Below are 72,089 nucleotides of genomic sequence, written 5' to 3' on the forward strand. Positions count from 1 at the left end.
GAGTAACAGCGTTATAAAGAACAGCGTTCGTTTTTTCAGTAATGAGTATTACTCATCCAATCTTAATAACGCCGTTACCGTTACTGCCAAAAAATGTGGAGCGTTACTGTCTATGATTGAAGCTTTTTTTTTTCATCAGAAAGATCTCTGCGCCGAGAGGCATACTGTCCTTCTCAGCCAACCTCAGCGCGCGATTGGCTGAGGTTGAGTAAAATGTCATGGTAAGCCAATCAAAGGTAGAGGTGGGCGGGTGCATCCAGAGTCTGACACAGCGCGACAACACAAGCGGCTCAGTCAACGTGATACCGTGGTCCGTGTACGTTTTGATAGTTGTTGTGGTGGCCCAATAATCCAAAACAACACACGCGAGCATTCAATGACAGACCATGAGCGTTTTTGTTCACTCTTGTGTTAGTTGTGTGTTGCACTGCAGTAGTGGAGGCTCTACTCTGCTGACATAGTGCTGCACTTCCTGGTTTAATAGCACAGTCTTCAGGTGCTCAGAGTCAGAGATATATATCTGTATGTCATGCATGTCTTAAATGTCATGATTAGATTTGTTTAGATGATTAGATTAGATTCTTATATCTGTATGTTGTGTAAAATGTCATGAATTGAAAATGGGGGACCCTGATGTAAACAAGACGAAAGTCTTTCTCTGGTCTGCATCCCCTTAACAATTGTGTGTATTGAGCTGTACTGTACTGTACTGTACCCATTCTGCAATCTGTTAATTAAAAATGTCAATCAATCAGTATTATATTTGTTATTTATTTTTGGTATAGTGCTTAACAAGCATAATTTTATGTTGCCCAGTTGTGGCCTGTTGAGGGGCAATACATGATATCAAAAGTTCCAAAACATCTATTGTATTTGTATGATCCACTATATAAACATAGTAATTATAATAATATCTACATACATGGCATTTGATTGGAGGCTAGTCTCACTTTGTCCCACAGCAACATTAAAATAGTTTAGATTTGTGTATGTTGTTTATGTAAAAAAAAATACTTGAAAGTAACGCAAACTTTCTGAAGTAACTAGTTACTTTTATAATTTGTAACTGAGTAAGTAATTTAGTAACTTTTTGGAAGAAGTAACTAGTAACTGTAACTAGTTACTTTTTAAAAGTAATTTGCCCAACACTGTTGAAGACCATGTCATGCTAACGAGACTAAATAGTTTATTAAATATCGTTGACCACAACTGAGGACACAAAAATGTAATTTACAAAAACCAGGACGAAATTTGTCTTCATGTATGTTGATATTGTTGACTAAAACAAGACGAGACAAAATAATTATAACTTTTCTTAATGCCATCGTCCCGACAGAGCAGTGTGACGGGGAGCTCTGTTATTAGCATTAGCTAAAGAGCTATTTGAAAAAAAAAGTTGGTTAGTTTTAGCTTTAACGTTACCTTGGCTAAAGTTGGGACTATTCATAATCCAGCTGCAGACCTGCAAGCAAAGTACAGCAAGTTGGCAAAGGAGTATTCCAAGGTAAATCACTTTTTCACCAGTAACGTTACATTCTTTCCATCTAGCTCACGCTAACTGGCTAACCTAGATCACGCTAATGTGGCTAACTGATCGACCTCTCGCACACAATTAATGACATGTTGCGGACAGCCATACCGGTGACAATGTTTAGCTTTTAGTGCCAAATGATAAGAGTCTGAGGCGGAGTCTCAAAAGAGAATGTTGAATATGTATTGTGCATTAAAAATCACAACAGAGCCTCTGCTACTAGCTGACCTAAACGGAGCCTTCTGGATGCAAGTGCAACAACGTATAATGTCCGTGTGGAACCAATGTGCCAACAACCTTTCCGTGGGTGAAGCATATAGTTGTCATTTAATTATACTAATACTAATCTATACAATCACCTGTTGTTGAATAAATACCATTACTTTCTAGTTATTACTAAAAAACAGTATATATAAAACAGTAGCTGTAAAAAAGGAAAGAAAAAAAAGTTTTATAATTTATATAATATAATTTCCTTTTTTTTAGTACATTAATAGACAAAAATGTCATCCGTTTTCGTCGACAAAATCTAGACTAAAACTAAAAAGACAAAATTGAGACAAAAACTGACTAAGACTAAAATGATCAGACATTTAGTTGACTAAAACTGACTAAACGAAAAATAAATTAAGATGACTAAATATGATGAAAACGAAAAAGGAGCACTTGACACATGACTAAGACTAAAACTAAAATGAAAATAGCTGCCAAAATTAACAATGGCTGGACGTTGATACCAGGTTGTCATCATTCACTAAAAGCATCATGCACTAAAGCCTTTCTGCATTAAATTTTTTATGGTGAATTACAGGCTTGTTGTTTGAACTTTCATCAGGAAGTTGGATGACTTGAAATCAAGTAAGTCATAACAAAGTATAAAAACTAATTTAGAGCGCTCCAGTAGCTCACCGCGTATCTCGGCGCTATTTCGGCGTTGGGGACAACCGCGCGCGTCACGGATCTGGGGTACACGAGTTCGACTCCCGGACTCGCCGTATTTTCTTAGAGTGTCTTCCCCCATCTATATCCCATTCAACCTGTTTCTGTCGGTCATGATTGACAAAAAAAAAAAAAAAAAAAAAAAACGCTAAAAAGAACCAGGGCCCTCATTCATCAACGTGATTTACGCACAGATATGTGCTTAAGCTGTGCGTACGACCATTTCTAAGCAGAGTGTGGGATTCATCAATTTCAACTTGAACTTGACTTCGTGCTTATATTTACGCACAGCTCGGACCATGCGTACCTGGCGCCCGTTGGTATAATATATTATTACAACAAGGAAATGAGCTTCTGTGCATTAGTTTCAACACTGGCATGTTCTGTATGAACCGTAATTCATTATAGTTCATTGTAAAATAGCAACAGTAGTGTAATTATGGTCAAAACCCAATAAATAGCATTTGGAATAATAACACGGGAACGTTTTGATTATATTTAAAAGGCTTTACGTTAAACGAAACAAGTGGAATTTCGAAGCTGTAAGCAGAATACAAGTCATATGAACACCCACGATATAGTGTTCTTCCCCCTTTTTACTGTATAAGAAAGAATAAAAAACGCATTGCAATGACACCAGGGTGTATGTGTATTACAAAACCCTTGCAATAACAAACATAGTGGACAGACACAACATATAAATATGATGATGGAATTCATTCAAGTCCTCTCCACCCTCGGGTCTTTGCCACCGGCACGGTCCATCGTGATATTGGAGATGGATCGAGCAATAGACTGTTACTGTAGCTGTCAAAGCTCCATCACAAATGCAGTTATGTGAATAGAAAGGGATTCCACTCAGTCAATGTTGCGATGCGCATTTGCCTGATACATGTTGTTGCTGCATGCCGGGAGGAAAGGCATGCTGCATGTTTTCAATTCATTAAATAAAACGGATACTTTTTGCAAGGGTTTACTGACTGTCATACAAATAATCAACCAACTACATACTGTAACTTTTCAGTGCACGTTCTTATTTACATTGTGACAACAGCCTTGTGAGTTCCCGCAGTGACCCGCACACAGACATGATGGAATTCAAGTTCAAGTTTGTATTGATCACATATAGGCAGGCTACACATGGCGTATCTGCTACATCATACATGGCAGTGAGATTCAAATGCTCTCGTATTATTGTATATAGGCTACCCAATACTGACATCAAAATAGATTGTATGCCTCTAGAAATCATATGCAGCAGGTAGAAAATTGACGGAAAATCCGTCGCAATTTGGAATAAAATTGAGGAGAACTTTAATCCCTGGGTATTAATCAAACAAAACGGAAAAAGGCAGTCATATTCCAGCACGGTCTTTATTAGTGTTTGCGCTGCCCATGCAGCAATGGTTAATAGATATCATATCCGACATCACCGTACGTGTACACGTCTGTCAGCCTGTCTCATAACATGCTTCCCTCGGTTTAGTCCATTCTTCCACATTTCATGGGGGTGTCCATTACCGTATATGGTTAATCGGGGCGGTTTTGGTATGCAAATACGTGAAAGTGTGCACGAGCCTCGGCGCAGGGCCAAGGTGATATTTATCATGACAGGTGTGCGTAGAACCTGCGTACGCACGTGTGGTAAATCCCGTTTTTTTTGTGCGTGCACTGATTCTAAATTCTGTGCTTACGTGTGGAAATAGAACATTTTCTACGTCACGTTGATGAATGAGGGCCCAGCTGTCTGGTCAAAGTTTAAAAAAAAAAATAATAATTTAGCATCTACTGTATCTATTAATCTTTAGTGTCAAATGGTGACATAGGCAAAAGAGCCCTGCTCGGTATTGCTTGCTTTGTTTACATTGTTTTGGCCTGACATGTGTGTTGGAGAGTTTAGTAATGTATTATACTGTGCATTTCTCCAGGGCCCTCATTCATCAATGTGTGCGTAGAACATGTTCTATTTCCACACGTAAGCACGGAATGTAGAACCAGTGTACGCACAGGGAAGTCGGGATTCATCACACGTGCGTACGCAGGCTCTATGCTCCTCCGTGTTGATGAATACCACTTTGTTCTACCGTCAATGCTCGTGCATGATTATCCATATATGGTCATGAAAGTGAGGAAACACCCCCCATGGGATGTGAAATAATGGACTGACCCGAGCGGAACTCTGAGAAACTCCACGGAGATTGTTCACTGCTGTCGAACCAAGAAGACACTATCGCGTATTATGGGATAAATAAAAGGCGGACTTGTAAACGGTGATGTCAGATATCAACGGCTCCCTAAGACCATTGCTGCAATTCTGCCTGGACAGCTCAAAATACTAATAAAGACCGTTCGTTGACCACTGTTTGGCGTTGGTTGTGTGTCATTATAACCGTGCTGTAATATGAATGCCTTTATTAGTTGTGTTCGATTGGCTATATGATTTTTAGAGGCATCTATTTTGTTGTCGGCTAATAAAGACCGCGCTGGAATATGACTGCCTTTTCCCGTGTTGTTTGATTGATACCCAGGGATTAAAGTTCTCCTCAATTTTATTCCAAATCGCGATGGATCTCCCGTCAATTTTCTACCTGCTGCATATGATTTCTAGAGGCATACTACAATCTATTTTGATGTCAGTATTGGGTAGCCTATATAAACAATAATACGAGAGCATATACAAGAACAATGAATCTCGCTGCATGTATGATGTAGCCTGCCTTTCAATACATGAACTTGAATCCCATCATATACATAGTCTGTCCACTATCTGGTGTCATTGCAATGCGTTTTCTATTCTTTCTTATACAGTAAAAAGGGGGAAGAACACTATATTCATATGACTTGTATTCTGCTTACAGCTTCGAAATTCCACTTGTTTCGTTTAACGTAAAGCCTTTTAAATATAATCAAAACGTTCCCGTGTTTCTGCGGTCTGCACAAAATAATAACAAGTTGAGCTTTATGATTTATGATGAATTGAAAATGGGGGACCCTGATGTAAACAAGACGAAAGTCTTTCTCTGGTCTGCATCCCCAATTAACAATTGTATGTACTGAGCTGTACTGTACTGTACCCATTCTGCAATCTGTTAATAAACTTTTCAATCAATCAATCAATCAAGCTACGCGGAGCGCAGTCAGTCAGTAGCCTACACCCCGTATATTCCGATAACGCTATATAAACCATGCTGCATTCATTCTGAGAGAAAGATCTATTATTCCAAATGCTATTTATAGGGTTTTGACCATAATTACACTACTGTTGCTATTTTACAATGAACTATAATGAACTACGGTTCGTACAGAACATGCCAGTGTTATTATGCACAGAAGCTCATTTCCTTGTTGTAATAATATATTCTACCACTGGGCGCCAGCTACGCATGGTCCGACCTGTGCGTAGACGTAAGCACGGAGTCAAGTTCAAGTTGAAATTGATGAATCCCACTCTTTGCTTAGAAATGATCGTACGCACAGGGTAAGCACAAATCTGTGCGTAGAACACGTTGATGAATGAGGGCCCAGACCTCTTGGCTGATTGATTGATTGAAAACGTTATTAGATAGATAGATAGATAGATAGATAGATAGATAGATAGATAGATAGATAGATAGATAGATAGATAGATAGATAGATAGATAGATAGATAGATAGATAGATAGATAGATAGATAGATAGATAGATAGATAGATAGATAGATAGATAGATAGATAGATAGATAGATAGATAGATAGATAGATAGATAGATAGATAGATAGATAGATAGATAGATAGATAGATAGATAGATAGATAGATAGATAGATAGATAGATAGATAGATAGATAGATAGATAGATAGATAGATAGATAGATACTTTATTAATCCCCTTGGGGAAATTCAGGGTATCTCGCAGCTCACACAGTATACAGACATTGACAGTTCTCATTCAGTTATTACACGTTATGTCTGCATCATGAATTAAAAATAAGCACATGATAAAATTCAATTAAATCATATCCATCAATATTAATAGGAGTGTGATTAGATAAAAGCAGGTGTATAAAACAGTGTATAAAAACAGGTGTAAAAACAGGTGTAAAAACAGGTGTGTGGGTCAGAGGTCAAGGTCCCCCGCACTATATTACGCTGTTGTACAGTCTGATGGCTGTGGGGACAAAGGACCTCCTGTGCCGCTCAGTCTGTGAGTGCAGGGAGATGAGCCGTCCGCTGCGACTGCTGCTCTGCCCCACCAGGGTGTGGTGGACAGATTGCAGAATGGGTACAATACAGTACGGCTCAATACAAACAACTGCTATGAGGAACAACTGCTGGCAGAGCCTGAGGTTTGATTGATTGATTGAAAACTTTATTAACAGATTGCAGAATGGGTGATTGATTGATTGATTGAAAAGTTTATTAACAGATTGCAGAATGGGTACAGTACAGTACAACTCAATACATACAATTGTTAAGAGGATGCAGACCTGAGAAAGACTTTCGTCTTGTTTCTGCATATGGCTCGCTGATAACAAACTATCATTACACATGGGCAAAACAGAGTCCATTCTCTTCGGTTCAAATAACAAACTCAGCAAGACCGACGGCTTCTCAGTTACAGTGGGTGACAATATTGTCACAAGGAAAGATGAAATTACCTACCTGGGTTCCATCCTAGAGGCAAATCTTTCCTGTGACCAAATGGCATCCAACGTAATAAAAAAAGTCAACCAACTAAAAAAAGTCAACCAACGAACTAGATTCTTGTACCGGATCTCCTCTCTGGTAAACAAGAATACCCTGAAGACTCTGGCAGGAGCACTCATTCAAGGGTACTATGACTATGCGTGCACCTCATGGTACCAAAGCACCTCAAAGGCGCTTAAAACAAAATTACAAACATCACAAAACAAACTGGTCAGACTACTACTTGACCTGAACCCCAGAACCCACCTCACCCCTGCCCACTTTGACAACCTAGGATGGCTTAGAGTAGACGACAGAGTACAGCAACTTGCAATGGGCCTGGTCTACAAGATACACTATACGACCGGGGTGCCCATGTACATGTCAAAATACTTCCCAAAGGTCAGTGAATACCACAACCACTACACCAGAGGAAGCTCAACAAATCATGTTAAACCCAGATTCGGCTCAAACAAGGGACTAAACACGTTTCGCAATTATGCCACAACAATGTGGAACGCCCTACCCAAAGCTGTAAAGGAATGTGAATCCCTGCCCACATTCAAAACCGCTCTTAAAGAGCACCTACGGGAGGCTGCAATTCGAAACTGGCCACCGTAAATACCCAAAACCCCCACCACCCACCACCTCCTAATAGACAGTCTCCTCCCCACCGCATGTATATATTTCCCTCCCACCCACCCACAATGTACAGTCCCCTCCCCATCATATGTATATACTCTGTCAGGATCTAGGGGTAACAGTACTGTATATTTGAATACCGCTTATGTCACAAATGTATCAGTACCAAATACCTATATGTCCCTATGCCATAAATGTCATGTATGTTGTGTATGTCATAAATGTCTATATGAATTGAAAATGGGGGACCCTGATGGAAACAAGACAAACGACTTTCTCAGGTCTGCATCCCCTTAACAATTGTATGTATTGAGCCGTACTGTATTGTACCCATTCTGCAATCTGTTAAATAAAGTTTTCATTCATTCATTCATTCATTCATTCATTCATTCATTCATTCATTCATTCATTCATTCATTCATTCATTCATTCCATCAGGGTCCCCCATTTTAAATTCATCATATGACACACACGACATACAGATAGACAGTACTGCTACATCTATACATTTATGACATACCAGATTTGCAAATACAGTACTGTTTGTGATACTAAGAAAATCCAGAAAAAGAGTGTATATACATTTGACATAGAAACTGTGCATTGGAGGAGGTTGGGTAGGTGGGGTGGGGCTGTACATTGGAGGTGGGGGGGACGACACACACACTGTACATTGGAATACTGACATACATTTGACATAGAAACTGTACATTGGAGGAGGTTGGGTAGGTGGGGTGGGGTTGGGTGGGGCTGTACATTGGAGGTGGGGGGGGGGGGGGGTTGGGTAGGGGGGGCGGGCACTGTACATTGGAATACTGACAAAGCCATGCTTGGTCTTTATTGTACAACTGGGTTAGGACATTTGTAGGGGCCAGTTTCGAATTGCAGTCTCCCGTAGGTGTTCTTTGAGAGTGTTTTTGAAGGTGGGTAGTGATTCACATTCCTTTACAGCTTTGGGTAGGGCGTTCCACATTGATGTGGCATAATTGCGAAACGTGTTTAGTCCCTTGTTTGAGCCGAATCTGGGTTTTACATGATTTGTGGAGCTCCCTCTGGTGTTGTGATCGTGGTATTCACTGACCTTTGGGAAGTATTTTGACATGTACATGGGTACCTTGGTCGTGTAGTGTATCTTGTAGACCAGGCCCATTGCAAGTTGCTGTACTCTGTCGTCTACTCTAAGCCATCCTAGGTTGGCAAAGTGTGCAGGGGTGAGGTGGGTTCTAGGAGTCAGGTCAAGCAGTAGTCTGACTAGTTTGTTTTGAGATGTTTGTAATTTGTTTTTTAGTGCCTTTGAGGTGCTTTGGTACCATGAGGTGCAAGCATAGTCGTAGTACCCTTGAATGAGTGCTCCTGCCAGAGTCTTCAGGGTATTCTTGTTTACCAGAGAGGAGATCCGGTACAAGAATCGAGTTTGTTGGTTGACTTTTTTTTATTACATTGGATGCCATTTTGTCACAGGAAAGATTAGCCTCTAGGATGGAACCCAGGTAGGTAATTTCATCTTTCCTTGTGACAATATTGTCACCCACTGTAACTGAGAAGCCGTCGGTCTTGCTGACTTTGTTATTTGAACCGAAGAGAATGGACTCTGTTTTGCCCATGTGTAATGATAGTTTGTTGTCGACGAGCCATATGCAGATTTTACCTAGTTCCAAGCTGAGGGTTTTTTCAACCTGTAACTTGTTCTTGTCAGAGACCGGCAGGGCTGAGTCGTCCGCAAACAATACAGTACGGCTCAATACAAACAACTGCTACGAGGAACAACTGCTGGCAGAGCCTGAGGTTTGATTGATTGATTTAACAGATTGCAGAATGGGTACAATACAGTATGGCTCAATACAAACAAATGTTAACACTTTCAGTGCCAGCCATAACGTTGATTAATGTCCTTGGATGCCAGCATCCACTTCAATGATAGCGTTAAAAACGCATAATCTATGTTTTAAATTATGGCTATGTGTCTAATCTGCCCGTCGCTTATCAATGACTTGTTTGCAGTCAACATTGTCGAAACGGATTGTTTTTTAATCAGTTTATATCCTTTTTATAGCATTTCGAAAAGCTATCGTTCTCTCGAAAACTTCAGGAAAATAGAAAGATTCCGTCATAAACGGCATTTATTGGAATATTCTCGAATACACTAGACACGTTGTCATTTGTCGGCCTATTTATGAATCGATTTCAATTAAACGCTAGATTATCGATAGTATATGTGTACTTATGCACGCTATAGAAGCAAGCTGAGAAATCGATTCTCTTATTTCCTCAACAGCACACACACACACATATACAAGTTCAAGTTCTTTAATAGTTGTCATACAGAAGTACAGAATACTTTCATACAAAATGCTTCTTACTGTTACGCTCCAGAGACTGTGCTAGACAAGATAGTATCAAATAACATAATATAGCATGTAATTTAGAAGAAGAAAAATGAGGTCACAGTGTTCGGTATAGACATATGTACAATGTTCTGAGTTACCATATAATATACAATACTATGCAGTGTACTAATGTACAGTACTATCTAGTGCAAAGCAGAAATGGGATGAGGTACAATTTTAGGTACAATTTACAGTAAGGTGTACGAGTTGTAGTGCAATCCTTCATCAATAAATATAAAGTGTGGGGAGTGGGTGCTACAGTGTGTTTGTTTAAAGTGGGTGTGTGCTATAAAGTGTGTGGAGTGGGTGCTACAGTGTGTTTGTTTAAAGTGAGTGTGTGCGTGTGGATGTGTGTGCTATGTGCGTTTGGTGGTTGTTGTTGTGTAGTGTTCATTCATTGTTCGTTTAGCAGCCTGATGGCCTGGGGATAGAAGCTTCTTCTGAGTCTTTCTGTGCTCGCCTTGAGACTCCGGTATCGCTTGCCTGACCGCAGCAGTTCAAAGAGGCAGTTGTTCGGGTGACTGGAGTCTTTAATGATTCTCTTAGCCTTGCCCGTGCAATGCTTGTTGTAAATGTTCTGGAGGGTGGGGAGCCCCCCTCCAATTGTGCGTTCGGCTGAACGTGTCACTCTTTGTAGTCTGCTTCGGTCTTGTGCAGTGCTATTCCCAAACCAGGAGGTGATGTTGCCGGTCAAGATGCTCTCTATTGTACATGAGTATAAGTTCTTAAGGATCTTCTGACTGACTTGGAACTTCCTTAGGCGCCTGAGGAAGTAGAGGCGTTGTCGTGCCTTCTTCACAACACTGTCAATGTGTGTGGTCCATGTCAAGTCCTCGGATATGTAGGCTCCGAGGTACTTAAAGCTGTTGACTCTCTCAACCGGTGCCCCGTCGATGCTGAGGGGGCTGTAGTCCTTGACCCCCGACCTCCTGAAGTCCACAATCATCTCCTTTGTTTTGCTGACGTTCAGGGAGAGGCTGTTTTCCTGGCACCATCCCGCCAGGACCTTGACCTCTTCCAGGTAGGCCCTCTCGTCGTTGGCAGAGATCAGGCCCACCACCACTGTGTCGTCAGCAAATTTGATGATTGTATTGCTACTCCGCTGAGCCACACAGTCGTGTGTGTACAGGGAGTAGAGGAGGGGACTCAGAACACAGCCCTGGGGGGCCCCTATGTTGAGGGTGATGGATGAGGAGGTGCAGTTGCCTGCTCTCACCACCTGGGGTCTGCCAGTCAGGAAGTCCAAGACCCACTGGCAGAGGTCATAGCCCAAGCCCAGGTCCCTGAGCTTGGCTATGAGTATGGAGGGGACTATGGTATTGAATGCCGAGCTGTAGTCGATGAATAGCATTCTCACATAGTTCCCCTGCCTCTTGTCCAGGTGTGATGCTGCTGTGTGCAGCACATGGGCTATGGCGTCCTCCGTGGACCTGTTGGGGCGGTATGCAAATTGCAGGGGGTCCATGTTGATGGGGAGGGAGGAGCAGATGTAGCCCTTTACTAGCTTCTCAAAGCACTTCATGGCTATGGAGGTGAGAGCTACAGGGCGGTAGTCGTTGAGGCAAGCAGGCTTGGATTTTTTGGGTACACATACGGGACACGCTGTTTTCTCAATGAAAACAGCTCTGATTATCCTAAAACTGGTAAGATTGACTCCTTACCTTAGATCAGATGTTCTCCAAAAAAATTATTCCAATTCCTGATCGCCATTCCAAATATCGATCACGTTTATTGATTGATTATTGGCTGCTGTAAATATATATTCCAGGCTGCTTTCCATCTCGCGATCACTTCCCTCTTGATCAGATCCCTCGCCAGCATAGTGGAGCCAGTAGGCTCCCCCCACACAGATCCACCAGTGTAATCGAATGGCCTGCAGTTACACAGGGATAGACGATAGGGGGCGGTATTTTCCCATCGGAGCTCCTAGAGGGGCTGCTGTACCAACGGGAGACTCGGTTGATGAAATATGAAGTCAGATCGCTAATAAAAAAAATAAAACAACAATTTGCGTCGTCGGCACTCAACGGGGGTCATGAAATAACGAGATAACACGTCGCTGGCACTCAAAGTGTTAAGGGGATGCAGACCAGAAAAATACTTCTTGTTTACATCAGTTGCCCATTTTCATTTATGACATACAAGATATACAAATATGCAGTACTGTTTAGTCGCAACCCCTCCCCCTATACCCACTGAAATCCAATACACACATCAAATCAAATCAAATGTATTTGTAAGGCCCGACAACACACGTGCATGTCCCCATCAGTGGCGTTGTTAGCCCTGGGCTTCCGGGGCCCGGATGTTTTTCTCCTAGCCCCGGAGCTTTAAAAAATAAAATTTAAGATGTCAGCGTCCCCATTGTCTGTGCTGAAATGTTTGTTAGTGTTTGGTTTTTTTTTTTTTTTTTTTAGTACTTTTAAACATCCATTTTTAGTAAGTAGTTTTCATTTGATCCTATAATTTTTTCATTCACCGATTTGTGGACTTTTTTTTTGTGTCCTGAAAGGTGCCTTATAAATAAAATGCATTATTATTATTATTATTATTATTATTATTATTATTATTATTATTATTATTATTATTATTATTATTATTATTATTATTATTATTATTATTATTATTATTATTATTATTATTATTATTATTATTATTATTATTATTATTATTATTATTATTATTATTATTATTATTATTATTATTATTATTATTATTATTATTATTATTATTATTATTATTATTATTATTATTATTATTATTATTATTATTATTATTATTATTATTATTATTATTATTATTATTATTATTATTATTATTATTATTATTATTATTATTATTATTATTATTATTATTATTATTATTATCATCCAGGAGGGAAAAGACACGTTGGATAGTAGGGACTGCATCTCTGCCTGTCCTGACCAGGAAACACTTTGCAACTGTGATCTCCTCTGGCAGTAGTTGGATATTGTAATGTGTGGCGAGGGGTTGCAGCAATTCCACTGAGAGAAACTGGTCTGAGGCTGGATAACATGCCTGTATGCCTCTCATAAGTTGTTATCCAACTCATGAGAACCTGCTCTCAAGCTCTTGCAGCATTTTTTATTTTTTTTTATTGCAAAACAAAATTATTAAAAGTCAGTACTCAACACACAATGCATAATGAAACTAACAATTAGGATGGCTAAAATGACATGCAAGCACAGAAACAGAAAGCAAAAAAAAATATATAATAATATTTTACCGTATACAGTGTATATCCAACGAAATGACCAATTATACCAATGTCTTATACAGGATATACCCCTAATACCTATTATCTAAAACCCTACACACATATCAGTGGAGGCTGCTGACCAAATTTTTAGGTAAAGCACAAATTATTATATATATTATATATAATATATGGTCAGTGGACACAGATGAAAACATATTAACATTAGGTGACAGCGGACCTGACCAGATAAAAACATATTAGGTGACAGCGCACCTGACCAGATGAAATCATATTAGGTGACAGCGCACCTGATCAGATCAAAACATTTTAGGTGACAGCGCACCTGACCAGATCAAAACATATTAGGTGAAGGTGACAAGGAAGCCACAGACTCATACCCCCCCGACACTCAACTAACCGCCTCGGACAGTCCTTCATACCAGTGGCCATCAGGCTCCACAACAGTGGGCAGCGACTGCTGCCAGACATCGACCTAGAACTAATAGGAACCCAAGTAGGACAATAACACTACCTTATGCATACTGCACCTTATGTGGATACTGTGATACTGTGATACTGTGAATAATGAATAATGTATATTTCAGTTAGTTAGATAGTAAATTATATTGACCTATTTGTTTACACTGCTTGTGTTGTTTTCACTACCTGTACCCCCCCTTCCCCCATGCTGCTATGATGCCTGAATTTCCCCAAGGGGATCAATAAAGGAATATCTTATCTTATCTTAAAAGGAAAGATGAAATTACCTACCTGGGTTCCATCCTATAGAGGCAAATCTTTCCTGTGACAAAATGGGATCCAATGTAATAAAACTAAGTCAACCAACAAACTAGATTCCTGTACCGGATCTCCTCTCTGGTAAACAAGAATACCTTGAAGACTCTAACAGGAGCACTCATTCAAGGGTACTACGACTATGCTTGCACCTCATGGTACCAAAGCACCTCAAAGGCACTAAAAACAAGATTACAAACATCACAAAACAAACTGGTCAGACTACTGCTTGACCTTACTCCTAAAATCCACCTCACCCCTGTCCACTTTGACAACCTAGGATGGCTTAGAGTAGACGACAGAGTACAGCAACTTGCAATGGGCCTGGTCTACAAGATACACTACACCACTAAGATACCCATGTGCATGTCGAAATACTTCCCAAAGGTCAGTGAATACCACGACCACAACACCAGAGGGAGTTCCACAAATCATGTTCAACCCAGATAAAATAATAATAAAAAAAAAAAAACGTTTTTTTTAATAAAAGAAAATAGTCATAACTTAGAAATTAGATTGCATAGGTCTATGAATCGATATCGCGATTCTGTTTCGATTAATTGCCCAGCCCTACAGTGTGTACAGTAAGTTATCTTGGTGATTATCATTGTGATGTAGGCTAAGCTGCCTAGCTACTGTTAGCATACAAGCACTGTAGCCTACTTACTTTTTCATCCACAACGTTTTTTCTGATCCAGATGCATAAATCCACTTCTTCATGTTGCTCAGTTGCTGGTTTATACTTCGGTCCTAATGTTGGCGCAAAGTTTAATTTAGCCTGACTTGTTATAGCTGTACAGCTTACTAACTACTAAACAACAACTTTCTCATAGTCTCAACTTTCACATAGTCAAAATGGGTCCAGCTGCATGTGAGGAGGATAGGTTTAGCTCGGGCCAATCTCAAGTTTCTCAAGTTTCTTTATTAGTTGTCATACAGAAGTACAGAATACTTTTATACAAAATGCTTCTTTATGTTACATTTTGTATAAAAGTATTCTTTGTATTTAATTTTTTTATAATTTTTTAAACAAACATATAAACAAACATGACAACACACGATAAGATATACAAGCATTAATTGTCAGGGCACATCCAATGAGATCACCTTTTAGTCAGTTGTCTTATATAAGATATACCCATAATACCTGTTATCTAAAAAAAAAACCTACACACATATGCTCAGCTCGAACCCCCCCCTCCCGGACCCCACCTTGAGAAGTACCTCCACTATCCCTCGCACCTAACCAGACACTACCATTATAAGCTAGCTTTTATTCTCTCCACCACTTCTAACCACATTGACATTTTGGATTCATTGAGACCCAGAATTCTTGCTGTAGATATTTCATGGTAAATTACATCGAGATATGTAAGAAACCAAACTTTACGGCACATTTTTTCCGGTTGAAACCAGCGTGAAGCGATCAGCTTTTTGGCTACTGTGATACCCGATAAAACCAATCTCTTTAGCTGTGGATTCACTGCAAACTCAAAAACATCATTCAACAGCAATACCGAGGGGTGTACAGGTATATTCCAAGATACGAGTTTTGATATTTGTTGGGTCACATCTTTCCAGAATGCCTTAACTGGTGAGCAGTCCCAATACATGTGCATAAATGTCCCTTCGTCCCCATTTGTACATTGGGTGCATTTGGAATCTTGTTTGAGCCCCATTCGGCACAGTCTTATAGGAGTCAAGTATGTCCTGTGAATATAGTTAAGATTGATTTGTTGATGATCCGGGTTCCTTGATGTAAGTCGGACATTTGCCCAGGCTCCTTGCCAATCAAAGTCATTTTCCAGGTCTGGTATATCCCTCCTCCAGACAGAGTCAAGTTGGAGGGTTTCATACGAGGACGTTAGTAATTGATGATAAAATTCTGAAACAAAACCTCTCGATGTCTCTCTTGAGTAGAAGAATTTGTGGTATCTGTGGTGTTCAATTGGTCTGTCTAATGGAACACCGTGAGACTTCAAACATAGCTCTAACTGTTTGTGAAAAAGCCATGTGGACTTGGTGAGATTAAATTTTTTGCGTATTTCTTTATCACTACAAAAACCCTGTTTGTTAAAAACATCCCCTAATGAGTGTATGCCTTGCTCTTCCCATATAGGGAATCTTATAGGTCGTTTTCCAATTAAGAGAGCATTGTTATTGAATAAGGGAGTATGATTGTGGGTTCGGATTTTTTTTTTGTGATTCACGCCATATCCGGATCGCATGAGTAATTATGGGGCCAAATTTCCGTTCACAGTGCTTGATTGGTAGTTTAGTGTATGCTATGTCCTTCAGTCTATGTGGGGCTACTATGTTTTCTTCTATTTTTCTCCAAGATGCTAATGCTTGGGAGTCAAACCATGTTGTCAATGGACTTAATGAGTACGCCTTAAAATATAGGAAAAAATCTGGAAATGCCATGCCACCATCTGCTTTATTTCTCTGTGCGGTGGATCTTTTTATACGTGGTGGTTTGTTATTCCAAATAAATTTGTATGTGGAGGAGTGTAATCTTTTCCAGTAGCCCTCTGGAGGGGGTAACGGTAGCATTGAACAGAAGAAGTTGATTTTAGGTAGTACATCCATCTTAACTATTGATATCCGTGCTTGTACTGTGTTTTAAAGTTTTGCCCATCTATCAAGGTCGTCTTTGATTTTGTTTTGGATTTTTGTGTAGTTGTGCTTCACCGTTTGTCTTATGGTAGGGAATATTTCCACTCCCAAGCATCTGAAATGTTTTACCATCGGTATCTGTCCTGGGAGGGTTGTATCTTTTTTTGCAGGGGTGTTAAGTGGAAGGAAAGCCGACTTCGGCCAATTTATCTTAAATCCCGATAAATCACCAAAGTCCTCAATCAACTTGAGCAGATGAGGCAATGTGGTGTTGGGGTTTTTCATGAACAATATTACATCGTCCGCATATAAACAAATTTTTTGTTGTGTGCCCTTGATTACGATAGGTTCTATGGATTGGGATTGTCTTATATATTGTGCTAAAGGCTCTAATGATAGATTGAACAGTCCGGGACTAAGAGGACAACCCTGTCTGGCAGAGCGTGATACCGGAAATATTTCAGAGATGATTGTGCCTGTTGTAATCATGGCCGATGGGTCTTTGTATAATACTTTAATCATATCGATGAATCCTTTTCCTAACCCCATCCTTTCTAGCACTGCCCACAGATACGACCATTCCAGCCTGTCAAAGGCCTTCATAGCATCCAGGGACAGCATCGCCTTAGGTATGGTGTCCTCCTTGTCGGCATCAAGTACGTGCAGTATACGTCTTATGTTCTCAGTGATCAGGCGGCCTCCTATGAAGCCAGTTTGGTCCGGGTGAACTAAAGACGTCATATGCTTTTGTAATCTGATGGCTAATACCTTAGAGTACAGTTTGATATCTGTTCCGAGGAGGCTTAAAGGTCTATAACTACCGCACTCGTTGGGGTCTTTGTCTTTTTTAAGGAGGACTGTTATGAGTGCAATATTGTCAATTTTATGGAAGTTCCCCTCCTTGACTGAGTATAAGATCATATTTAGTAATAAGGGGCCAATTATGTCCCAACAAGAAAGGTACATTTCTGATGGGAAACCGTCTCTTCCTGGAGCCTTACCACTTTTCATTGCGGTTATGGCCTTCTTGAGTTCCTCTAGTGTGATCGGTATTTCTAACTGTTTAGCGTCATCCTCTGAAAGTTTAGGGAGAATAATTTGATTAAGAAATGTGTCCATTTTGTTTTGATCGAAGGTCATTTCTGATTTATATAAGTCGGAGTAGAATACTTTGAATGTATCGTTTATTTTTACAGGATCTGTTACAAGTACTTGTTGTGCTCTAATGGTAGTTATATCTGCAAATCTTGCATTAATTCTTAATCGCATGGCTAATAGGTGGCTGGGTTTGGAACCATGGGAGTACTGCTGTTGTCTTGTGCTGCGTATTTGTATTTCCGATTGTTGTCTGTATATGGCATTGATCTCTATTTTTAGTACGTTAACTTGATTTTCTAGTCGAGTTGAGATCATTAAATAGGTGATAGGAATCAGCTGTTGGGCGGTAGCCGACGGGGAAAGCATATGAGTGGGTGAGGGAGTGCTTGCCCATGATGCAGGAAAGATGCAAGTGGCAGACCCAGAAAGAGAACTTCGCCCCTGGTGACTTGGTGGTCATAGTGGACGACACAGCGCCCAGGAATTCCTGGCCGCTTGGACGGATCCTGGAAACCTTTCCGGATAACAAGGGCCTGGTACGAAGTGTCAGGGTGAAGACCAAGACCAATGTGCTACAGAGGCCAATCACGAAGCTTTGCCTACTACTGGAGTCAAAGGAGGATTGCCAGCTGTAATGAACACTCGCCCGACCATATTTTGTAATTGTGTAGGCACAATTAGGGGCCGGTGTAAAGGCCGAATGAGTGTTTTTGTTATTGATTATTATCATTATTATTATTATTATTATTATTATTATTATTATTAATAGAAGGTTACAATTTATGGAAATGTAATGATTTATGGGAATGTTATGATTCTGTGTAACCTGTTGGGTGGATCACCTGCACCTGTCAGGTGATCGGCCACAGCGCGGCGGAGATCATTAAATAGGTGATAGGAATCAGCTGTTGGGCGGTAGCCGACGGGGAAAGCATATGATTTTCTTACCGCTTCAGCGCTTCAGGACGCCTTCGGAAACGGTTTTAGATTAGTCTTATTTAGGAAACACTTTAAGCAATTAGACCAGGTTATATGACGCTTAGGATCGCTTTGATCAACCCTCCCATGTAACCTACCTATTCTAATTAAATCGGATCACCACATCGGTGTCTGATAACGGAGCTTAATGTGTGGAAGACTATTTCTTTGAACGTTGAGCGCGTATGGATTCACTCCCCGTCTACACCAGGAAGCGGCACCGGCATGTTGCCGCTACATTAAGTAAGAAAATCGCTTTTATTGAAACCAGGCGAGCTTCAATAAAGTGAAAGAGGACTCGCGCAGATATTGACGCGACCCAAGGCAGAGGCGCGCGTCAATAAGGACAACTGACGAGGAGGACTCGCAAGAGGACTGACAAGGATCCAGCATTGTTGAGAGAGACAATCACCGATCATCGATCAACCACCACCACACAGTGAATGATCACAGCCCGAGGACATCGCTGCCTGTGATCAGCAGGACAGATCGATCAACGAAAGCATCACCACCAAGAGGGGAGGATCCTCCCTCCCGGCTCGAGGACATCAAATGGAACATGCGTGAGTAGAATGTATGAATGGAATAGACACTACTGCGTACGTGGCGCGCGCAAACGCCGCTGTGGAATATAAGCCAAATTATAAAGCTGTCTTAAGAACTGGTGGATAAATATAGACAAGATGTCAGATATTGAAACAGAGAACATGGATTTGACACAAGCGGATATTGAGCTGAAACAATTAATGGCATCACGTAAAGCCAGGCTTGCAGCATGCACCCGCAAGAAAAATGAGATTATTCTGATGATGAAATCAAATGATGAACAAGGAGTAAGAACGGACATGGCACTGTTCAATAAGACACTCAGTGCTTTTAAGATAGCAATTGAGTCTGTACAGCCGTATTTACAGGATGACGATGATGATGAGATACAACGGTATAAACCAAGAATAGATTAATTCAATGCATTTATTAATGTGATGGAAAAATGGTTGATGGAAGGGAATAAGGAAAGGCAAACTCCAGCCCCAAGTCCAACTGGGTCTGTGATCCAAGAGTCTCCAGTAGAGACTCAAGATAAGCTGGAAAAGGACCTTCAGGCTACAATAGGCCCAGAGGATAGCATTTCCAGGGCCCCATCAAAATCATCCAAATCTTCCAGATCATCAAAATCATCAGGTGGAAGCCATGCATCCAGGTTATCTGCCTCCCGTCTAAGGGCTAACACTGAGAGGGCCATCATCCAGGCAAAAGCCTCTGCACTTTCAGCCAGACAAGCCATGAGCCTAAAGGAAGCTGAATTAGAGGCTGAATTAAATCTAAAAAAGGCTAAAGCTAGCCTAAAGGAAGCTGAAGTACAAGCTGAATTAAGACTGCAGGGGGCTAAAGCTAGCCTAAAGGAAGCTGAAGTACAAGCTGAATTAAGTCTGCAGGAGGCTAAAGCCAGGGCTAAATTAAAGGCTGAGAAGGATAAACTTGACTTTGACACAGACATGGCTGTATCATCGGCCAAACTCAAGATACTGGATGATTATGAGACATCATCACAAACCAACTCATCTAGAACCATGAGGTATCCATCACAAATTAACCAGCCACCCTCTCAAGAGGACGGATATGTGTACAAGATGCAACCTAGAGATGGTATGAATGAATATGTTGACCAAGCACATGCTCTAGACACCTCAGAAGGACTACCGATATTGCAATCCACGGTAGAATATGCATCCATAAATGCTGTTCCAAAAACCCCTGTGCAAAGACAGCTCTTGGACCAGTATGCATGGGCGCACACACCACAACAACAACATCAGCAACAACAACAACATCAGCAACAGCAGCAGCAACAACAGCAACAACAGCAACAACAACAACAACAACAACAACAACAACAACAACAACAACAACAACAACAACAGCAGCAGCAGCAGCAACAACAGCAACAACAGCAACAACAACAACAACAACAACAGCAACAACAACAACAGCAGCAACAGCAGCAGCAACAACAACAGCAACAACCACAACAACAGCAACAGCAGCAGCAGCAACAGCAACAACAACAACAACAACAACAACAGCAACAACCACAACGGCATCAACAGCAGCAGCAACAACAACAACAGCAACAACAACAGCAACAACAACAACAACAGCAACAACCACAACAGCATCAACAACAGCAACAACAACAACAACAACAACAACAACAACAACACCAACAGAGGCCTCCACAAGTAGTGAGACCCAAACAGCCATATGTACAGCCACTACCACCTGTACAGTATCGACCACCACCATATGTGCTACCTCAGCCACAACCTTGGCAACAACCACATGCACCATATCAGCATCAGAACCCTGTGCAGCTTCAGCTACAACCATCTGGAGCTACTGCAGGACAACAGGGTCAAACCCAAACAGACCAGGTTCTATCAAATGTCATGGCAAGGCAGAACGACATTGCAGATATACTTGTCTCACAGCAGAATCTGGCGCTACTCCCAACCAGGGAGATTCCCATGTTTAACGGAGATCCTATGAACTTTAGGTCATTCATGCGAGCCTTCGAGTACGGCATAGAAAATAGAACCACCAGCGAGCAAGATAGACTCTACTTTTTGGAACAATACACCACAGGGCAACCTAAAGATCTTGTGAGGAGCTGCCTACACATGCATCCACAGGATTGATATGTGGAAGCCAAAAGACTACTTAAAGAGAATTTCGGTGATGAAATAAGGATAACAAATGCTTATATAAAGAAGGCCTTGGACTGGTCCAGCATCAAACCGGAGGATAGTCAGGCTTTGCGCGCCTACGCCCTCTACCTGAGAGGATGCAGTAATGCAATGCAGGAGCTCCACTATATGGATGAGCTGGACAATCCATCTAACCTACGACTGATCTTATCCAAGATACCCTTTAGGATCAGAGAAAGGTGGAGGTCAACAGCCTACGACATCCAGGAGCGCACTGGGCAAAGAGCCAAATTCAAGGACCTTGTGGCTTATCTGGAAAAACAAGCCAAAATGGCCTCCGACCCATTGTTCGGTGATATTCAGGACTATGGTACTGACAGAGCTGCCCCAAGGTACCTCAAGACGGCAGCCTCTGGATGGCAAGCACGAGCAGGAGCATCAGCCGCACCGGTTAAAGAGAGAAAGGAGAGAAGCAGCTTTGCCACGACAGTGACACCGGCCACAAACATACCGTCAACCGTCGGTAATGTAGGATGCAAGGCAGATGGCTCTGCGGCTTTTAGAACTCCTTGCTTGTACTGTGCAGGCGATCACTCACTTGAAGCCTGCAGGAGGATAAGAGCTCAGAAACATCTGAACAAAATAGAGTTCTTAAAGGTGAAAGGACTTTGTTTTGGTTGTCTCACCAAGGGACATCTCAGTAGGCACTGTAGCCAGCGGATGAGGTGTCAGCATTGCCAGAAAGAACACCTGACTCTGCTACACATAGAGACAAATTACCAAGAAGGACCAGACGATCAAAAGGGAACAGTCAGGTCTACGACATGGAAGGTGAAAACACCTCAACAGGTGAGGACACCAACCGTGACCAAGAAAACTGTGGGTAGTGCTCTGGTGAGGCTGGGTGAAGATAATGGGGCCGGTAAGGACTGTGCCTTAGCCATCGTGCCAGTTAAGGTGAAACAAGCTGACGGAAGTAGGTATGTAACTACATATGCCTTCTTGGACCATGGCAGCTCGGCATCCTTTTTTTTTTTTGATCCACTTTTTCTCCCATTTTTCTATATTTTCTCCCATCCCAATTTCGTATCATCCAATTCAACCCTCCCCTGTCACGAACGCTGTTTCTTGCCTCCCACAAGCCGGCTGCAATGTGGACTAAGTCATACATAGCACAAGTCCCCTCCGGTACTTGAGGTAACAGCAGTCGCATCTTTTCACCTGCGCAGCTCGATCTCTCAGTGTCGAGGAGTAACGCGTGGGAGGCTCACGCTGCCCCCGACACTTCCTGATTCTACTGCGCAGGCGCACCAACCGACTTGTAGGAGTCGCTTGTTCACAACGTTCGATCCCCACCCTTCAGTTTTCCCTCCCCGTAATACGGCCAATGTGTATTACTGCGGACGACCAGCTAAACTGAAAACAATGTGGAGAGCTGGATTCGAACACGCGAATCCTAGCGTCTCCACACTGGTGGCGAGTGCCTTGCCCACTACACCACCTAGCCGCACAGCTCGGCATCCTTTTGCACAGAGAGCCTCATGAGGAAGCTGAATGCTAAGGGCCGGAAAACCTCAATTCTCCTTACAACCATGGCACAAGAGAAACCAGTCCCGGCATATGAGATATCAGGCCTGGAGGTAGGCAACATCGATGACGACACATTTCTTGCACTGCCTACAATTTACACTCAACCAGCAATCCCTGTGTCAAAAGAAAACATCCTTACTCAAGAGGAATTGAAAAGATGGCCCTACCTGAAGGATGTTCACACCACTCAGATTGATGCAGAGGTGGAACTTCTGATTGGAGTCAATACCCCAAGAGCCATGGAACCTTGGCAGGTCATAAACAGTCAGGATGACGGGCCATATGCGGTGAGGACACTCTTGGGATGGGCGGTTTGTGGTCCACTTAACATCAACGCGGTGGATGAGATGGGAAGACCCAAAGCCACAGCAAACAGAATATCAATCGCGAAACTGGAGGACCTGCTTGTGGAACAATACAATCAGGACTTTTCTGAAAAGCACCATGATGAGCAGAATGAGCCATCGGTAGAGGACAAAAAGTTCATAAAGATCGCCACCAGTTCAATAACCTTAAAAGACGGTCATTATCACTTGCCACTCCCCTTTCGAAAGGGAGATGTGATGATGCCCAACAACAGACAGGTGGCGACACAACGAGCCATAGGCCTGCAAAAGAAGCTCAGGAAGAATGAGGAGTACCATGCAGAGTACAAAAGCTTCATGGAAGAGGTAATCAGCCAGGACTACGCAGAGAAGGTACCTCTTCAAGAGCTAAGCAAAAAAGATGGCCATGTCTGGTACATACCCCATCACGGGGTGTATCACAAAAGAAAGAAGAAATTACGAGTGGTGTTTGATTGCACATCATCATTCCAAGGCACATCACTCAATGATGAACTGCTTCAGGGTCCAGACCTGACAAACACACTAATGTGAGTGTTGTTAAGATTCCGTCAAGACCAAGTAGCCTTCATGGCAGACATACAAGGAATGTTCCATCAGGTCAGAGTCCATCCAGATCACATTGACTTTCTCCGATTCTTATGGTGGCCAGATGGCGATATCACCCGGCCGCTGGAAGAGTACAGGATGAAGGTACACCTGTTCGGTGCCGTATCTTCACCTAGTTGTTCCAACTTTGCTCTGAGACAGACAGCGGAGGATAACAGTGATCATTACGGCCAAGAAGTCACCGATACCATCAGGTCTAACTTTTACGTTGATGACTGCCTGAAGTCGGTGGAGACAGTGAGCCAAGCCGTCAAGTTGACAGAAGGACTCAGAGAAGCATGTGCAAGAGGTGGATTCAAACTCACCAAATGGGTGAGCAACAGTAAAGAGGTGCTGGCTAGCCTCCCTGAAGAGGACAAGGCCAAGCAGAACGTTGAGTTGGATCTTGATTGGGAGAAACCACTCACTGAACGAGCTCTAGGCATCCAATGGAACCTTGAAAGTGACACATTCAATTTCCGAGTTACCATCAGGAATCGACCCCTAACCAGGAGAGGCATTCTTTCCATTGTATGTGCCATGTATGACCCACTTGGTTTCCTAGCTCCTTATGTGCTCACGGCAAAAATGATTCTTCAAGAGCTCTGCAGGAACAAGTGCGGATGGGATACAGATATCCCGGAGCCACTGGCAAAACGGTGGCAAGAGTGGTTTTCAGACCTGGACAAGCTGTCAGAGCTCAGGATAAACAGGTGCATGAAACCCGCCGGTTTTGGGAAACTGGAAGCTGTTCAACTCCACCACTTCTGCGATGCAAGCGAATCAGGATACGGCACAGTGAGTTACGCAAGGTACACAAATGACCAGGGCGAGATACACACGGCATTTGTGATGGGAAAAGCAAGGGTAGCCCCTATGAAACAAGTAACAATCCCTCGGATGGAACTTGCCGCAGCTACTCTGGCTTCCTGTATGGACAGAATGCTCAGAAAAGAGCTACACCTGACACTGAAAGAGTCGGTACTATGGACAGACAGCCAGACAGTCCTAAAATATGTCTACAATGAGAAAAGACGATTTCGGACATTTGTGGCCAATCGCCTCGCCATTATTCAGGACCTCACCACGGCATCTCAATGGAGGTACGTGAGCTCGAAGGAGAACCCTGCAGATGAGGCATCAAGAGGTTTGGATGCTGACAGGATGCTCAAGTCAAAGCAATGGTTCAGTGGCCCAGGATTCCTACAGAAGGGAGAGGAGCACTGGCCGAATAGACCAGAGGAGTTATATGGTTCGGTGCACCAAGATGACCCAGAAGTCAAGAAAGAGGTCTTTGTAAGTAGTGTTACGGTAGAAGAGGCGAACCCGACAAGTCAGCTGATTGGGCACTACTCAACCTGGAATAGGTTGACAAGAGCAGCTGCGTGGTTCCTAAGACTAAAACGACTACTTCGAGCCAGGCTCCAAAAGAAGGAGCCAGGCCCTAGCATGGATCAAGCCTCCACCGACTCCATAGTGCAAACTAGCCTGTCAGTAGAGGAATTGACTAAGGCCAGGCATGCGCTCATACGCTACTCTCAAGAGCAGCACTTCAAGGACGAGATAACATCTCTCAGGAAGGGAAAATCTGTGAAGCTATCCAGCTCCATTTTAAGACTGGATCCACTCCTGGATGATGGATTGCTGAGAGTGGGAGGTAGGCTGAACAAAATGGCCATGCCAGTGGAAGAGAAACACCCACTGATCCTGCCCAAACACACTCGCATATCAAGCTTGATTGTGAGGCAGATCCATGAACAACTGCGACACTCGGGGAGAGGACACACCCTTTCCAGGCTAAGGGAGCGATACTGGCTACCCTGCGCTAATTCCATGACCAGGAAGGTCATTAGGGAGTGTGTAGTCTGTAGACGTGTAATAGCCAAGCCTGGTGTACAGAAAATGTCAGACCTACCCGTGGATCGGATAACACCGGACCTCCCACCTTTTACTCATGTGGGTATTGATTATTTCGGCCCCATAAAGGTAAAGAGAGCACGGAGTACCGTCAAGAGATGGGGTGTCATTTTTACTTGCCTAGTGACACGGGCCGTTCATCTTGACGTAGCACACTTCCTCGACACTGCATCCTGTATAAACGCCATCAGAAGATTCATTTGCAGACGGGGTCCAGTACGCTCCATAAGGACGGATCAAGGGACCAATTTCGTTGGTGCCCAGAGAGAGCTAAACCAGGCCCTCAAGCAGCTGGACCAAACTAAAATTAGCACCATAATGGCGGACTCTGGAGTAAAGTGGATTTTCAATCCCCCCTCTGCGGCCCACTTCGGTGGGGTATGGGAGAGGTTGATCAAGTCGACAAAAAGGATCCTCCAGTCGGTCCTGAAGGAACAAAAGGTGGATGATGAGACTCTCCTCACAGCACTGTGTGAGGTGGAAGCCATTATGAACGATCGCCCACTTACCACGGTGTCCAACGACCCCAAAGATTTAGAACCCCTTACACCAAACCACCTACTCCTCTTGAAGGGACAACCTGTTATGCCTCCAGGTGTATTTGAGAAGGAGGATATGTACACCCGCAGAAGGTGGAAACAGGCACAATACCTGGCCGACATCTTCTGGAAACGCTGGGTGAGGGAGTGCTTGCCCATGATGCAGGAAAGATGCAAGTGGCAGACCCAGAAAGAGAACTTCGCCCCTGGTGACTTGGTGGTCATAGTGGACGACACAGCGCCCAGGAATTCCTGGCCGCTTGGACGGATCCTGGAAACCTTTCCGGATAACAAGGGCCTGGTACGAAGTGTCAGGGTGAAGACCAAGACCAATGTGCTACAGAGGCCAATCACGAAGCTTTGCCTACTACTGGAGTCAAAGGAGGATTGCCAGCTGTAATGAACACTCGCCCGACCATATTTTGTAATTGTGTAGGCACAATTAGGGGCCGGTGTAAAGGCCGAATGAGTGTTTTTGTTATTGATTATTATCATTATTATTATTATTATTATTATTATTATTATTATTATTATTATTATTATTATTAATAGAAGGTTACAATTTATGGGAATGTAATGATTTATGGGAATGTTATGATTCTGTGTAACCTGTTGGGTGGACTCTGTTGTACTGTGGGTGGATCACCTGCACCTGTCAGGTGATCGGCCACAGCGCGGCGGAGATCATTAAATAGGTGATAGGAATCAGCTGTTGGGCGGTAGCCGACGGGGAAAGCATATGATTTTCTTACCGCTTCAGCGCTTCAGGACGCCTTCGGAAACGGTTTTAGATTAGTCTTATTTAGGAAACACTTTAAGCAATTAGACCAGGTTATATGACGCTTAGGATCGCTTTGATCAACCCTCCCATGTAACCTACCTATTCTAATTAAATCGGATCACCACATCGGTGTCTGATAACGGAGCTTAATGTGTGGAAGACTATTTCTTTGAACGTTGAGCGCGTATGGATTCACTCCCCGTCTACACCAGGAAGCGGCACCAGCATGTTGCCGCTACACATGTTGTGTTTGTGCATCTGATGGCTGTGTTTAACCAATTGGCTCATATGTGTGGTAATTTGACATTCTGTGTCTAATGTAATGCAAGTGTGTTTAGTGTTTTGCAAATCACTGTGTGTATTGTTTTGCAAAAAGTGTGAGGCTGACATTGTGCTTATAGGGGTGCAAATCTGGGCCTATGTTTTGCTCCTTGAGTGTAAGGTTTTGATAATTGTGTAATACTGAAGCCCCTAATGTTTTCTAACCCTAACAACGCCCCTGGTCCCCATGGGCCGGACACGTCTTCTTTAAACAAGTCAAGAAAAAACATCACAATAAATCAAGAACAAAACAAAAACATAGGGATGTCAGATAATATCGGCCTACCGATATTATCGGCCGATATCGGCATTAAAATGTGATATCGGAAAATATCGGTATCTGTACATTTTTTTTATTTTTTATTTTTTATTTTTTTTACATTTCTATCACCTTTATTTACCCAGGCAAGCAAGTAAGAACAAATTCTGATTTAATTTATTGTCAAAAGTATGCATAATGTTGTGTTAATTCCACAACAAGAGATATGTAATGTTAATTACCTGAAATTATAAAAAAATATTGGGGGGGGAAACCCTGCATATATCGGTATCGGTTGATATCGGTATCGGAAATTAAGAGTTGGACAATATTGGTATATCGGTATTGGTAAAAAAGCCAATATCGAGCATCCCGAAAAACACCATGAAATCCTAAATAAAATGTAAAATAAATAAATGAATGCAACACTCCCAGACATACCCCACGCAAAGGTAAGGAAAAACTCACTAAAAACCTAGCAATAGGAAAAAAGCACCACCGGCAATCTGAAGGGGAGAAACCTTAGAAGGGCCTTCTTAGATGTCAGTGATAGTAGTGTTGCTATGAAACAGGCGAAACAGTTGGTAAGTATGTACATAATGAAAGACAAATAAGTACATGCAATAGCAACTGGGGTACATAACATTTTGAAAGATTGAAAATAGAGCTGATGACGGATCCATTTGAGGTATGGGGAGACAGGATCGCATCCTCCCGGCCATCACCACGGGACGTCCACCACTCCGGTCATCACCATCAGACCAATAACAATAAATGTAAACAAAGCGCAATACAAAGAGGGGCTCTTTTGCTTCCATCTTTATTCATCTATATATTTATTTTAAGGCATTGCACTACATGTGTATTTGTGAACAGTTGATTAGTAAAATAATATCACACATGATTGTCCTTTTGCTGAATATGAGTTATCAATATAGACTTACTGGTAATTCATTGAACAGCTGCATATGTATTACGTAGGGTTAACAAGTGTCTTGCGTGTTTAAGGGCTTTTAGTGCTATCAGATAGCCTATGTTTTGACCTTGAGTTATAAAGTTTTATATAGATGCTAGCACTATTTATGACTAGGGGTGTAACGATTCGACCCCACAACGATTCGATTCGATTACGATTATTCAGGCAACGATTCAATGCATCATGAAATATCTTAATTTGACCACGATTCGATTCGATTAATTTTCGATTAATTCTCGATTCATTTTCTATCAGTTAATTCCCCAAAAAAAATTTAATACACAAATGTGGCTGTGGGAACTGATTCACTCAGCATGAATGGACTATAGGTCAATAAAAACAATACACACAAAAAATAAAATTTAAAAAAAAATTAATTTTTTTTTATTCCGATTAATTTAGATTATAATCGAGTCTGACATATTCAAATCGATGCAGCGATTCTAACACATTATAATCGATGCATTTCGATTAATCGATGCATTGTTACACCCCTATTTATGACCCATTTAAAGGCTTTCCCTGGAAGAAGAAAAAAACTCGGCCAGCAGCAGGACAGTTCTGGAACAGTAGGCCACTGTGTGGTTGAACATGATGCCTACTACATGAATTATAATTCTGCTAATGTAAGATATAGGTTAAACAAAGACAGCACTCTCATTAAGTAGCCTACAGTGGAGAGGTCATTAAGTATTGATTGAATTGAATTGATTGATTGATTGATTGATTGATTGATTGAATTGATTGAAAACTTTATTAACAGATTGCAGAATGGGTACAATACAGTACAGCTCAATACACACAATTGTTAAGGGGATGCAGACCAGAGAAATACTTTCGTCTTGTTTACATCAGGGTCCCCCATTTTTAATTCATCAGGACATATATGACATACATGACATACAGATAGTCAGTACTGCTACATCTATACATTTATGACATACCAGATTTGCAAATACAGTACTGTTTGTGATACAGAAGGAGTCAGGAAAAGGGAGTATATACATTTGACGTAGAAACTGTACATTGGAGGAGGTTGGGTGGGGGGGGGTTGGGTACACTGGGATATTGACAACCATACTGGGTAATCTACATTGGAGGTGGTTGGGGGGGGGGGGGGGGGGCACACTGTATATACAAGCAAAACTGTACATTGAGGGGGGGGGGGGGGGACACTGTACAAACAAACAAAATTGTACATTGGACTATTGACAAAACCATACTAGGTAAATGACTGTACATTGGAGGGGGTTGGGTTAGGATATTTACAGGGGCCAGTGTTGAATTGCAGTCTCCCGTAGGTGTCCCTTGAGAGAGGTTTTGAAAGTGGGTAGTGATCCACATTCCTTTACAGCTTTGGGTAGGGCGTTCCACATTGATGTGGCATAATTGCGAAACGTGTTTAGTCCCTTATTTGAGCCGAATCTGGGTTTAACATGATTTGTGGAGCTCCCTCTGGTGTTGTGATCGTGGTATTCACTGACCTTTGGGAAGTATTTTGACATGTACATGGGTACCTTGGTCGTGTAGTGTATCTTGTAGACCAGGCCCATTGCAAGTTGCTGTACTCTGTCGTCTACTCTAAGCCATCCTAGGTTGTCAAAGTGGGCAGGGGTGAGGTGGGTTCTAGGAGTAAGGTCAAGCAGTAGTCTGACCAGTTTGTTTTGAGATGTTTGTAATTTTGTTTTTAGCGCCTTTGAGGTGCTTTGGTACCATGAGGTGCAAGCATAGTCGTAGTACCCCTGAATGAGTGCTCCTGCCAGAGTCTTCAGGGTATTCTTGTTTACCAGAGAGGAGATCCGGTACAAGAATCGAGTTCGTTGGTTGACTTTTTTTATTACATTGGATGCCATTTTGTCACAGGAGAGATTAGCCTCTTGGATGGAACCCAGGTAGGTAATTTCATCTTTCCTTGTGACAATATTGTCACCCACTGTAACTGAGAAGCCGTCGGTCTTGCTGAGTTTGTTATTTGAACCGAAGAGAATGGACTCTGTTTTGCCCATGTGTAATGATAGTTTGTTATCAGCGAGCCATATGCAGATTCTGCCTAGTTCCGAGCTGAGGGTTTTTTCAACCTGTAACTTGTTCTTGTCAGAGACCAGCAGGGCTGAGTCGTCCGCAAACAGGAACAAGTTGCAGTCACAAGCTGACGACATGTCATTTGCATAAATTAGGAACAGTAGCGGTCCTAGTATGCTTCCTTGTGGAACACCACAGCTCACTGTGAGGGGGGGGGATAGGGTACCGTTTACCTCCACCATCTGTTCCCTCCCCTCAAGGTAGGATTGCATCCAGCTCACTGATAGACTATCAAAACCAATTGCTTTTAGCTTGTCAATCAGAATGGAGTGATTGACCGTGTCAAAGGCCTTTTGTAGGTCCAGCATGACCATGCCGCAGTATTTGTCTGCGTCCACCTCTTGTTTGATGTGGTCATTCAAATAGAGAAGGCATGTGTCAGTGGAGTGGGATGTTCTGAAGCCAGATTGGAATTCGTAGATTAGATTTTTTTCCGCTAGGTACTTTTCGACCTGTTCGTAGACTATTTTTTCCATGACTTTCGAGATGGAGGTGAGAATAGAAACAGGGCGGTAGTTGCCTGGGTCTAATTTGCTGCCCTTTTTGTGCAGAGGGGTCACCCTCGCAATTTTGAAGTCCTTGGGGACGTGTCCCTGTTTTATGGAGAGGTTTATTATGTGTGTGATGATTGTTGGGGTGATGGCGGCTGCTGAGTCTCTGAGGAATTTGGAAGGGATGTTGTCGTGGCCAGTGGCCTTGTTAGGTTGGAGGGCGCTCAGTTTATTGAGTACCTCATCTGTTGTTACCATTTCCAGCTTGAAGTCGTCCTTGCGGACCCCTAGGTTTTTGTAGTAAGCTACTATGTGTTCTACCCCATAAAGCCCTGAGTGGGAGGGTAGTTTGTTTACCAGTGTTGTGGCTATGTTTGTGAAGAAAATGTTTAAGTAATTGGCTACATCCAGCTTGTCTGTGATGAGCGTGTTGTCCGTTTTTATGTTTATGTTTGAGAATCTGGTTTTAAGTTTTTTACTGCATCCTAGTTGATTATTGAGTAATTTCCAAAGTTCACGTGGTTTGTTTTTGTTTTCCTCAGTTTTGTCATTGATGAAATTCTTTTTTGCAGTTTTTATCATGGAGTTTACGTCGTTTCTTAGTCTGTTTCTTTCTAGTTTGAGTTCAGTCACGTGGGCTTGGAGTTCACTGCTCGTGCTTTTAGTAAGCTTTGACTGACTTTTACGAAACTCAGAGCATTTTTTGTCTCTGGTTTTCATAGCGGCCAGTATTTCGGAGTGCATCCACGGCTCAGCGCGATTTTTTACCCTGGTGGTTCTTAGGGGGGCCATGTCGTTTAGTATTGTTGAGAATTTGGTTTTGAAACCAAGCCATGTTTCTTCAACCAGTGTACCATTGAGTTCATCTGACCAGTCCAGACTCTCCAGTTCAAGGTTGAAGGCCTTGCTAGAGTAGGTTTTGAGGTCTCTAGATGTGACTGTTTTGTGGCAGCCAGCCTTTTGTTTTAGTTTTTTGCGGGTACACGCATGCTATAACCCCTTTATTGGAGATCTTGGACTTGTCGGAGGTCAGAATGAGGTCAATGGTAGTCTGAGTTGATTCACATACACGTGTGGGTTGGGTGATTAGCTGGCTGAGGCCGTGCAGATCACAAAACCTACTGAATGACTTGAAGACGGGTGCATCTTTTCGTAGCCTACAGTAGAGGTCATTAAGTAGCCTACAGTAGAGAGGTCATTAAGTAGCCTACAGTAGAGAGGTCATTAAGTAGCCTACAGTAGAGAGGTCATTAAGTAGCCTACAGTAGAGGTCATTAAGTAGCCTACAGTAGAGGTCATTAAGTAGCCTACAGTAGAGAGGTCATTAAGTAGCCTACAGTGAGAGGTCATTAAGTAGCCTACAGTAGAGAGGTCATTAAGTAGCTACAGTAGAGAGGTCATTAAGTAGCCTACAGTAGGGAGGTCATTAAGTAGCCTACAGTAGAGGTCATTAAGTAGCCTACAGTAGAGAGGTCATTAAGTAGCCTACAGTAGAGAGGTCATTAAGTAGCCTACAGTAGAGGTCATTAAGTAGCCTACAGTAGAGAGGTCATTAAGTAGCCTACAGTAGAGGTCATTAAGTAGCCTACAGTAGCGAGGTCATTAAGTAGCCTACAGTAGAGAGGTCATTAAGTAGCCTACAGTAGAGAGGTCATTAAGTAGCCTACAGTAGAGAGGTCATTAAGTAGCCTACAGTAGAGGTCATTAAGTAGCCTACAGTAGAGGTCATTAAGTAGCCTACAGTAGATAGGTCATTAAGTAGCCTACAGTAGAGAGGTCATTAAGTAGCCTACAGTAGAGAGGTCATTAAGTAGCCTACAGTAGAGAGGTCATTAAGTAGCCTACAGTAGAGAGGTCATTGAGTAGCCTACAGTAGAGAGGTCATTAAGTAGCCTACAGTAGAGAGGTCATTAAGTAGCCTACAGTAGAGGTCATTAAGTAGCCTACAGTAGAGAGGTCATTAAGTAGCCTACAGTAGAGAGGTCATTAAGTAGCTTACAGTAGAGAGGTCATTAAGTAGCTACAGTAGAGGTCATTAAGTAGCCTACAGTAGAGAGGTCATTAAGTAGACTACAGTAGAGAGGTCATTAAGTAGCCTACAGTAGAGAGGTCATTAAGTAGCCTACAGTAGGGAGGTCATTAAGTAGCTACAGTAGAGAGGTCATTAAGTAGCCTACAGTAGAGGTCATTAAGTAGCCTACAGTAGAGAGGTCATTAAGTAGCCTACAGTAGAGGTCATTAAGTAGCCTACAGTAGAGAGGTCATTAAGTAGCCTACAGTAGAGAGGTCATTAAGTAGCCTACAGTAGAGAGGTCATTAAGTAGCCTACAGTAGAGGTCATTAAGTAGCCTACAGTAGAGGTCATTAAGTAGCCTACAGTAGAGAGGTCATTAAGTAGCCTACAGTAGAGGTCATTAAATAACCTACAGTAGAGGTCATTAAGTAGCCTACAGTAGAGAGGTCATTAAGTAGCCTACAGTAGAGAGGTCATTAAGTAGCCTACAGTAGAGAGGTCATTAAGTAGCCTACAGTAGAGGGGTCATTAAGTAGCCTACAGTAGAGGTCATTAGGTAGCCTACAGTAGAGAGGTCATTAAGTAGCCTACAGTAGAGAGGTCATTAAGTAGCCTACAGTAGAGGTCATCAAGTAGCCTACAGTAGAGGTCATTAAGTAGCCTACAGTAGAGAGGTCATTAAGTAGCCTACAGTAGAGGTCATTAAATAACCTACAGTAGAGGTCATTAAGTAGCCTACAGTAGAGAGGTCATTAAGTAGCCTACAGTAGAGAGGTCATTAAGTAGCCTACAGTAGAGAGGTCATTAAGTAGCCTACAGTAGAGGTCATTAAGTAGCCTACAGTAGAGGTCATTAAGTAGCCTACAGTAGAGAGGTCATTAAGTAGCCTACAGTAGAGGTCATTAAATAACCTACAGTAGAGGTCATTAAGTAGCCTACAGTAGAGAGGTCATTAAGTAGCCTACAGTAGAGAGGTCATTAAGTAGCCTACAGTAGAGAGGTCATTAAGTAGCCTACAGTAGAGGGGTCATTAAGTAGCCTACAGTAGAGGTCATTAAGTAGCCTACAGTAGAGAGGTCATTAAGTAGCCTACAGTAGAGGTCATTAAGTAGCTACAGTAGAGAGGTCATTAAGTAGCCTACAGTAGAGAGGTCATTAAGTAGCCTACAGTAGAGAGGTCATTAAGTAGCCTACAGTAGAGGTCATTAAATAACCTACAGTAGAGGTCATTAAGTAGCCTACAGTAGAGAGGTCATTAAGTAGCCTACAGTAGAGAGGTCATTAAGTAGCCTACAGTAGAGAGGTCATTAAGTAGCCTACAGTAGAGGTCATTAAGTAGCCTACAGTAGAGGTCATTAAGTAGCCTACAGTAGAGAGGTCATTAAGTAGCCTACAGTAGAGGTCATTAAATAACCTACAGTAGAGGTCATTAAGTAGCCTACAGTAGAGAGGTCATTAAGTAGCCTACAGTAGAGAGGTCATTAAGTAGCTACAGTAGAGAGGTCTGAGGAATTCTCAGATGAAGCTGAAGAGAGATGATGGGCCACATGTCGTAAAGAAAATTGTTTATTTAATTGTTTTGCTTCTTTTCAACGCATGACAAGTAGGCTACTAAGGTGTTTGGGGCGCAGAGGCATGACATGGGGAGGGGGGCAACTGGGGAACCAATGCGCTACGCTATTGTTTTGACGTCGGCGGCCAGGGCTGCAACGATGAGTCGACTTTGTTGATTACGTCGACCATGAAATTTCAGACAGTTAAAGTCATAAGAAATACCCCAGAAACACAGGCATATCTAATAGTCACTTTAAACTGTAACCTACAGAATAGATGAGACAGTGGTGGTATCTTTGGTGGAATGTCTCTTTAACTTGTAACTACTCAGCTTAATATGGTGTATATTTATAAATTGTTGCTGCTGCTAAACTGTATTGCACATTGCATTTTACCCACAGCTAATTATTGCACATTGCTCATTGCACATCACATAACATTTTCTTGTTGGAACTGTACATAGCCTTTTTGTTATTTAAATTTGATATAGTATAATATCTACATCCTGTTATCTGCACTGCACACTTATTTAGAACTGTATATAGTCATCTTGCTGTTATTTTATCTTATTTAATTTTTATTCTATGCACATTTTATTTTATTTATATTATATTGGATGCTGCTATGGTCGAGGAACCACAACAAAGTGAATTTCACTCTTTTTGCTGTAAGGTACTGAACGACGTGACAATAAAATAATCTGAATCTGAATCTGAATGCGCAACATGAATTAATCAAATTCGAAATATAAATAACGTCTTCTCTTAAACCACTGTTCGTGATTCTGTCTAAAGCCAGGACAATGCATGTTTCACTCGCATTTGATAACTTTCGTTTTTGACGTCAACTCCAGTTTGTTATTTATGTTATTTGAGCAAAGGTATTGCACAAATTTAAAAATAACTTCCTCTGTTTTTGGTTATTAACATCTCAAGAATAAGAATTGTTAAGTGGCTGCACAATTTAAAGGGGAGCTATCTTACTATTTCTTTCACTATTTGGGCAATTTTACACCATTCCTGTGAGTCTATGGAACACATCTGTAAGTTTTTTTTTCAAAAAGAAATTCATTGTTTTGTATTTCTAATCAAGTACTGTAGAGCAGCACTTTCTCCCCTTACAAAAACCAAGCTGCATACTCGCAATGCGCTTTGAGTGACAGTCACCCACTGCACTGCACTGTGTACTGGCAGATACCTTTTGGTATCTCATTGATGCTTATTTTATTTAAACATCAATTACAATTTAAACTTGGCCCATTTCATGACAATTATTTTGGATTGATTGATTGATTGAAAACTTTATTAACAGATTGCAGAATGGGTACAGTACAGCTCAATACAAACAACTGCTAAGAGGATGAAGACCAGAAAAATGCTTTCGTCGTATTTACATAAGGGTCCTCCATTTTCAATTCATCAAGACATTTATGACATAGCCTACAAGACATACAAATATACAGTACTGTGTAAGAAAAAGAGATCATAAAAATATATACATCCGAAGGGGAAGAAACTGTACATTGGCGTGGGTTGTTGAGCGAGGGGGGGCCCAACAAATTTTGCTCTGCCAAAGGGGGGGGGCCTAACAGAAAAAGTTTGAGAACCACTGATCTAACTGCTTGTTTGACAGGAAGACCATTGTTTGGCTGACATATAATCGTCATATAATTGTGGGTGCACCTAACGGTGGCAGTCCACCACAGCAGAATACATAATAGGGCAGGCATTCTCAAAGTGCTATGAGTTAAGCGCGATGTAAATGCACACATTATATTTGGTCTTTGATTGATTGATTGATTGATTGAAAATAGTATTAACAGATTGCAGAATGGGTACAATACAGTACAGCTCAATACACACAATTGTTAAGGGGATGCAGACCAGAAAAATACTTTCGTCTCATCAGGGTCCCCCATTTTCAATTCATCATAACATATATGACATACATGACATACAGATAGGCAGTACTGTTACATCTATACATTTATGACATACCAGATTTACAAACAGTACTGTTTTTGATACAAGAAGAGTCTAAAAAAAGAGAGTATACATTTGACGAAGAAACTGTACATTGGAGGAGGTTGGTAGGTAGGAGTTTGGTTGGTAGGAGGGGTGGAGGGGGGGTTGGGTAGGTGGGGTGGGGAGGGGGGAAACTGTACATTGGAGGTGGTGAGGGGGGGGGGGCGGGGTGGGGGGGGGGGGGGGGGGGGTAACTGTACATTGGATTATCGACTAAACCGGTCCACACAGTACTTTGCTTTTACAAAGGGTAAAAACTACACTCGATGGGCTAAACTGAATAACAGCTTTGTTAGGAATAACAGGACTAACAGCTTGCTATAGCTACTGGTTGCACGGCAACCTTGAACTGGAGAGCCTGGACTGGTCAGATGAACTCAATGGTACACTGGTTGAAGAAACCTGGCTTGGCTTCAAAACCAAATTCTCAACAATACTAAACAACATGGTCCCCCTAAGAACCACCAGGGTAAAAAATCGCGCTGAGCTGTGGATGCACACTGAAATACTGACCACTATGAAAGCCAGAGACAAAAAATGCTCTGAATTTCGTAAAAGTCAGTCAAAGCTTACCAAAAGCACGAGCAGTGAACTCCAAGCCCACGTGACTGAACTCAAACTAGAAAGAAACAGACTAAGAAATGACGTAAACTCCATGATAAAAACTGCAAAAAAAAATTTCATCAATGACAAAACTGAGGAAAACAAAAATAAACCACGTCAACTTTGGAAATTACTCAATAATCAACTAGGCTGCAGTAAAAAACTTAAAACCAGGTTCTCAAACATAAACATAAAGACGGACAACACGCTCATCACAGACAAACTGGATGTAGCCAATTACTTAAACACTTTCTTCACAAACATAGCCACAACACTGGTAAACAAACTACCCTCCCACTCAGGGCTTTATGGGGTAGAACACATAGTAGCATACTACAAGAACCTAGGCGTCCACAAAGACAATTTCAAACTGGAAATGGTAACTACAGATGAGGTACTCAATAAACTGAGCGCCCTCCAACCGAACAAGGCCACTGGCCATGACAACATCCCCTCCAAATTCCTCAGAGACTCAGCAGCCGCCATCACCCCAGTCATCACACACATAATAAACCTCTCCATAAAACAGGGACACGTCCCCAAGGACTTCAAAATAGCGAGAGTAACACCCATGCACAAAAAAGGCAGCAAATTAGACCCAGGCAACTACGGCCCTGTTTCTATCCTTACATCCATCTTGAAAGTCATGGAAAAAATAGTATACGAACAGGTCGAAAAGTACCTTGCGGATAAAAATCGAATCTACGAATTCCAATCTGGCTTCAGAACATCCCACTCCACTGACACATGCCTTCTCTATTTGAACGACCACATCAAGCAAGAGGTGGACGCGGGCAAATACTGCGGCATGGTCATGCTAGACCTACAAAAGGCCTTCGACACTGTCAATCACACCATTCTGATTGACAAGCTAAAAGCAATTGGTTTAGATAGTTTATCAGTGAGCTGGATACAATCCTACCTGGAGGGGAGAGAACAGATGGTGGAGGTAAACTGTACCCTATCCCCCCCCCCTCACAGTGAACTGTGGTGTTCCACAAGGAAGCATACTAGGACCACTACTGTTCCTAATTTATGCAAATGACATGTCGTCAGTTTGTGACTTCAACTTGTTCCTGTTTGCGGACGACTCAGCCTTGCTGGTCTCTGACAAGAACAAGTTACAGGTTGAAAAAACCCTCAGCTCGGAACTAGGCAAAATCTGCATATGGCTCGCCGACAACAAACTATCATTACACATGGGCAAAACAGAGTCCATTCTCTTCGGTTCAAATAACAAACTCAGCAAGACCGACGGCTTCTCAGTTACAGTGGGTGACAATATTGTCACAAGGAAAGATGAAATTACCTACCTGGGTTCCATCCTAGAGGCTAATCTTTCCTGTGACAAAATGGCATCCAATGTAATAAAAAAAGTCAATCAACGAACTCGATTCTTGTACCGGATCTCCTCTCTGGTAAACAAGAATACCCTGAAGACTCTGGCAGGAGCACTCATTCAAGGGTACTACGACTATGCTTGCACCTCATGGTACCAAAGCACCTCAAAGGCACTAAAAACCAAATTACAAACATCTCAAAACAAACTAGTCAGACTACTGCTTGACCTGACTCCTAGAACCCACCTCACCCCTGCACACTTTGCCAACCTAGGATGGCTTAGAGTAGACGACAGAGTACAGCAACTTGCAATGGGCCTGGTCTACAAGATACACTACACGACCAAGGTACCCATGTACATGTCAAAATACTCCCCAAAGGTCAGTGAATACCACGATCACAACACCAGAGGGAGCTCCACAAATCATGTAAAACCCAGATTCGGCTCAAACAAGGGACTAAACACGTTTCGCAATTATGCCACAACAATGTGGAATGCTCTACCCAAAGCTGTAAAGGAATGTGAATCACTACCCACCTTCAAAAACACTCTCAAAGAACACCTACGGGAGACTGCAATTCAAAACTGGCCCCTACAAATGTCCTAACCCAGTTGTACAATAAAGACCAAGCATGGCTTTGTCAGTATTCCAATGTACCAACCCCCCCCCCCCCCCACCTCCAATGTACAGCCCCACCCAACCCCACCCCACCTACCCAACCTCCTCCAATGTACAGTTTCTATGTCAAATGTATGTCAGTATTCCAATGTACAGTGTGTGTCCCCCTACCCAACCCCCCCCCCCCACCTCCAATGTACAGCCCCACCCCACCTACCCAACCTCCTCCAATGCACAGTTTCTATGTCAAATGTATATACACTCTTTTTCTGGATTTTTTTAGTATCACAAACAGTACTGTATTTGAAAATCTGGTATGTCATAAATGTATAGATGTAGCAGTACTGTCTATCTGTATGTCGTGTGTGTCATATGATGAATTGAAAATGGGGGACCCTGATGGAAACAAGACGAAAGTCTTTCTCAGGTCTGCATCCTCTTAACAATTGTATGTATTGAGCTGTACTGTACTGTACCCATTCTGCAATCTGTTAATAAACTTTTCAATCAATCAATCAATCAATCAATCAATCAATCAATCAATCAATCAATCAATCAATCAATCAATCAATCAGGCATCTCGCGAGTCCTCTATGAATCCACACAGGATTGTCATTCCCCACTTGTGACTGTAGAGGGCAGAAAAGACCAGGGGGGTTGTATAAACAAAGTTTCTCATACTGGTGGTTTTGCAGGTTTTAGCCTCATTAAATGAACCATTGCACTGAAGAACCATCTAACTCAATTTTTAAATGTTTTGGACAGCCCATGTACTTGTCATTGAAAATAATAAACGTATATTCAAATCCGTGGAGTGTGAATGTGATATATCACAACAAAGTACTCAACCTACTGTCTTTAACTATATGAATGAACACAACACTCTAACTGACCATTTTAGATAATAAAGTTAAAATATTGTTCATCTGAAAACACCAAACAGACTTATATGGCTCTTCATCTGAGGTACTCAATTACAAATTGTGTTCAATTTACTTTCCTTTGCGGCGGCGCAAACCATTTCCAACAAATAAATTGCAGACATGCACCGTTGTCATTAAGAATAGGCTATACAATTTAATATTTGTTAAATGGGACCCAGTCAGTCAAATTAAAACATACTGGCACTCAGTCTTATCAAGTGGGGACACACCAACTCAGGAGCAGTATATTCAGATACAACGCAAAGAGAAATATTGTCAGTTTACTCACGTCAGACTGACAGCAAAACTGGTCTGAAGACATAGTGTGAATTTTGTCTCAATATTTCTAAATGTAACCTATTCAATATCTATAGTGTATAGAGAATTCATAGCAGTCTATTTCACATTTGATATGAAGATGTATTATTTTCTTTACAGTCTATGAAATATACCAACATGTGCAATGTGCTCCACCATGCCTGGTCAATTTCTCTCTGCCTAGAGTGAAGCTGTGTCTGTTCAACTCTTTCCATTTACTTTGTACCATAGTCTCCAGTTCTAAACACATATTATGTAGAAACAGTGGGTGTTGTTCCAACGACCACAAGCGATTTGCAATTGAAAAAACGCTCTTAAAGAGCACCTACGGGAGGCTGCAATTCGAAACTGGCCACCGTAAATGTCCAAACCCCCCCACCCCCACCTAATAGACAGTCTCCTCCCCACCGTATGTATATTCTCTCCCCACCGTATGTATATTTCTCTCCCACCCACCCACCCCCTCCTAATGTACAGTCTTCTCCCCATCATGTATATACTCTCTGTCAGGATCTATGGGTAACAGTACTGTATATTTGCATATCATATATGTCACAAATGTAACAGTACTATATACCTGTTGTCATGTATGTCCCTATGCCATAACTGTCATGATGTCATATATGTTGTGTATGTCATAAATGTCACTATGAATTGAAAATGGGGGACCCTGATGTAAACAAGACAAACGTCTTTCTCTCATCTGCAGCCCCTTAACAATTGTGTGTATTGAGCCGTACTGTATTGTACCCATTCTGCAATCTGTTAAATAAAGTTTTCATTCATTCATTCAAACAGCTGTCCTGTCGTAATTTGCATATGTATAGCTGGTTAAGGACTGGGGTGAGATCTGTCTTGGTAGCATTTGCATTTGAAAAGTCACTACAGTATAGGTCAGAGGCATGTGACATCAAGGTGTGTGTTTCTAGCGACTACTCTATACATTTGCGCCGCCTCTACATTTTGATTGGCGTTGCATTTGAACATACTGAAACAGTGCTGAGAAACAGATGAGATCATCTAGTGGTGGTGTCATCGTGAACCTCTCAGTGCTCTGTCAGTGTGGCCTCATTAGATTCCGGCCTCTTTCACTGCGAGTTGGGAGCTGATTTATGGTGTTCTGCCTGTTCCAGAACAGAGCCACTGTGAACATGCAGCTCTCTGTGGTCACATTCCACACCAGCCCTCTACTGCGTCATGCCTTCAGGCCCAGGGCATCATTTATCTAACAGGCCCAACGTGTCAGATTGTACTGAATGTTACTTGTTATAACAATCAACACATTACGATCAAAAGAGTAATTAAGTAGATACGTTTACTCAAAATTGTACTCTGCAGAGGGTATTCTATCATGGTATCTGGATTATATTTTAGATATAAACGCAGTGTTTGACTTGTACATGTAAAATAACCCGGTGTAAATAGGAATGTAGATCTGTTTTAAACACTACCAACGTAAACCAACCTTTTCACAAAATACAGTAAATTCAACTGAAAAATTATATTTACCTATATACAAGTATCTTGTCTCGGCAGCTCATTCAATCAACTGGAGAATAAAACATGTCTCCATTCCTATTTAGTGATTCTTGTGGTGGTTCTAACCTTTTTTTTCATGTTTGGATTACGGATCGTGCCTATAAATAACAGATCTGTTTACACCACCGCTTGTTCACCCAGACGCACTCAGAGAATCATAGCAATTGATTGATGAGTCATCATGGATTCCCACAGTGGAGGGGGGTGGGTGGTCAGGGCCAGGTCAAGTGTTGGGGAGTATGCGTTGCGAGACTGCGCCTGAATAAACAATCAGTTCCCTCACATAGCACAGCCCTGTCACTGCTAAGGAGAAGACAAAGACCCTCCAGTATGTGACAAGACTGCAGAGGGCCAGTGCTGAATACAGCCCCCCAGTCGTTGCCACTGGAGTCATCCTACAACAACTTGCCGTGTAGGCTCCAAAGTTATAAATACAGATGATTAGCATCATCCTCTCTGTGTCCCGGGGCAGCGGAGGAGCGACGGCCCGGCCCACCACACACACCAGCACATTCCCATCCCATAGATAATGCTCACTACTGCTTGATAAGTGCTAAAGAGGAACCACTGGCTATATAAAGGGTCTGGTGTTGTTATCACCGCCCCAACAAAGGTGCATTGTGCTGAGAACTACTTGGCATGGCGTGGTAGCCTTTGTGGACTGTTTTGGAAAAAGCTCTTTGTGTGGTGACTCTTGGTCATTAATCCAAAATAAGGAGTTGTTTTGTCAGAGGAGCTGCAGAAGAGCTGGGAGAAGGTTTGCTGTTTCAACACAACTTGTTTCCCCCCTCCTCCAAGGTAATCAAAGGACATGGGAGACCAAAACAAAATGTTATTTCGTCCCATTTTCCGTCGGGATGTTAGCTGGGATCCTTTCCCCAACTGGACTCAGCCGAACCGCGTCTTTAACCAGGACTTTGGCCTGCCTCCCTTCCTGGACTCTCGCGATCTGAACTGGATAGAATGGGCTCAGAGGAGGTTAGCGTCTTTCTCCTGGCCTGTGTATGCACATTCTCCCCTTCTCACCCCATTCAGTGGCCCCTCACCTGCTGCGTCCAGCCAGAAGCAGCTGACAGAAGGGGTGTCAGAGATCCGGACGGGTCAGGGCAGCTGGAAGATCAGTCTGGACGTCAATCACTTCTCTCCTGAAGAAATCACCATTACAACCAAGGAAGGCTACTTGGAAATATCAGGTGCCGCTGCAAAAAAACAAACACACAAACAAACAAACAAACAAACAAAAAACATCTTAACAAGAAATGTAATTGTGTATTGAGTCTTAAAATCTTCTTAAAACAAGTTAAATCTGCCAATGATGAGAGAGAAGTTATCTCGAATCCCACTGAACTTGTTCAAAGAAATGTCTTAAAGCAAGTTACAATATCTTCACATTACAGTAGGTAGGTCACTCCTTCTGTTTCAACATAATTCAGCTTGTTGAAACAAGCCCCTTTGTATGGGAACATGTGAAATTAAATCACCACAGAATACAGTATACTACGAATGCTTCTCTGATTAGATAAGATAAGATAAGATAAGATAAGATAAGATAAGATAAGATATTCCTTTATTGTTCCCCTTGGGGAAATTCAGGCATCATAGCAGCATGGGGGAGGGGGAGGGAAGGTACAGGTACATGGTGATAGATACAAGCAGGTTATGACAAAACATATTTGTCACAGTGACCATGGGATTCAGAATTATGCCAGGCAATTGCATTATTTAAAGATCCTCTCCAGAATTTGTATACCCTAAAAAGTCTATGTTGAATAACAATTTGTATAAATATGGGTGTTCCACTAAATTCTTTAATAAACTACTGTACATTTATGTGTAAATTGCCAACAAGCATGCATTGATATTTGCTAGCTATTCCAAATCTTATATCCTTTCAAGACATGTCAATACCTACTCCGTTGTCTGTCTATGCTGAAGCTAAAGGTGTCAAATGACCACATACTGGACTGGCTCGCTGATAACAAACTATCATTACACCTGGGTAAAACAGAGTCCATTCTCTTCGGTTCAAAAAACAAACTCAGCAAGACCGACGGCTTCTCAGTTACAGTGGGTGACAATATTGTCACAAGGAAAGATGAAATTACATACCTGGGTTCCATCCTAGAGGCAAATCTTTCCTGTGACAAAATGGCATCCAATGTAATCAAAAAAGTCAACCAATGAACTAGTTTCTTGTACCGGATCTCCTCTCTGGTAAACAAGAATACCCTGAAGACTCTGGCAGGAGCACTCATTCAAGGGTACTACGACTATGCTTGCACCTCATGGTACCAAAGCACCTCAAAGGCGCTAAAAACTAAATTACAAACATCACAAAACAAACTGGTCAGACTACTGCTTGACCTTACTCCTAGAACCCACCTCACCCCTGCCCACTTTGACAACCTAGGATGACTTAGAGTAGATGACAGAGTACAGCAACTTGCAATGGGCCTGGTCTACAAGATACACTACACCACTAAGGTACCCATGTACATGTCAAAATACTTCCCAAAGGTCAGTGAATACCACGACAACACCACCAGAGGGAGCTCCACAAATCATGTTAAACCCAGATTCGGCTCAAACAAGGGACTAAACACGTTTAGCAATTATGCCACATCAATGTGGAACGCCCTACCCACAGCTGTAAAGGAATATGAATAACTAACCACCTTCAAAACCACTCTAAAAGAGCACCTACGGGAGACTGCAATTCGAAACTGGCCCCTGTAAATGTCCAAACCCAACCCCCTCCAATTTACAGTCCCCCCCCCACCCACCAGCCTCCAATGCACAGTTCCCACTCCACCTACCCTACCCAACCCCCCCCCCCACCCCACCTACCCAACCTCCTCCAATGTATAGTTTCTTCCCCCTCAAATGTATATACTCTCCTTTTATAATCTTTTTGTACTCACAAACTACTGTATATTTGTAGATCTGGTATGTCATAAATGTCTAGATGTAACAGTACTGTATATCTGTATGTCATGTATGTCATATATTTGAAATTTGAAATTTGAAATTTATTTGAAGGATAAACCCCTTGAGATATGCTATCTCATTTTCGAGGGGGTCCTTGTTGAATTGAAAATGGGGGACCCTGATGTAAACCAGACGAAAGTCTTTCTCTGGTCTGCATCCCCTTAACAATTGTGTGTATTGAGCTGTACTGTATTGTACCCATTCTGCAATCGTTAATAAAATGTTCAATCAATCAAGAGGTTCGACCTATTAGTGACATCACACATATAACTCAGATTTCAGGGTAGTACAGTATCTCCCCAGGGTTCCTGCAGGTTTCAACAAGTTCAATTCAAGATTTTGTAAGACCTTTTTTAAGACCTTTTTAAGACCACTTTGAATATCTTAATACCTATTTTATATCCATACTGGCAAAAAGTATGAAGGAAAATTACTATGAAAGAAGTAATTCCATACAATTTATTGGGCGGGAACACTATTACCATATTGCTTACCTTTGCATTTCCCCCAAACACATTTAAACAAGATACAGATAAGTTAACGCAACATAGAAGTAACTTCCTAATAATAATAATAATGGATTGGATTTATATAGCGCTCTTCATGACACCCCAGTGACCCCAGAGCGCTTACAGAGTCCATTATTCGTTCATACACAGTCATACCGGTGGTGGTAAGCTACAATTGCAGCCAGAGCTGCCCTGAGGCAGACTCACGGAAGCGTGGCGAATAATCATTGCCTACGGCCCCTCCGACCACCACTAACATTCATTCACATGCATACAAGGCAAGTAGGTTAAGTGTCTTGCCCAAGGACACAACGGCAGTGGGATGGACATGGGCTTGAGAGGAATTCGAACCACCAACCCTTCGATCATTGGACGACCCGCTCTACCACTGAGCCACGCCGCCCCACTAATCCCATACATATTTAAGACTTGCCTACAATTCTGATTATTAAGACTTTTCAATGACCCTGTGGGAACCCTGTCTCCCTCTTTGGGGGAAGAATGTTTTTGGCTGGTAGGTACATTTAAAGTATGCTGGATATGGTGATAAGATTATGAATGTTGAGAGATGAAATGTCTCAACAATTATTTATTTTGGCACTCAGTAAGTGGGTAGTATGTAAAGGAGTTTACACTGGGTTTATTAATTCATGTTGTGTTCCCCCCCCCACAAATACTATACACCGCTTGACTATTGCTGTCTTTCAATTCAAGGAAACCATGAAGAAAGGCAGGATGACCATGGGTCGGTTGCAAGATGCTTCAAACGTAAATATAAGTAAGTTGTAAAATAGTAAGTTGTCAAAAACAAACAGAATGTTATGAGAAATCTGTCTAAACTCAATACAAATACAACATACTTGTTTCATGTTTCAGAGGAATAAATAGAAATACCTTGCAAGGCAGACCTGGATGGATTTAGAAACATGAAATTTAACCTGAGCATCGTGCATATCTAAGATTGCATTTAGAGCAGGACAGTCTCTCACTCCAACCCTGACAGCCTACTGATTAACACGTAAAACACTATTTACAACCATGACTGGCAGCCTACTGATTAGCAGGTAAAACACTATTTACAACCCTGACTGGCAGCCTACTGATTAGCAGGTAAAACACTATTTACAACCCTGATTGACAGCCTACTGATTAGCATGTAAAACACTATTTGTAGCAGAGAATTCAGACACAGTCGGGCCTTTTAGAGGTTAGAGTTCAATGAAAAGAAAGATGATATTAACCATTCTGTTAACCTTGCACGGCAACTGGATTCGTGAGATCACAGGATTACGCTGCCCAAACTACAGTGATTTGAACCAATCGTTGTCCTTTGTAGACCTACTGGCACCTATGAGTGTGGTTTAGGTGTAACGCACCTATGAGTGTGGTTTAGGTGTAACGCACCTATGAGTGTGGTTTAGGTGTAACGCACCTATGAGTGTGGTTTAGGTGTAACGCACCTATGAGTGTGGTTTAGGTGTAACGCACCTATGAGTGTGGTTTAGGTGTAACGCACCTACGAGTGTGGTTTAGGTGTAACGCACCTATGAGTGTGGTTTAGGTGTAACGCACCTACGAGTGTGGTTTAGGTGTAACGCACCTACGAGTGTGGTTTAGGTGTAACACACCTACGCGTGTGGTTTAGGTGTAACGCACCACACGAGTGTGGTTTAGGTGTAACGCACCTATGAGTATGGTTTAGGTGTAACGCACCTATGAGTGTGGTTTAGGTGTAACACACATACGAGTGTGGTTTAGGTGTAACGCACCTACGAGTGTGGTTTAGGTGTAACACACCTATGAGTGTGGTTTAGGTGTAACACACCTACGAGTATGGTTTAGGTGTAACACACCTACGAGTGTGGTTTAGGTGTAACGCACCACACGAGTGTGGTTTAGGTGTAACGCACCTATGAGTGTGGTTTAGGTGTAACACACCATACGAGTGTGGTTTAGGTGTAACGCACCTACGAGTGTGGTTTAGGTGTAACACACCATACGAGTGTGGTTTAGGTGTAACGCACCTATGAGTGTGGTTTAGGTGTAACGCACCTATGAGTGTGGTTTAGGTGTAACGCACCACACGAGTGTGGTTTAGGTGTAACGCACCTACGAGTGTGGTTTAGGTATAACGCACCACACGAGTGTGGTTTAGGTGTAACACACCATACGAGTGTGGTTTAGGTATAACGCACCACACGAGTGTGGTTTAGGTGTAACACACCATACGAGTGTGGTTTAGGTGTAACGCACCTATGAGTGTGGTTTAGGTGTAACGCACCACACGAGTGTGGTTTAGGTGTAACGCACCTACGAGTGTGGTTTAGGTATAACGCACCACACGAGTGTGGTTTAGGTGTAACACGTGACCTACGAGTGTGGATTAGGTGTTAGTTTCTTTATTAGTTGTCATACAGAAGTACAGAATACTTTTATACAAAATGCTTCTTTCTGTTACGCTCCAGAGACTGTGCTAGACAAAAAAAATAAGTATAAAATAAAATAAGTATAGCAGTATAAAATAGAAGTCACGTACGTAGACACAAGTGTTCAATATGTACATATGTACAATGTTCAATGCAAAGTAGAAGTAACTGAGTTACCATACAATATACTATACAATAACGCACCTATGAGTGTGGTTTAGGTGTAACACACGCACCTATGAGTGTGGTTTAGGTGTAACGCACGCACCTATGAGTGTGGTTTAGGTGTAACGCACCTATGAGTGTGGTTTAGGTGTAACGCACCTACGAGTGTGGTTTAGGTGTAACGCACCTACGAGTGTGGTTTAGGTGTAACACACCTACGAGTGTGGTTTAGGTGTAACGCACCTATGAGTGTGGTTTAGGTGTAACACACCTACGAGTGTGGTTTAGGTGTAACGCACCACACAAGTGTGGTTTAGGTGTAACGCACCTATGAGTGTGGTTTAGGTGTAACACACCATACGAGTGTGGTTTAGGTGTAACGCACCTACGAGTGTGGTTTAGGTGTAACGCACCTACGAGTGTGGTTTAGGTGTAACACACCTACGAGTGTGGTTTAGGTGTAACACACCTATGAGTGTGGTTTAGGTGTAACACACCTACGAGTGTGGTTTAGGTGTAACGCACCTATGAGTGTGGTTTAGGTGTAACACACCATACGAGTGTGGTTTAGGTGTAACGCACCTATGAGTGTGGTTTAGGTGTAACGCACCACACGAGTGTGGTTTAGGTGTAACGCACCTATGAGTATGGTTTAGGTGTAACGCACCTATGAGTGTGGTTTAGGTGTAACGCACCACACAAGTGTAGTTTAGGTGTAACGCACCTATGAGTGTGGTTTAGGTGTAACGCACCACACAAGTGTGGTTTAGGTGTAACGCACCTATGAGTGTGGTTTAGGTGTAACGCACCACACAAGTGTGGTTTAGGTGTAACGCACCTACGAGTGTGGTTTAGGTATAACGCACCACACGAGTGTGGTTTAGGTGTAACACGTGACCTACGAGTGTGGATTAGGTGTTAGTTTCTTTATTAGTTGTCATACAGAAGTACAGAATACTTTTATACAAAATGCTTCTTTCTGTTACGCTCCAGAGACTGTGCTAGACAAAAAAGATAAGTATAAAATAAAATAAGTATAGCAGTATAAAATAGAAGTCACGTACGTAGACACAAGTGTTCAATATGTACATATGTACAATGTTCAATGCAAAGTAGAAGTAACTGAGTACATAGTATACTATATAGTGCAAAGCAGAAATGGGATGAGGTACAATTTAGGTACAATTTACAGTAAGGTGTACTGAGGTATGGGTTGTAGTGCAAATTCTTTGCCAATAAATATAAAGTGTGTTTAGGTGTTCTAAAGTGTGTAAGTGGGTGCTGCATTGAGTTGTTTGTTTAAAGTGAGTGTGTGCGTGTGGATGTGTGTGCTGTGAGTGCATCTGATGGTTGTTGTATAGTGTTATTGTTCGTTGAGCAACCTGATGGCCTGGGGATAGAAGCTTCTTCTGAGTCTTTCTGTGCTTGCCATGGGACTCCGGTATCGCTTGCCTGACCGCAGCAGTTCAAAGAGGCAGTTGTTTGGGTGGCTGGAGTCTTTGATAATTCTCTTAGCCTTACCCATGCACCGCTTGTTGTAAATGTTCTGGAGAGTGGGAAGCCCCCCTCCAATTGTGCGTTCGGCTGAACGGGCCACTCTCTGTAGTCTGCTACGGTCTTGTGCGGTGCTATTCCCAAACCAGGAGGTGATATTGCGACAGTTTTGACCAGTCGGGTTGGTCTCCTTTTTTCTGCTTGGACTTGGTTCTGATTTTGTTTTGGTTCTTGCTCCTTTGCCTTGGCCCTGGTCAGCACGGCAATAAATGCCTTCCTTTGCAGCTCGTTGATGCTTTCCCTGGCAGTGGCTGCTAACTCTTTGGCTGATCTGATTGGCCAATCATTCTCTGGCAAACTCAGGAACTTTGGCCCATTTTGCCACTCTGAGTCTTCAACTAGGTCTTGGGGGCCGGCTCTTCTGGTGATTACATCAGTAATGTTTTGCGGACCAGGAATCCACCACCATTCCTGGGTGCTTGTATTGCTTTGGATCTTCTCGATCCTATTGGCAAAGAGTTTTTGATAGCCATAGCTTCCTCGTTTTCTGCGTGTGAGGGGGTTTGGTGTCTGGGTTCTGATTTGCTTTTGCAGTCGCACCTTTTGCTTTCTCTTCGAGAAATTGATTGCAGACATGACGTGTAGCTTGTCTTCCTCTACTATGTAACCCAGGCCAAGTGCCTTGTTGTCGTCACTGTGCATTTGGTTTGGCAAGACTATGTTTTTCTCCAGCTTGTTGTTGCACTCGTTCCTCCCACTTTGCCTAGAGAAGACCCAAGGTTTGAGCTTGAAACCTCCAGCTTTCAGGATCCGCTCCCCATTCGCTGTGATGGTTTCCAGCTGGTCAAGGTTGTTGTGGGATGTGAGAATGTTATCAATGTAGCTATCATGGAGTACATGACGTTCCTCAAGATTTGTGGTTGCAGTCCTTGACTCCTGGATGTCACCTTTAGTTGGTGGGAGTTGCTCTGGAATCTTTCTGGTTAGCTCCTCATACTTTACAGCGGCCGCTCTCATTGACCTTGCAAAGTGTGTTTTGGACATGTGGGCTGATATGGTGAGCTCCTCAAAGAGATCAGGATGAGTTCCTCCGATCGTCTTTCCCAGTGGTCCATCCCACAGCACGAGGTCTCCGACAACTCTGATCCTCTGAGGTGCTAGTCGACCTTCCCTGTGGCTGATGAGAAGATCTATGTCTCTGGGTCTTTTGAGTTCTTCCAGGGATATGTCTGGAAAGAGTTTCTGCAGTCTCTTGGGGGTCACACTTTTGTGGACATCTGCAATGCTGTCTAATCCATAACAAACCAATTGGTGTGCTCTCCGAGTGCCTTTTGGAGTGCTCACTTGGATCTTGAAAAGGTACCGCTTTGTCTCCACTTGAACTCTCATCCCCCCGACTCCATGGACGATGAGGGTGATCTCTTCACTTCTGAGATTCAGTTTGCTTCCAGCCTTGTGGGTTATATAATTGGTGTCTGAAGCTAGATCAATTAATGTTCCAATTTTCTGTCCAGCATTTGCAGTGACCTCAAGAAGCATCATCATAACTGGATGCTCTTGTAATCCACTCTTCACTAGAAGGCCTGGCTGCTCATTGGCAGTGCTGAAAGCCTTTGTTACCATGTTTGAAAAGGCATCTTGACACTGCTTGGCCAGTTCTGGTGACAGCTTGTTGAAGAACTCCTCTTGCTTGTCTGTATACGTCTTCCTGCTTTTCCCTTCGTCTGAACAAACCGTGCTCCTCTGACCTGCACTGCTCCTCCTTCTCTCAGCATTAGGACACAGACAGTAATGATGCTCAGGAGTGTGCTCCTCCTTGCAGATGTGGTTTTAACACAGGAAGCCAGGCTTGCAGTATGAACGGTTATCATGAACCTCGAGACACCTCTTGCATGCTCCCAGCTTTCTTACTGCATTATTTCTATCTACCAACTTGAGCGCTCGAAACTGGTTGCAAAAGTATAGCTTCCTCTTGTGCTTTCCATCTCCACAGACTATGCACCCTTGGTCGTTGTCTGACTTGGTAGATCTTGTTCTGGCAAACCTTGGCTCAGCCCTGGTCTCCTTTCTACTTGGCTCTTCATCCCTCAGCTGCTCGAACTGCTCATATATGCTCTCTTGCTCTTTAAGGAATGCCAAGAGACTGTCAAACCGATTGGCTGGTGCCACAGCATTTCTCCCATCAGCGACATAGACAAGCCACTCCTTTATTAGAGAATCCTTCAATGGATTTAGTTACCAGTGGATTCTTAATAGCACCTGTATCGCCAAGGTCACTCAGATCTTAAAGCGCCTTCTCCACAGCTTGGATAAGTTCAACTATTTTCCGTGGCTGGTGACTTCTGACAGCCGGTATTCTCTGTAACACCTCCACTATTTCAATGGCAATTGCCGTTTGGTTGCCATAGCGGTTTCCTAGGACACGGAAGATATCATCTGCAGTGTTGTAGGTGCTGAGGCGGAGGTCCCTCATGATCTTGTCATCTAGACTGTCGAGTAACTCGACCTTTTTCACCTCCTGTGAGCCTGTTGGCTCACCCTGCCTCTGGAGTGCTTCCCAATCCTTCCTCCACCTATAGAAGTCTCGTTTACTTCCAGTGAACCTGGGAAGGGCTGTTGGCTTCAACCTGATGGCTGGTATTGGGTGTGTGTGTGGTGATGGTGCCGGCGTCCTCTCTGCCTCCTCTATTGCACTGGCCTGTATGATGTCGGCCATTTTGGCAACCAATCTGGGAATGTGGAGTTTGAGATGCTTTAGGCGATTCTGAAAATGAAGTTGCCCATCTGAAGGGATCCATCGCTTCCACTGAACATAGGCCTCTTCTGCTGTCTTTACCAGTCCCTCTAGGTGCTTGAGTGTGAAGTTGTATGCCTCCTGTTTGCAGTCAGGTTTTATGTTCTCAGCGTGTTCACACCCATTCTCTGCTGCCTGTAGCACTGTGGACATTTCAGTGTCCCCAAAGTTGGCCCATAGTGTCTTCTTAATCAGATTTCCGACCTCCATCAGTTTTGACTCACATTCATTTGCAGTCCTATCTAGGTCAGCTTTTTGCTGCTCTGACAGCCCAGACTTTCCCTTCAATTCTGTAATGAATGCGGACGTCAAATCGTCATTGATTTGCAAGATTTTGTTTGCTCCTGCTGCAAGTTCATTGAAAGTGTCCTTGAGCTCCCCTTCAGACATGTCCTCATGGGTCCTGGCAATGCGGTTGGCCAGACGAGAGAACACTCTTTTTGCAATTGTTCTCTCTCCCTTGAGATCCTCAACAGACTTCTCCTCAATCTCAGACATGTTGGCTTTGGAGTTGAATTAAATTGTATTGAATTTCCAGGGTTCAGGGTTGTCCTCTTTTCCAGGTTTTCCAGTTCCCTGGTCTTGCGTTTTTTTTTGTGTGTACAGGGAGTAGAGGAGGGGACTCAGAACACAACCCTGCGGGGCCCCTATGTTGAGGGTGATGGATGAGGAGGTGCAGTTGCCTGCTCTCACCACCTGGGGTCTGCCCGTCAGGAAGTCCAAGACCCACTGGCAGAGGTCATAGTTCAAGCCCAGGTCCCTGAGCTTGGCTATGAGTTTGGAGGGGACTATGGTATTGAATGCTGAGCTGTAGTCGATGAACAGCATTCTCACATATTGTTCCCCTGCCTCTTGTCCAGGTGTGATGCTGCTGCGTGCAGCACATGGGCTATGGCGTCCTCTGTGGACCTGTTGGGGCGATATGCGAATTGTAGGTTAACGCACCTACGAGTGTGGTTTAGGTGTAACGCAACTACAAGTGTGGTTTAGGTGTAACACACCTACAAGTGTGGGTTCAAGTTTCAAGTTTGTTTATTAATTAACACAATAAAATACACATATTTTACGGTGAAATGCTTGGTTCTGTATGAGCCCCTGAGAGTATGCTTCATACAGTAAAAAAAAAGTAAGTAAGAAAGTAAGTAAAAAGTAAGTAGAGGAATATACAATATACATATATACAATATACAGTAAAATGAGTAAATAAACAGTGAGGTACAATGCAGAAAATTTGTAAAAAACTTTGAGGTAAGGTGCAAATGCAAATGAGGTATGAATGTAGTGCAAATCTTTTTAATAATAGATCAATATAATGTAGTGTTAAAGTGTCTAAAGTGAGTGTTAAGGTGAGTGTTTGTTTAAAAGTGAGTGTGTGCATGTGGATGTGTGTGCAATGAGTGTAGATGAGGGGTTGTTACATGGCGTCATTGAGCATCCTGATGGCCTGGGGATAGAACTCCTTCTCCAGAAGGTTAGGTGTAACCTATGAGTGTGGTTTAGGTATAACAACAATAGGGAGGTGTAGTCTGGGTTGTTCCACCCGTATAGATTTATCATTGGGAAAATGGATTATCGGCTAATTCTGCCGCATGGAAATTGAAAAGCTTTCCATTTTTGCACAAAATGAGTTCCCTTCTATCACTAACATTATTGTTTAAGAATTTCTAGTTGAAATTAAATTTGGCGATTTTTCTTTATGATTAATTGCGAATATTTTCATGTTGAGCTATAGATTGTGGATGAATAAGCACAGAAAGGTACACCATGCAAATGTTAATGCTTTATTTGTTTTAAACGAGACAATTTAGAAATGGGCAATGGGGAAATACATTGCATTGGACAGAGGGTGGAACACGAGAAACGGCAATGACGTAACCACTACACCTCCCTATAGTGCCGGCCCTAATCTAAACAAAGGACGACCTCTCAGATGGTACTGGACTGGTGGGTCAAGTTAGCAACAGATATCTATTAGCTTCATGGGCAATTTTGAAGTTGTATAAATGGAGCAATCATAGAAGTGATGCTGGACAGGATGCTTTTTACACAGTGGCTTAATCCTTTGTTTATTTATTCTCTTTCTTGTTTACCCCCCTCCCCCAGGCTCCCACAGGGAGTGGACCTGCAGCATGTTAATTCCTCTATGTCCGGTGACGGGATTCTGACCATAGAGGCCCCGATCCCCGGGACCACAACCAGCAACCCGCCCAACGAGATTGTCATCCCCGTCCAGATACGGCAGGAGCAGGGCGAAGAGAAGTGAGACCAGGGACCAGATGGGAGGAAGCTGTGATCCAGCTAGCCTGTGTGTAATAAGGCTTTTGTAGAAGGGTTTCATTTGCTTTGCTTTAGCTTTACTACAGCTTACTAAACACTCCAATGGGATTTCCATCTTGATCGTCATCCAATCAGATCAGGCTATGACAGGATGGAGACGAGAGAGCGCAGAACTAGCGGTCCAATCACAGACCATCCTCATATAACACTGTGATCCTGCTTGTGTGTAACTGTTAAGACAGCTTTCTGTAGAGGGATGAAACGATAGTTTACCACAACTCACGTTACGCCTAATTCCAAATGTTTATTGATGTGTGCTCACGTCTCGTCCTCCATTCCTCAGTGAAACGTCACAGGGAAACGAGGAGGAGAGGCAGAGGAGAAGAGGCGGAGGAAACGAACGTGAGAAGCATATAGGTTAGAAGAAAGGACACATCCGTGTTCACTCACTTGCCATTTTGAAGAGGATTTACACATGAATATGTCATAGATCTTTGAAAAACACCTATGCATGATGGTACCGTACACATAATGTATCCTCCACTTGAGGAGACACGTTGATGTTCCTCTGTGTGTTGCTTCGGAACGGCATTAAATATGTTTCCGTTTCCAGGTCATGGTGGAATTGAGGATGGAGGAAGGGAAGATTTTTTTTTGTTACAGTTTTGGCTGTCCTTTTTTGGACTTAGAAGCCTCAGTGGTAATTATCAGTGAATAATTGAAGCTTCGTTCTTCCCATGTGCAGTTTCAATGCGTCAGGTAGATGACAGCTATGGGGTTGATAGGGAAGGATGTAGAGGAAGGGGGGGCATCATTGTCTTTTTAAATGTTAAGCCAAATGTGACACTTTCCACACTCTATAATAATCATATATATAATCATAGTTAGACAGTAGGTGTGCTCCCCCACTTCCAAAAATAGCACTACACAACACAGATTTTTATTATGTCCTTGTCTGAAGAGAACAGAACTGATTTTCAAAATGAATGTTGAATTATTATTTCTATAAGCTCAAATGTTGATATTGGCATCCATTATCATGGCAGCAATTGAAGCTTTGAAGCATTCATTTAGTCAGCCCCTAGTTACAGTTACAGTATGCATTAGAAACTGGCTAAATGTGATCCATTGTAACCACACACTTGGCTCATTGCAGTAGGATGTCACCAGAGCCACTGGCACGTCAATCAGGAGTTGCATACAATAATTCACATTATACGTACAACATGTAAGAGTTACAATGATATTTCAACAGAACAGTTGAAACCTATACTGTAGACTTCCAATGTATTTTATATTGAATAAAAGTAATGACCAGAGTTGTACCTTATGGACTGCATTTATTTGATACCTTATAGGCCTACTGTTGAATAATATACCTGAGGTCATGGACCAGGAAAGTATTGTATTTTCCTTAAGGGACAACTTCTATTTAAAATAATACCTGTTTCACATTCATCAACAAGGATAGTAGAGAACTGGTCCCTAGACCAGCCCAAGGATCACTCAGCAACAGGACGAGTGCTGGTCCCTAGACCCGTGTTTGAAAAACTATTCTGGGGTCAATTGTAATGATCCATTTCACAGCTATACAGCTTAGTCATGTTAGTAAAGGTATGGTAGGTGGTTATGAGTTTCTGACATATTTCATTCAAACCTTTATTTCAACTTGTAAGACACTGAGGTTACCCTCATTTACAGCAACAAAAAGCTTATAAAACAAGACACAGTTGATCAGCAATTGCATTTAAGCACAATAAATAAGAATAAACAATACAAATACAAGTCAACACACAGTGGTCGTAGATCATGGTAAATGACTGCTTTTTTATATAGCGCTTTTATCCAAAGCGCTTTACAATTTGTTACTCACATTTTACCCATTCACTCACACATTCACTCACACATTCACACACCGACGGCAGAGGCAACCATGCAAGGTGCCAACCTGCTCATCGGGAGCAATTAGGGGTTAAGTGTCTTGCTCAAGGACACATCGACACGCTGCCCGGGAGAAGCGGGAATCGAACCCGGATTGCCAGACGACTGCTCTACCTCCAGAGCCACTGTCACCACTAAAAAAGCGCCTTTAAAAGATCATACTTTTAAATGCAGCAAAATAAGGAATAACCTTAAACAAATACCAATGATAGGTATGCCTTTCAACCAGAGAAGGCCATCCAACCTTTTCATAAAGGACACAGTGGTTTCTGCCACTAGTAATACATCTGAGGGCAGAATGATAAACTGAGTCCAGATGTTTAGCCACAGAGTTGCCTATAAATCACATCATCATAGTCCAAAATTTACAAGGAAACAGCTTCAACAATCCTCTTTCTACTAATCACAGGAAAGCTGGATCTATTTATGTACAAGAAGCCAATTTTCTGTTGCAGCTTGGAAGCAATAATATCCACATGAAACTTAAATTAATATTTCTCATCGAGCCAAGATATTTATACTCAGTGACTCTCTCAATGTTAAAACCGCTTACGGTGGATATATGTACTTAATCATAATCAACATTCCTGGCTCTGGAGAACAGCATACATTTAGTTTTACTAGCATTGAGGACTAATTTAAGATTGATAAAACCTTCCCGCAAAACATTAAAAGAAAACTGCAAGTTCTCAGTGACCAACTGAACAGTATCAGCGATACAGTACACAATAGTATCGTCCGCATACAAATGACAGTCATTCACAGAAGAAACAATATCATTAATATAAATAGTAAAAAAGACTGGACCCAGCACTGAACTTTGTGGCACACCTTTAGTTATGCACAAGAATTCAGATCGAGCAGGGCCCAATTTCACACACTGACGTCTAAAAGATAGATAATCATAAAACCAATCACATGCACCACTATCCATGCCAATACTAGATAACCGTTAAGCATGTGATGATCTACTGTATCAAAGGCTTTGACAGATCTATACAGAGAGCAGAACAGTTTCCTATTATCTAAAGCCGAAATTATGTCATTATAGTAATCAATGTGGTGGCTGAAATTGTGATTGGCTCTGAATCCAGATTGATTTGATTTGACTTGAGAGATTATTGACTAGTATTGAGTTGAACAGTATTGAGTGATTTGATAGAAAAAACTTAAGTTGATTATTTACCAATGTCTCAAGAACCTTTGCCAAGCAAGATATATAATGGGTCTCATTCCCAAACGAATTTACGACAAACAATGTCCTCTTAGGCAGATTTCTGCCCATTTAAGACATATTAGGGCTGGGAGCGCGAGTCCCCAAATTTTCCTGAGATCAGATTTGAGCGTGGCTAAGAGCAGATTTAAGAGTGCTGAGGAGCACTCTTATGATTGATTGACTATTTGAACATTTTATTAACTTGACAGACTGTGTTCTCATAGTGATTCCTTCATGTTAACACTACAGGCCTCATTGGAATTAATTACTTAATCATAATTAAAATAAATATGACAATATTTGTACGATAAGAAATTACGCATTTGATGTCGGAAAAATAAATAATATGGATTCATCTGATCACAGGGCAGCTGCTTAACCATATCTGAACCAGTTATTTTGGACAAATTTATAATTACTTTAATTACTCAGATATTCAAACACACAATTATGCAATTATTGTGAAATGATTGAAAATAATAATTATTTAATGCCTTCTGTGGAATTTGTATTTCTTATTTGTTACACATCTGTTTTAATGATTAATTATATACATTTGGAAGAATGCAGGTCAACATGCAATGTATCCCATTGATTGGTATACAATGGGACAGACCTTTGTTTGATTGATTGATTGATTGATTGATTGAAAACTTTATTAACAGATTGCAGAATGGGTACAATACAGTACAGCTCAATATACACAATTGTTAAGGGGATGCAGACCAGAGAAAGACTTTCGTCTTGTTTACATCAGGGTCCCCCATTTTCAATTCATCAGGACATATATGACGTACATGACATGACATACAGATAGACAGTACTGCTACATCTATACATTTATGACATACAGATTTGCAAATACAGTACTGTTTGTGATACAAAAAGAGTCAAGAAAAGGGAGTATATACATTTGACGTAAAAGCTGTACATTGGAGGGGGTTGGGGGGGGGGAGAAACACTGTACAAACAAGCAAAACTGTACATTGGGGGCGGGCATTCACTGTACAAACAAGCAAAACTGTACATTGGAATATTGACAACCATACTAGGTAAATTACTGTACATTGGAGGGGGTTAGGTTAGGACATTTACATGGGGCCAGTTTCGAATTGCAGTCTCCCGTAGGTGTCCCTTGAGAGTGATTTTGAAAGTGGGTAGTGATTCAAATTCCTTTACAGCTTTGGGTAGGGCGTTCCACATTGATGTGGCATAATTGCGAAACGTGTTTAGTCCCTTGTTTGAGCCGAATCTGGGTTTAACATGATTTGTGGAGCTCCCTCTGGTGTTGTGATCGTGGTATTCACTGACCTTTGGGAAGTATTTTGACATGTACATGGGTACCTTGGTCGTGTAGTGTATCTTGTAGACCAGGCCCATTGCAAGTTGCTGTACTCTGTCGTCTACTCTAAGCCATCCTAGGTTGTCAAAGTGGGCAGGGGTGAGGTGGGTTCTAGGAGTAAGGTCAAGCAGTCAAGCAGACCAGTTTGTTTTGAGATGTTTGTAATTTTGTTTTTAGCGCCTTTGAGGTGCTTTGGTACCATGAGGTGCAAGCATAGTCGTAGTACCCTTGAATGAGTGCTCCTGCCAGAGTCTTCAGGGTATTCTTGTTTACCAGAGAGGAGATCCGGTACAAGAATCGAGTTCGTTGGTTGACTTTTTTTTATTACATTGGATGCCATTTTGTCACAGGAGAGATTAGCCTCTAGGATGGAACCCAGGAAGGTAATTTCATCTTTCCTTGTGACAATATTGTCACCCACTGTAACTGAGAAGCCGTCGGTCTTGCTGAGTTTGTTATTTGAACCAAAGAGAATGGACTCTGTTTTGCCCATGTGTAATGATAGTTTGTTATCAGCGAGCCATATGCAGATTTTGCCTAGTTCCGAGCTGAGGGTTTTTTCAACCTGTAACTTGTTCTTGTCAGAGACCAGCAGGGCTGAGTTGTCCGCAAACAGGAAAAAGTTGCAGTCACAAGCTGGCGACATGTCATTTGCATAAATTAGGAACAGTAGCGGTCCTAGTATGCTTCCTTGTGGAACACCACAGCTCACTGTGAGGGGGGGGATAGGGTACCGTTTACCTCCACCATCTGTTCCCTCCCCTCAAGGTAGGATTGCATCCAGCTCACTGATAAACTATCAAAGCCAATTGCTTTTAGCTTGTCAATCAGAATGGAGTGATTGACAGTGTCGAAGGCCTTTTGTAGGTCCAGCATGACCATGCCGCAGTATTTGCCCGCGTCCACCTCTTGTTTGATGTGGTCGTTCAAATAGAGAAGGCATGTGTCAGTGGAGTGGGATGTTCTGAAGCCAGATTGGAATTCGTAGATTAGATTTTTTTCCGCTAGGTACTTTTCGACCTGTTCGTAGAAAATCTTTTCCATGACTTTTGAGATGGAGGTGAGAATAGAAACAGGGCGGTAGTTGCCTGGGTCTAATTTGCTGCCCTTTTTGTGCAGAGGGGTCACCCTAGCAATTTTGAAGTCCTTGGGGATGTGTCCCTGTTTTATGGAGAGGTTTATTATGTGTGTGATGACTGGGGTGATGGCGGCTGCTGAGTCTCTGAGGAATTTGGAGGGGATGTTGTCATGGCCAGTGGCCTTGTTAGGTTGGAGGGCGCTCAGTTTTTTGAGTACCTCATCTGTTGTTACCATTTCCAGCTTGAAGTCGTCCTTGCGGACCCCTAGGTTTTTGTAGTAAGCTTCTATGTGTTCTACCCCATAAAGCCCTGAGTGGGAGAGTAGTTTGTTTACCAGTGTTGTGGCTATGTTTGTGAAGAAAATGTTTAAGTAATTGGCTACATCCAGCTTGTCTGTGATGAGCGTGTTGTCCGTTTTTATGTTTATGTTTGAGAATCTGGTTTTAAGTTTTTTACTGCAGCCTAGCTGATTATTGAGTAATTTCCAAAGTTCACGTGGTTTGTTTTTGTTTTCCTCAGTTTTGTCATTGATGAAATTCTTTTTTGCAGTTTTGATCATGAAGGTTACGTCGTTTCTTAGTCTGTTTCTTTCTAGTTTGAGTTCAGTCACGTGGGCTTGGAGTTCACTGCTCGTGCTTTTGGTAAGCTTTGACTAACTTTTACGAAACTCAGAGCATTTTTTGTCTCTGGTTTTCATAGCGGCCAGTATTTCGGAGTGCATCCATGGCTCAGCGCGATTTTTTACCCTGGTGGTTCTCCAGTTCAAGGTTAAAGGCCTCACTAGAGTAGGTTTTGAGGTCTCTAGATGTGACTGTTTTGTGGCAGCCAGCCTTTTGTTTTAGCTTTTTGCGGGTACAGAATATCATATAATGATCACTTAACCCGCATGCTATAACCCCTTTATTGGAGATCTTGGACTTGTCGGAGGTCAGAATGAGGTCAATGGTAGTCTGAGTTGATTCACATACACGTGTGGGTTGGGTGATTAGCTGGCTGAGGCCGTGCAGATCACAGAGCCTACTAAATGACTTGAAGACGGGTGCATCTTTTCGTTGCATATCCGTGTTCCAGTCTCCAATAAGAATTTTGTCTATATCCTCAACTCCAGCTAAACACCCGTCAAGTGTATCATAAAAGCCACTATGATCTGGCGGTCTGTAGATTGAGCCAACCAGTAGGGATTTCACCCTTTCGAATAGGATTTCCACCCATACAGTTTCAATTGATGCATGATTCAGGTCATTTCTGTTGATGAATTTGGTGTCTTTGTGTATGTACATACAGACGCCACCTCCATGTTTGTTCCTATCATTCCTGATTATTGAGTAGTTCTCAATCTCTATCTCTGGATCTTTTATAGAATCGTCAAGCTTAGTTTCTGAGAAGCACAGTATGTTTGCCTTACCATTTATGAATATGTGAGGATTGGTTCATTCCCCGCCACAGGCTTCTTAAGGTACTGTGATGATTGGTCCGTTCCCCGCCACACGCTCCGCTCCTTTAAGGTACTGTGTTGATTGGTGCATTCCCCGCCACACGCTCCGCTCCTTTAAGGTGCTGTGTTGATTGGTGCATTCCCCGCCACACGCTTTTGGAGCAAGAATCAATTCCAGCGCGCACCTGTCATAGTTTTTGATTAGCGCCCCAGAGGCTTTTTATACTGGGACTTCCCTTCAATCGAGGTCGGGTCGTTTTGGAATACAACTGCTTTTGCCTGCTTTTTCCCCGTTGCTGTGCCTCGTCTTCTTTCCCTCCAGGACTTTCTGTGGTGATCCGCTGATGAGAACCTTGTTCCCCGTTTGGAGCTGCGCCTCGTTTACCCGCTTTACGCGTTTGCGCTTGGGTGAGTTGGAACCAAACCCCTCTGGATTATTCTGTCTGTGTGTGTGACGAACACCGAAGATTATCATTTTTGCTTGCACTGGACTCAGTTGAAGTGTGTGTTTTGAAGAGACACTGAAGATATCATTTCCGTTTGCACTAAACTCAGCTAACTTGTGTGTTGTGGAGAACACTGAAGATTGTTACTGTTCATTGGTTCTGGACACAGCTAAGGGAGGAGGGAACCACACTGCCTCTGTGTTTTCGTTGGACTGTTATTGATATCTCTCTCTCTCTCCGTTTTCCACCTCGAGTTAAAGCTGGGAGTATCTGCAGAGCCGCTACAACGTCAAATACCGATTCCCCACTGCTATCACCAGGAGGATCTGCAGAGCCGCAGAGAACTCTGCCGATGGCAGTCTCCCTTGTTGTTTCATAATTGTTACTTTACCCCTTTTGTGACTCTGTAAATAAATACGCCCTAGTATTTGGCTAACTCTGAACTTCCTGTCTGTGCCGTGCGATTGAGGTCGGACCAAACCCTAACAGAATAATTGTTTTATTTCATCCAATTCATTTTTTAGGCTGTTTATGTTAAGGTGGAAAATGTTCAGTCCATTAGAGTTGGTTATTTCATTGATGTTGTCCGGTTCGAAGTATTGTTCATTTGTGATCTGTTCCTCTGTGTGAACTGGGGGGCTTTGTTGTCGTGGGTGGGAAGGGGGGAGGGGGGGGGGTCCCGCGCCGTGCTGGTACAACAAAGGACTCGTTCCAGAGTCCTTTGTTCATGGGTGATTTTGTTGTTAGCTCTGCTAGCTAGCCGGCTATCGGGCGTCGAGATGTTTGAGTCCCGCGTCGAGATGGTCATCATGGTTGCGACCCTCGGCTCACCTCCTCTCGTCTCTGCCTCACGTGTGCTCGTCTGGTGCGGCGTCATTGGGGAAAGTCGCCGTCCGCGCTGTGGATGTTGCCACGCGTCGAGTTGTTGCTGTTGCTGTCGACGGCCGGTGTCGGTGTGAGGAGGAGCCGTTGATTATTCGCCTGTCGGCGTGTTAAAACAGGTCCCGGGTTTTGGTGAATGTCTCCAGACAGGAGCAAATACAATAGAAACATCGATTTTCTATTAAACTTGCCTGTCGGGGGTAATTTTTTTCTTTCGGGATTCGCCGTCAGCAGTCTGTGAATAGCTGCAGCTCCAACGGCCGGATGTTTCCTCTCCGAGCCATTCAACAGGTAAAAGTCACAATGGGACTGTAGATTCTCGCTTTTGTTGCTTTCCACCGCTGTTTCCTGACGATCCTGTGCTGAATTCAGCTGAGGTGCAGTTACTAAGGAAAATGTCATTTAAAAAAGCTTGATCACTAAAATGTCTGAGACATTGATTGATTGATTGATTGATTGAAAAGTTTATTAACAGATTGCAGAATGGGTACAGTACAGTACAGCTCAATACATACAATTGTTAAGGGGATGCAGATCAGAGAAAGACTTTCGTCTTGTTTACATCAGGGTCCCCCATTTTCAATTCATCATAGCATCTCTTTGTAACTGTATGAGATGTTGCTGTGCAGCTCTATTCTAGTCTAGTCTTTAAAATTTGGTCTAGTAGGTTCTGTAACTAATTGTGCTAAATTGAGGCAACCACCAACCTCCCTAGTCAGATGAGCTGTTAAGCTAATTCAGGTTAGAATCACCTACAGTACCATAATTAACAATAAACAAGAAAGAAGATCCGCCAAGACATCGATGGAACCCAGATGTGCAGATGGGGGTCTGTAGATTCCTAGCACAACCACAGATGTAGGCCCCATCTGAACTCTCCAAACATCTTGGTCTCTCAGACACAGAGAAAGACGATTTAACAAAAATAGCCACCCCCCTCCCCCTTCCAACTCTGTCCACTCTATAAAGGTTGTAGCCCATTGAAGCTATATCTGAGTCGTTAATACTTTTATTTAGCCAGGATTCACTAAAGACCAGGATGTCGGGATCAGTCTGCATAACTAAGACATTGGGTCTCATTCCCTAAAATTTTTCAAAGAGTTATTCTGGAAGACTTATCTTGGAACCACTGAGACAGAATCAATGACAAGTTCACTCTGAGTCCTGAACGTGCTGGTAATATGTCTTAAGTGGCTGAAACGGTCGCACAAATGATATTATCTGATATCTGCTTGGCGAATGTGATACTGTCGTAAACTCAAAAGCGCGTTCCTGTTCACGTCATTTGCATACAAAACAACGCCTCCAGAGCTCCTTATAAGGCAAAGTAATGACGCTGTGTGGAAATGGATGCGGAAGTGCTTTGCGAGTCAAAATTGCGACCCATCGAAATGAGATTAGATTAATGTATTGTCATCATAATACAGCTCGTGGTACACCTGCCGCAGCACTCGCGCACACACACACACACACGCGCGCGCGCGCAGTATACTGTACGGCGTAATGAATGAACGCAGTATAGGCTTATTATTCCATTAATGCCTACGGTGTAATGAATGAACGCAGTATAGGCTTATTATTCCATTAATGCCTACGGTGTAATGAATGAACGCAGTATAGGCTTATTATTCCATTAATGCCTACGGTGTAATGAATGAACGCAGTATAGGCTTATTATTCCATTAATTACTTGTTGCATTAGGATTTAGTAGATACTATATGCTCAGCGCTACGTACAGTATAGGTACAGTACAGTCTGTACTTATACTGTACATAGAGCAGAGGCAGAGCATATATAGTATCTATTAAATCCTAATGAAACAAGTAACTAGAATATATTAAGCCTATACTGTTCATTAGACACGTAGGCCATACTGGCGCACACAAGACTTGCTATTTCCATGCGATCAGCTTTAGTTCTTATTTATTTATTTATCCACTGTCATTTCAGTGTTGGTGTATAGGCTATATAGTGTATTTCAATATAAGTTTAATTGATTAATGATATATTCGAAGGAATGCAGGTTTCTAACTATATCAACCCCCTCCAATGTACAGTAAATGACCAAGTATGGTTTTGTCAATATTCCAATGTACAGTTTTGCTTGTACAGTGTCCCCCACCCACCCCTCCTACCCAACCTCCTCCAACAGTTTCTACGTCAAATGTATATACTCTCTTTTCTGGACTCTTTCTGTATCACAAACAGTACTGTATTTGCAAATCTGGTATGTCATAAATGTATAGATGTAGCTACTGTCTATCTGTATGTCGTGTGTGTCATATATGTTATGATGAATTGAAAATGGGGGACCCTGATGTAAACAAGACGAAAGTCTTTCTTTGGTCTGCATCCCCTTAACAATTGTATGTAATTGAGCTGTACTGTACTGTACCCATTCTGCAATCTGTTAATAAAGTTTTCAATCAATCAATCAATCAATCAATCAATCAATCAATCAATCAATCAATCAATCAATCAATCAATCAAAGGTCTGTCCCATTGTATACCAATCAATGGGATACATTGCATGTTGACCTGCATTCTTTCAAATGTATATAATTAATCATTAAAACAGATGTGTAACAAATAAGAAATACAAATTACACAGAAGGCATTAAATAATAATTATTTTCAATCATTTCACAATAATTGCATAATTGTGTTTGAATATCTGAGTAATTAAAGTAATTATACATTTGTCCAAAATAGCTGGTTCAGATATGGTTAAGCAGCTGCCCTGTGATCAGATGAATCCATATTATTTATTTTTCCGACATAAAATGCGTAATTTCTTATCTTACAAATATTGTCATATTTATTTTAATTATGATTAAGTAATTAATTCCAAGGAGGCCTGTAGCGTTAACATGAAGGAATCACTATGAGAACACAGTCTGTCAAGTTAATAAAATTTTTAATTAGTCAATCAATCATAAGACTGCTCCTCAGCACTCTTAAATCTGCTCTCAGCCACGATCAAATCTGATCTCAGGAACATTTGGGGACTCGCGCTCCCAGCCCTAATATAAATGGGCCGAAATCTGGCTAAGACGAAGTTTTTGGTCGTAAATTCGTTCGGGAATGAGACCCATTGATTTGATCTAATTTCTGAGATAGACTCCTGTTCCTCTTTTTTCTGCCCATCTGCCCTTGGACCATGCATTAGCCCGCATGGGGGTCAAGTATCCCAGAAGACATCCTCTACTAACTCATGGAAGCTGGATTGCACAATTCTGGAAGATGATGCAGAGTTGGTGGGTTTAGCATCCCAGATGATCGTCGGTTCATTCTCCAGCTCCCGTGGGTGATGCTAGCAGAGGGCGCATGGTAGCTTTCATTATCCAGCTCCCGCTGGGTGACGCTAGCAGAGGGCCCATGGTAGCTTTCATTCTCCAGCTCCCGCTGGGTGACGCTAGGAGAGGGCCCATGGTAGCTTCAATTTTCCAGCTCCCACTGGGTGACGCTAGCAGAGGGCCCATGGTAGCTTTCACACTCAAGTCCAGTAGCTTGTTTTCCTTAATCGTGTAATATTGATATTGTCCCCTCAAGCTCAGATGTTCTCTAGCTGCTGATAATACAGCCCGCAAAGGAAGGGGAGAAGATAGAAGAAGGCATCGCCAACAGGTAACAACGTTACCGTGTTAGTAGTATTCAATTCTTCAATTCAATTCAATTCAATTCAATTCAATTCAATTCAATTCAATTCAATTCAAGCCTTTATTTATTCTCGAAAAGTACAATTGAGGTCACCCTCATTTTCAATGTCATCGAGACTTACAGACATTTCAATGCATACATTTTTTATAATATAATAATAATAATAATAACTCTATCTATATAGTACCCTTCACACATGGACCGCAGCCCAAAGTGCCCCACAGCAAATAGCACAAGATGAACATATGCATAAAATCAGTATACAGTCGACAGAATAAAAAACTATGTAGAATGTGCAGACATAAGAATAGGCTTAAAATAATTAAAGTGTTGCTCGAAGGCATGTGAACCCCCCCAGAACAGCCAGTCCCCAAATACCCCACACATCAATCCCCACCATCCCCATCCGAGACACACCCCCTGATAAAGCATGTCATCACACCCCCCATGCACCCCCAAACTCCACGGAGGAATGACCCAGAACCTGCAGCCACGCCAAAGGAGACAGACACAACATCGGTCAAACGTGAAGACATGCATCACCACGGACGCTCTGAGACGACACCGGGACCCCCAAGACACCCTGAAACACAGCAGAAGCCGCAGTGAGCCCCCACGCAAGGAATCCCCAAAACGGCAGCGAACCGAGGGAGCCCAACGATGAAAACCAACCATAGACGAACATTGATCATTTAGTAAATAACAATGGTTTAGATCATATGTTAATGTATTTGTTAATAATGTGCCTTGTAATAAGTTAGGTCACTTTGGGTGAACCTGCTCTAAACCCGCAAGCTGTGAATATCTGCCATTCTGTGCCTTGTCTATCAGGTCCTACAGTTTCACTGGAACCTGGGCTGGAAGTTGTCCATCTGACCCTTGGGTGATTGAGGGCAATGCAGACCTAAGCAAGGTCAGGGTGGGCAGGGAATGGGCTTTGCTGACCATAGACAGGACATAATGAATTCAAACACAACTGTAAAGTTACAAGCTCATTCAGTGGCTGTTTTGGCAGGTCATAAACACATCTGCGACCTGTTCCACTCGACGGGGTCGGTACCGACCCCTTTTGACCTTATTATCATATAGGCATATTTTTATGAAGATGAAAATAATTTGTGATTTTAAAATCAACCGTTTTCAAGTAGAAACATCACTACTATGTCACAAATACATGTAGAATGTAAAACGTTAGGTTGGCAATAGTTTAGCAATAGGTTAAAACTGTACTTATATCATTTTAAGTTTTCTATTTGCGATAGTCTATTTTGGTACTATGGTGGTTCAAAGTTCAGCGTTCTGAATGAATCATATCAATAATTGTTATGATTCGCGATAATAAGCTACAAAAGGTAACGTTTTTGACAAATATTGAAACAGTCAGTTTCTCCACACTATTGTTACCATGTAGGAAGAATTAGATCTGAAATTAGTTTCAAAATGGTTACACTGTGGGGGAAATAAAATAGTACAGTCGATTACAGTAAATATCAGTATCTGTTATTATGCAAGCCTGGTGATACTATATCCAAATTGAACTCGGCCATTTGAAAGATACTATATGTATATATATATAAATGTGCAAATTGGCTATAATAAGGTAATGTATAAGCATATATTCTATATTCTATAATAATATTTCAAATTGCATTGGTCCGGATGGGAGAATTCAGTACTGTATATACAGAACCTTCAGTTTGATCATCTTCCCTTTATTAATTTCCTTAGATCTTTTGTACACATGATCTCAAGAGGGTACTGAATGAGCTCAGTGGCAGATGCTTAAGTTTGGTCATTATTATCATGGTTTTATTCACTGTCAAAGATGAAAAGAAAAATCATAATTCATATTTTCCTTTGTTTCATCACAATTTAATCAAGCCTAGTAATAGACACAATATTTCTGACACTGAGAATACATTCATTGAGGACCATAGATGTTCCTAGATACCAAGAATATGCAAATAGCCCTTGTAGAAGTGGAGCAATATTCCATTTACCTAGGTATACATTTTATGCAGATTTTCACCTGGGGTGGAACAGGTTGCCCGGAGCCCTATTTTCTGAAAATCCTCCTAAAATACATACCTAAGTAAATGGAATATTGCTCCACTTCTACAAGGTCCATTTGCATATTTTTGGTATCTAGAGACATCTATGGACCTCAGTGAATGTATTCCCAGTGTCAGAAATATTGTGTCTATTACTAGGCTTGCTTAAATTGTGATGAAACAAAGGGAAATATGAATTATGATTTTTCTTTTCATCTTTGACAGTGAATAAAACCATGATAATAATGACCAAACTTAAAAATCTGCCACTGAGCTCATTCAGATTCCTCTGGTGTAGTGGTTGTGGTATTCACTGACCTTTGGCAAGTATTTTGACATGTACATGGGTACCCCGGTCTGGCCGGGAGGCTGCAATTCGAAACTGGCCACCGTAAATGCCCAAAACGCCCACCACCTTCTAATAGACAGTCTCCTCCCCACCGCATGTATATATTCCCTCCCCGCCGTATGTATATTTCTCACCCACCCACCCACCCCCTCCTAATGTACAGTCCCCTCCCCATCATATGTATATACTCTGTCAGGATCTAGGGGTAACAGTACTGTATATTTGAATACTGTTTAAGTCACAAATGTATCAGTACTAAATACCTATGTCCCTATGCCATAAATGTCATGTATGTTGTGTATGTCATAAATGTCTATATGAATTGAAAATGGGGGACCCTGATGGAAACAAGACACACGTCTTTCTCAGGTCTGCATCCCCTTAACAATTGTGTGTATTGAGCCGTACTGTATTGTACCCATTCTGCAATCTGTTAAATAAAGTTTTCATTCATTCATTCATTCATTCAGATATATTATCTTTCAAATGCCCGAGTTCAATTTGGATTTAGTATCAAAAGGCGTGCATAAGAACAGATAATGAAATCTACTGTATTGTACAGTAGCTTTTTTATTTTTATCAGGGTGCCACCATTTTGAAACTATTTTCAAATCTAATTGTTGCTACATGCTACAAATAGGGAAGAGAAACTAACTGCGCTTCAATATATGTCAATAACTTTACGTTTTGTGGTTTATTATCCTGAATAATAAGAGATATTAAAAAAATGCATACAGAAGTAATGTGCTTGAAAGTTCATAGAGGCTTTTGGGAAGTGTCGTTCGGAAAAATTCCAACGGTGATCGAAAGCTCTCGTTGTCCACAAAATGGCCGCCCCCGGCTTGGTCGGTCATCCATACTAACCAATTGGCAGTGTTAGCGGGTGGGAAGCCAGCGGGGTGTGTATCCTGGTCGTTGTAAACAGCGACTCCTACAGGTCGGTTGGGGCGCCTGCTCAGCGAGCGAGGGAACTGGGGGAAGTAGTGTGAGCCTCCCACGCGTTACGCTCCCTCAGTGAGAGTCTTCGCTGTCAGGTGAAAAGAAGCGGCTGGCTGACTCCGCATGTATCGGATGGGACATGTGATAGTATCTATCAACCCTCCCTAGACCGGCAAGTGGGGGGCAAATGCACACAACGACCAGGAAGGGGAGGGGGGAATTGGCATAACGACTAAATTGGGATGGGAGAAAAAATACAGAAAAAGGCGGAGAAAAAAAAGAAGTAGATAAAAAAAAAGAGCCTGATGGCCTGTGGGTAGAAACTGTTTGTCAGTCTCGTAGTTCTGCCTTTCAGACTCCTATATCGCCTGCCTGATGGCAGGAGGTTGAAGAGTCTGTGTTGGGGGTGTGTACTGTCCTTAATTATGTTGTGTGCTCTCCTGGTGGCCCTGTAGTGAGGGGAAGGCTGCTCCAGAGATGTACTGAGCAGTTTTAATCACTCGCTGGAGTGCCTTCCTCTCCTTAGCAGTGCAGTTTCCATACCAGACCGTGATTGAGCTGGTAAGGACACTCTCAACCGTACTTCTATAGAAGTTGCTGAGAATTTTGGGTGGCATGCCAAATTTTCTCAGCCTTCTTAGGAAGTACAGTCGTTGGTGGGATTTTTTTATTATCTGTTTGGTGTTGTGAGCCCAGGTGAGGAATTTAAAGGTTTTAACCCTATCCACCTCCGTCTCACCTATGTACAGAGGTGTGTACTGTACACTCCTCCTCTGTGGGTCAATAATCATCTCCTTGATCTTGTCTGTGTTCAAGGAGAGATTATTGTCCTGACACCAGGCCACAAGTTCCGCCACCTCCCTTCTGTACGCCTCCTCAGCTCCCCCAGTGATCAGTCCGATGACTGTAGTTCATCTGCGAATTTGATGATACTGGTGTTGTTCTGGGAGGCCACACAGTCGTGTGTGAAGAGGGTGTATACAGCACGCAGCCCTGGGGGGTCCCTATGCTTAGAACCTTTGTGCCTGATGTCCGGTTGCCGACTCTGACTGACTGGGGCCTATTTGTTTGTCAGCACCCAGTTACAGAGAGCCGGTGTCAGACCCACAGTGAGAGTTTGTGTGGGATGACCGTGTTAAATGCAGAGCTATAGTCGATGAATAATAGTCTGGCATATGTGTCCTTGCCCTCTAAGTGGGTGAGGGTGGTGTGGATGGTTGACTGCATCCTCAGTGGTCCGGTTCTGACGGTAGGCAAACTGCAGAGGGTCCAGTGTGTCTGGGATGGTATACATTATAACTGCTGTTGTGACATGGTTATGATAGTTATACTTGAATACGTTTGACAAAACTTTTGATTGATTTATGACGTGATGTCATTTTGGGACCGGTACCGGTCCCGTCGGGTGGAAGAGGTTAACAACATCACAACAACAGAGAGTGTCTGAGATGATCAAACCAAGAGGAATGAGAGGAGGCTCAGCCTGCTGTTTGCAGTGGGACATCAGCTGTCCAGGTAGATCTGGACAATATTTATGTAGGTATAAAGGGACGACCTTATCCAAAAAGAATTCAACTGGCAAAATGTTTGCTTTTCAAATGTCCAACCTGGTTGGAACATGGTAGGGTGACCAGGTGTCCCGCTTTTGGTTGTACTGTCCCACCATTTGACCGAATGTCCCGCGTCCCACATATTGA

The 72,089-nt window shown here is 42.3% G+C and overlaps 1 protein-coding gene across 1 annotated transcript; it reads left to right on the forward strand.

Annotated features, from left to right (window-relative positions):
* The first annotated feature begins 43,180 nt into the window (after window positions 1-43,180).
* On the forward strand, window positions 43,181-55,038 carry LOC311236424 (heat shock protein beta-1-like). The gene is made up of 3 exons (XM_084324106.1): window positions 43,181-43,591; window positions 46,610-46,673; window positions 54,878-55,038. The coding sequence occupies exons 1-3, from the start codon at window positions 43,210-43,212 to the stop codon at window positions 55,035-55,037; spliced, it is 606 nt and encodes a 201-aa protein (XP_084180232.1). The 5' UTR covers window positions 43,181-43,209; the 3' UTR covers window position 55,038.
* Window positions 55,039-72,089: the final 17,051 nt, after the last annotated feature.

Source organism: Notolepis coatsorum (genome assembly GCF_963971535.1).
Source record: "Notolepis coatsorum genome assembly, chromosome: 11".
Taxonomy (NCBI): Eukaryota; Metazoa; Chordata; class Actinopteri; order Aulopiformes; family Paralepididae; genus Notolepis; species Notolepis coatsorum.

Bases quoted from the DNA above. Each gene is read 5' to 3' on its own strand.
- LOC311236424 (XM_084324106.1), top strand. From the start codon at position 43,210: ATGGGAGACCAAAACAAAATGTTATTTCGTCCCATTTTCCGTCGGGAT. The intron at 43,592-46,609 runs GTGCCGCTGCAA...TTTCAATTCAAG, and splicing joins AGGCTACTTGGAAATATCAG to GAAACCATGAAGAAAGGCAG. The intron at 46,674-54,877 runs GTAAGTTGTAAA...CCCCTCCCCCAG, and splicing joins TGCTTCAAACGTAAATATAA to GCTCCCACAGGGAGTGGACC.